The sequence below is a fragment of the Amblyomma maculatum genome, chromosome 3 (assembly GCF_055883805.1).
Source record: "Amblyomma maculatum isolate TAMU_Amacu chromosome 3, ASM5588380v1, whole genome shotgun sequence".
Classification (NCBI taxonomy): Eukaryota; Metazoa; Arthropoda; class Arachnida; order Ixodida; family Ixodidae; genus Amblyomma; species Amblyomma maculatum.
In genome coordinates, this window is record NC_139346.1 from 25,700,980 (window position 1) to 25,773,068 (window position 72,089).

General features: G+C 47.1%; 1 protein-coding gene and 1 pseudogene across 1 annotated transcript; one reads left to right on the forward strand and one right to left on the reverse strand.

The window, feature by feature from the left end:
• The first annotated feature begins 11,849 nt into the window (after positions 1–11,849).
• On the forward strand, positions 11,850–12,626 carry LOC146194372 (uncharacterized; annotated as a pseudogene).
• A 19,862-nt stretch (positions 12,627–32,488) lies between these two features.
• On the reverse strand, positions 32,489–59,137 carry LOC146194373 (E3 ubiquitin-protein ligase MARCHF3-like). Its single transcript, XM_084596047.1, has 4 exons — positions 58,925–59,137; positions 58,468–58,813; positions 44,319–44,474; positions 32,489–32,834 (listed from the first exon to the last, which is right to left on the reverse strand). The coding sequence occupies exons 1-4, from the start codon at positions 59,079–59,081 to the stop codon at positions 32,684–32,686; spliced, it is 810 nt and encodes a 269-aa protein (XP_084452173.1). The 5' UTR covers positions 59,082–59,137; the 3' UTR covers positions 32,489–32,683.
• Positions 59,138–72,089: the final 12,952 nt, after the last annotated feature.

The following is a 72,089-nucleotide window of genomic DNA, read 5'->3' on the forward strand; positions in this document are numbered from 1 at the left end:
GGCTCTCCGCGTAGGCGGCGGCCGAGGCGTTGATGTACGGGGGTAAGCTCCGTAGTTACAGGTTGATTATGTAGGACTGGATCGATACCCCGCATCTCCACCAGATTTGTAACGTAACGTTACACAGAAGGCGCTTTGGCACTCTGGCACCGAAGAACACCAACAACCAGTCAGGTCAGCACGAAAACGGAGCACCGTTTTTTTCTTCGTCGTCTTCTCCGAATCGCCCGTTCAAATCTTCGTCGTCTATGAATGGCATGTGTCAATATCTGATGACACCTGGTTTCTAATGAGAAAACGTTATTCACGGGTCTCTGTTAAATCGATTATATACTTCACCGTTAAACCTTTAAATTTATCAAACCGATTGCAGTGCGAGAGTACTGTTTCTCTTTTTGTCTTACTTTTTTAACTCGGTGTGATTGAAGTAACTACATGATACTCACCTCACAGAAACGGTGTGGCTGTAGAGCATGAGTGCTCTCGCACTATAATAATAATAATAATAATAGAGTGTTGAAATGCGGTCACGACTGCTATCTTGAAGCGCAAAACCGTGCAAGCCACAAACCTGTAGATGAGGAAATACATTTTGCGGTTGGGACGAAACAAGGAGGTTATATAATGCTGCTGGAGTGGAAGTGGAGCCCAAACGCTGAAGCCGAAGTGCCGCCATCTTGCTCAGGGCAGAAAGCACGCGTACGGCATAGCGCACGCACAGCATTGCGCGCCAGTACAGGTCGAGTTTTGCGTGCGCTTTTGTTCTAGCTTACCGGAAGGTGATGGTGGGCTCGTGCGTTGCATTCGGCTGCGCCAATCGCGTGAAGCAGACGCCGGGAATAACTTTTCATGTGTAAGTACTCCGAACACGACTTACAACTTGCTTGGAAAGAGGAACCACGGGGGGCCTAAGATGGGAGCTATTAACGCTATTGCATCATACCCTTTATCTATAGCGCGAATCCGTAGGAGCACTAGATGGCATTATTAAAGACGTGCCTGAGAATTTATACTCTACGTGAACCTTTGTTCGTGAATCACAGGTTTCCCAAAGATGCCGCCCAGCGTGCAGCCTGGGAGCGCACAGTGCGGCGAGTTGGCTGGACACCCAAAAAAACTGATGTTCTGTGTTCTGTTCATTTCGAAGCTAGCTGTTTCGATAGAACAGGACAAACAACGAGGCTACGAGCAGGCAGCATTCCCACAATATTTCCGGAGTTCCCAGCCTATCTTCGGCAGGCAGTAAATACGAATAATATTTTGAATTACTTCCAGTTATTAGCTCGGAAATTGTTAATACATCAGCCTCGCAGCTGTCTCATTACTGGTTCCTTAATTACTTTACACGGCTGTAAATATGGAGAGAGCAAAAGATGTAACGTTGTCGAACTTACTTTTTCTTGACAGCAAAAACGAAAGTGAGCTCCTCCAAAGTCCCGGGCACCGACACCATCACCTCTGCCTGCAGTTTACGAAGAAGCAACAGAAGTCATCTCAGAGCCATCTTCTCCGACGAAAGAATGGTACAAGCAGAAAGCACAGTAGTCAGCTGACCAAGGGTCAACAGTTGAAGAAAAAAGTGAATATACTGCAGCAGTCCGAACGAAGGTTATCAAAGCGCTGTGACGATTCCAAGAATTTTATCGATGAACTGAAGAAACAAAAACTGTTATCAGAGAAACGGCTTGAGGTTTTTGAAGCTACCTTTTCACCTGATATTCAGCAGCTTCTTGCACGAGCCCAGGAGAAAACGCACGCTAAGTATCCCCCAGAACTTCGTGCATTCGCCCTGACACTGCACTACTACTCTCCAGCTGCTTATGAGTATGTGCGACTGAAATTCAATAACGCTTTGCCATCTCAACGTACGCTGCGCGAAGGTGCAGGTCAGTTAACGGCGAACCAGGTTTTATCTCTGAAGTTTTTGCCTTCCTGAAGAACATAGTGCAGAGCCGAGCGAAGCCACTGCTCGCTGCACTACTGATTGACGACATGGCTATTAAAAAAGCATGTACAACTTGTGGGCCAAAGTGTTTGGCTATGTGGACCTTGGAATTGAAACCTCGGACGACAGCTTGCCGGAAGCCACAAATGCTTGTGTTTTTATGCTTGTGGCCATGAATATGAGGCTGAAATTGCCACTTACATACTTTTTCATAGATTCCCTTTCCGGATCTGAGAGAGCTGAGCTCGCAAGAGAATGCCTCTCCAGACTATCATCACTAGGCATCGAAATAGTTTCGCTTATCTTTGACGGGGCAGCGTCAAATTTTTCTATGGCCAAGTGTCTTGGCGCGGAGTTGAACTGCAACTCGACGGCATTCAACATCAGTTTGCAGTTCTCAGAAAATGCAGGAAGAGTACATATTTTACTAGACGCCTGTCACATGATAAAATTTATACGGAACTGCTTAGGATCGGTTCCTTACCTCGTGGATCCAAATGGTTCACATGTGAAAGGGCTATATAATAAAGAATTTGAAGCACTGCAACGGCAAGGACTCCACCTTGGCAACAAACTGAGAAAGGTTCACGTTGAGTGGGCTAAGCAGAAAATGAAAATCAAATTGGCAGTTCAAACCCTGAGTTCATCCGTTGCAGATGCACTTGACTTCTGCGAGTTCACGCTGAAATTGCCGCAGTTCCAAGGGGCGCACGCTACAGCAGAATACATTCGCATTTTTGACCATCTTTTTGACATTCTCAACTCTAGGAATCCTCTAGCACGGTCCATATAAAGCCCCCCTTCGCAAAGAGAACGCAGCCACTTGGAAGGCATTCTGTCACACAGCACTCAAAGATGCTGCGGGACGATCGATGATCGAAGGACTGAAGAAAACTGGATTTTCAGGCATGCCCATTTGCATTCAAAGCGTGACAGCTATTTTTGACACTGGTGGCTACTGGCAAACTCAGGTACTTGCTGACACATAAGATGTCACAGGACCATTTGGAAATATTTTTTGGTTGCGTAAGAGGAAGGGGTGGTTACAATAACAACCCCACCGCCTGTCAGTTCAGAGCTGCACACAAAAAGCTTCTGATACAGACAGAGGTCACCTCATCTGAAGCCGGTACTGCTCTAAAGACCTAGTGACCGTGCTTAACGTGTCAAGCACCGTAACTTATGCCGACAGAGATTACAACGCAAAGGAGCTCGTCTGTGCTTGAAGCCTGGGATGACGATCACGACTATACAGATCGCGTTGATCTCCCAAAGAGACTGTCGGAGTTCGCTCGAGCAGTAGTTCCCTACATAGCAGGGTTCGTAGCCCGTAGAGTGCGCGATGCGACTTCATGTGAGGAGGGCTGCATGGCATTACAGTCGACCGAGTGCCCGGCTTTAGTAGCCGCAAAAAGCCGTCTCGTTGCACCATCCAAGGATGTCGTAAAGATATGTAACATTGTGGAAAAGGGCATACGACTTCTTGAACATCAGTGCAAAGATGTCAAAACCCTGGATGTAGGATGTGAAAGTATCTTGGCAGAAGTGGTGACAACTGTGTTAGAGCAGGCGCTGTTTCGCGAGCTTGAACCTCACCTCTTGGACTGCGACCCCTCGATAATCCCATTTACGTCCTGTCCAAAAAGGTGGCAAACATGTACCTGAAAATCACGGTCCATCACATCGCAAAGATGATTCATGAAAAGAACTGCAAAAACAAGGTGAGACAAGTGCTCACCAGAGAGATAATATTCAAGCACCAGTGAAGCATATCCACGCTTTTTTACCTGTAGTCATCAGTGTCTTTCCATTGTTCAGACGCATGAAAAAGCTCGCCGTTTCTTGCAGCCCGCTCAATATATGACTATATTTAGTATGGGCCTCCTCTGGTTGTGGCCCATTCTTCAGATCATTTTTGTTCTTGACAGAAGCTTATAGAGATAACTGCTGCGTCAGTTACGTTCAGGTTTTATTCGAATACTAAGGCTGCTCGCAGAGTGACAACGAGTAAAATCAGAAAACTCAACTGCGATCAAGAGAAACAAAATAAGGTTTTATTCTGCTTTTGCCATTCTTAGTCATCTTGAGTGTTCTTGTTTACAGAAAACATTTTTTGTACTCTACCAGCTGATGAAAATAGCCTGCCGATTTGAATGGACCGCCGCGGAGTTGGTGGCGGCACGTGAGCAAAGTTTTCCTTCAAGGAACCTGCCACACGCAGCCGCCCAGAAAAGTGCCGCGGGGCAAAGTATCCGAGAAAAAGAAAAGCTTAAGTGTCCCCATAATGCGAAAAATAATTTGATCGTCGTAACGAGTAGTAGCGAACGCTTCCAAGCCTATGCCACCTGATTTCTCCACGCAACGCTTAGCCGCGCAAGCGCCTTTTGCCCTGAGCTAGATGGGCCGCCGGCCGCGCCGCCAGGCTTCACCCGGTCGCATAGGCGGGTACGCGGTACCTCCGCTCCAGCAGTATTATATAACCTCATTGGGACGAAAGAAGAAAAACACAGCAGCACAGTACGTCTGCTGTCATTATCAGCATCAGCAGAAGCAGCCGGACTATGCTAAAGAACAGCGAAGGCATGTCCCATAGTCCTCCAATTACCCGTTGCTGTGCTAGCTGTGTCCACTTGACTTAACCTCATCCGCCTACTCCACTCAACTTTCTGGAATCCAGTTCATTACGTTTAGCCACCATTGGTTATCCTCTCTTCCCACTACATGTCGTGCCCATACAGGTTTCATCTTGATTTCCACCAGAGTGTCATTAATTTTGGTTATTTCTCTGAGCCACTCTGCACATTTTCCGCAGCGCTGTTTTATTTTCTTCTTCAGCAGAGAAGCTCCTCTTTGTAAGGGTGTATTTGGTTGGATTCGGTTTTGGTTGATAGGGTTTAACGTCCCAAAGCGAATCAGGCTATTGTGGGCGCCATAGTGGCAGTCCTGGGATGTTTAGTCCACCTTGGCTATTTTGAATAATGTTGTTTGTTGCCTCACTATAAAGGAGTATTTAAAAATGAAAATTGGGTATTAAACGAAAGAAAAAGGGTTGGCGGTTCTAATATATTCTTACAGGGAACGATGATGAGGCCCCTGGGGGCGTCTAAGCGATTGCAATAATATGGGTCGTTTGGCGAAAGACCCACTGCTGTCAGGGGCCAAATCCTCGTCGGCTTCAGTGCCAGACAAACGCACAAAAAAACGTTACTACAACACACTCAGTTTCACAGCTCCCAACACCGCACAGCGGAGGAGTGCGTCTCCGGTGGTCGTCGCGAAAAGTAACGGCGCTGCGGTCAACACTCGCTTACACTCGCTCCTTGCCGGACGCGTCGTCTGCTACACGCGGCGCAAAAGCGTGACGAAGGTACGGACACACTGGCGGGAGAACTCGCGCGGCGTGCAGCCAGCGGCAGGACGCCCGCGCGGCAGAGAGGCCACATCGGTTTCGCGCGGCGGTCGCCGCGGAGGTCACGTGACAGCGCTGATCTCGCCTTGTGTCCGACTGCGTGAGCTGATCTACGATTCTTTTTTCGGCCAGCAGACCTCATTCCAGCTTCCTCTTGTCCCTCGTCATCTACCGCGACGATCGTATTTGCTCCGCAGCACACCGCTCGAGCATTCTAAACAAGTTTACTGTCCTGCTCACATTTTACCCGACATGAATGTTCAGCGGGCACTCAAGTATGAAAACAACTCGCCTGCCAGATCGAACGCTTTGCTGATGATCGCTCATCGGTTGATTTTCGCGTAAAAGGGGAATAACCGAGCAGTTTCAAGAAAGTGTTCCATTATTCTCTCACTGAGGCGAAGTTTTCAACACGGAAGCACAAAAGGAGAATGCTCGCTTCGTCGTTGATAGCACGGAGTGCTTGATCGTGGTCTCGCCGCCTCAGCCGCAGGAAGTTAGCTTCGGTAGTAGGCACGAGATGGCGACACTGACGCGCACGTCGCTGAGCCGGACGTCTCTCATTGGCTCTTCCGATTTGCGGCTTGCGGCAAGCCGCCGAAAATGACCCATTCGGCGCGCGGCAGGTTTTGCGGCAAGCTGCTTGCCGCAGGCGGCATGCCGCGCGCGTCTTCCCGCTAGTGTGTCCCTACCCTGAAGCAGCCGCCACACACGTGGCTGTTGCGGGCTGCCGTTGCACTTTAAATGTCCGCAGTAAAATTATAATGGCATTGCGACAGCTTTCGCTTCACAGCCAAGCATTACCTTGAAGAACGCGTTTGTGTTGTGCGAACTTCACTTGTTAATGCTGAGAAAGAATAGTGACAGCGCCGACGGCTGTCTTACAAGAATTGTTTCTCGCTTCACTTGTGTTTTGTAGTGTGTTCTTGTTCCGGTCTTGCAAACAAATTAGTCCCATTTTCAGTACATAGGAGCACTCTAACCTTAGAAGATAACGCAGTAGGTGTCACGTTTACTGCTGCGCTGCGCAGATGACCTCTATTACGTGCAGAAAGATGCCAGCCTGGGCAGCCTGCTCATGCAATACATGAAAACAGATTACGAATAAATGTTATCCGTCATTGTTTAACCAGAATCTTACTTCTTAGTGTTTTACTTTTGAGATGTGGCGTAGAATTTAGCTCTATATCGGCATTCAGTAGTGCATAAAAGCAATGTAAAAAATGTTTGTAAAACAGATCAGATGTGAAGAGTTATTCAATGAGTTTACCGAATTACTGAATCACTGAGAATGGGCATGCGCACTGATGCCTGAACAAGCATGAAACTTAGCGCGCGTAATCATAAAAAGTTGTGACTTGGCTTAGTGGCACACTCCCTCCCTCCTTTACACACACAAAGAAAAGAAGCAAGGACATAATTTTACATCTTGCAGGTGAAATTTGTGTAGTTTAGGACTAGCAGTGGACTCCAGTTCTAAAACACGATGTTCAAGGTATCTACAACGCTGGAAAGGGTGTTAAATCTCAATTTCATGAACGTAAGGTATTTATTAATGCAGCAAGGACAAAATGCGCTGAATGCAGTATTGTCAACAATAGTAATGTGGTATGCAAACGAAATGCAGCAACCAGAGCTTGATTTCATCAACATATAGACAAACATTGCAAGATCACTGTGGCGTCATCCTGAGACGCACTGTGCGCGCCCGTCCTTTGGCTTTCCTTCCCCTCACCCAGCTCTCACGGAAGTCATGTGACCGTTCTGGATGTATATATATATATATATATATATATATATATATATATATATATATATATATTGTTACGGTACGCAGTTAAAGAGACGATGACGAAGTGCTGGGCTAGTGGAGAAAGACGACGCTGCAGCTGTTAGGAGGCGATGGTACGTCGTAGCCGCAACAGTTCACCGTCAAGGACACACTCACAGGAGAACCAGACGTAGCTGCAGCGTCGTCTTTATCCACTAGCCCAGCACTTCGTCATCGTCTCTTTAACTGCGTACCGTAACAATATATATATATATATATATATACATGATTGCTAATCATTAAAGGGGGTCATTCTTGGTCAGGATACCACGAGCGTCTGTCTGCTTATCTGACATGGTGTCAGAAGTGGGATCAAAGCCGACCCCGAAGTAGCACCGCTGCAGCCCCTGTATCGTGCAAGATACGCATGCGCAGTGCCTACCGGCAACGTCATGCACTGACCACTGCCGGTGATACCAGCACGTGCCGGCATCGATCAGCCACTATAAAAGCGAACACCTTCTATCAATAAACGTTCATTCTGTTCTGGCATGTCCTGACTGATACATGGTGTCAGAAGTGGGCCGGCTGTTGGCCTTTCGAACAGTGTCTTGAAGGAAGCAGGGAACGTCCGTGCTAGCCGCCAGATAATGGAGCTACTCAAGCCGCCTGACCAACTACTTCTGTCTGGGAACATCGCAAAGAAGTGGGCGTTGTTTAGACAGAAGTTCGAGCTCTTCCTGCAGGCTACAGTGTCCACCAAAGAACCAAGGACGGAAGCGGCTAAGACGGCTCTGCTGCTGAGTGTTGCTGGGGACGAGGCCCTTGAGGTATTTAACAACTTTACCTTTTCGGAGGAGGAAAGCAAGGACGACTATGCAACGGTCGTGAAGAAGTTTGAAGTTTACTGTCAAGAGCAGCAGAATGAAGTGTACGAGAGATACACGTTTCGTTCAAGAATCCAGGCGGAAGGTGAAACCTTTGAACATTTTTTTCGTGACCTGCGGAGGCTAGCCCAGAGTTGCAATTTTGCAGCATTGAGTGACTCAATGATACGGGATCAAATAGTATTCGGCACAAGTAGTCCGAAGGTCCGGGAGAGGATGCTTAAAGTGAAAGACCTTACGCTGTTTAAGGCGGAACAGATCTGCAAAGCTGCGGAAGTGTCATCGCAGCAAAATGAGGCCTGGGGCCAGTTAGAAAGGCAAGTGGCTTCAGTGAAACAACGTCAGCGTTTCCGTTGTGGCAAGTGCAATCGAACACACGAGCGAAAAAAGTGTCCAGCGTTCGGGAAGACATGTTTTGCGTGCAAAGGGGCCAATCATTTCGCTGTCTGCTGCCAGAATGAGCCTGCAGTCGGTGCAGTAGTTCACGAGGAAAGCTTGGAAATCCTCAATGTCAGGGTCTGCACTGTCGAAAGAACACCTGATTGGATGGTTGCAGCTAAAGTAGCCAATCAAAATGTTCTTTTCAAAGTAGACACTGGGTCTCAGGCAAACTTGCTGCCCTATTCGGTCTTTCGTAAATGCAAAGCAGAGACAGTCCTGCAGCCAAGCAGCTCCATTCTTCGGTCCTACAGCGGGGACGAGATTAAACACTTCGGCACGGCGACCTTACCAGTGGTGATGAACGACAAGTCCGGAACTTTCACTTTCTTTATCGTGAAGAAAAGCAAGCAGTCAATACTTGGACTACACGCAACTGAGTCGCTGGGACTGGTGGTGCGTTCGGTGGAAGCCGTGGACACGGAGTGTTCTGAAAAAGTACTGCAAGAATTCCCGCAGCTCTTTCAAGGTACCGGCTGTGTTGCCCGTCCATACCGGATGGTTCTGCGCGAAGATGCCATACCAGTGATACAGCCAGCGCGACGTGTTCCGTTGGCATTGCAAGAACCACTGCGGGAGGAGCTGCAACGCATGGAAAAGGCCCACATCATTCAAAGGGTCAACGAGCCAACAGACTGGGTGAGCCCACTAGTTATTGTTAGGAAGAAAGATGGCAAACTGCGGGTCTGCATGGATCCTAGAAACATTAACCAGTACCTGAAGCGGGAACACTACCAGATGCCAAAGCGTGATGATATTGAGGCGGAGCTCGCTGGCGCTAAATACTTCTCTCGTCTCGATGCAAATTCTGGGTTTCATCAGATTCCATTGGATAAGGACACATCAACAATTTGCACATTCGCTACACCGTTCGGGCGTTACCGCTTCTTGAGACTGCCGTTCGGGATTGCTTCAGCACCAGAGGTGTTCCAAAAAACATTGAGCGAGGTATTTGACCGAGCCCCAGGCGTGCGCGTGTATGTCGATGACATTCTGGTATGGGGTGCGACACGTGAAGAACACGATGAGCGCCTCCGTGGGGTATTGGAACTTGCAAAGCACGCTGGCTTAACGTTCAATGCCAACAAATGCAAGTTCGCTTGCACAGAGGTTGAATTCTTGGGCGACATTATCAGCCAAGACGGGATAAAGCCTAATCCTACGTTTACAGCATCATTTGCCGAAATGACAACCCCGGCTGATAAGACGGCTGTTCAGCGAATGCTGGGGGTGGCCAACTACTTTGGGAAGTATATTCCGCGTATGGCTGATAAGACCAAGCTGTTGCGAGATCTTATCAAAAAGGACACAATCTTTCAGTGGACAGAGAAACACGCCGCTGAATGGGCTGCTCTTTGCTCTGTTTTAAGCAGTACACCTGTGCTGGCAATTTTTGATCCAGCTAAGGAAACAAAGGTCAGCTCGGACGCATCAAAAAACGGTCTAGGAGCTGGGCTTTTGCAACGTCACGGGGATAGCTGGCGACCTGTCGCCTACGCATCGCGTGTCATGACTGAAACGGAACAAAGGTACTCGCAAATTGAGAAAGAAGCACTGGGAATTACCTTTGGCTGCGAAAAATTTCACCACTTTGTTTATGGAAGAAAAATTGTCATTGAAACGGATCACCACCCACTCCTAGCAATTGCATCGAAAGATATTGGCGATATGCCGCCAAGGCTTCAACGTTTTTTTTTACGCTTGATGAAGTACGATTATTCCCTTCATTTTGTACCAGGGAAACAGTTGCTGCTGGCCGACATGCTGTCGAGGTCATCGCCCAAGGAATCAGCGGACACCACCGGCTTCCCAGACGACGTAGAGGTTCATGCCGTTGGAGTGGTCACGGATCTGGTGAGCAGCAGAACAATGACTAGACTTGTGGAGGCTACTGCAAAGGATCCTGATCTACAGTCTGTTAGAGGTTACATTAGAGACAACAGTGATCTGTTCGGCAGCCTGAAGCCATTCGCTGCAGAGTTGTCCTTCATAGAAGGAATCGTGTTAAAAGGGACGAAAGTAGTCATTCCAAAGTCTATGAGGGCAGAAATGCTTCGACGTCTACATGAGGGTCATTTGGGCTTGAATAAATGTAAAGCAAGAGCTCGACAGCTAATGTTCTGGCCCGGACTCTGCTCCGATATCGAGAGGATGTTAAACGGTTGTACTGTCTGCCAGAAATACGCGTACCAACGACAACGCGAGCCTTTTTTGATGCGGCCAACACCTCATTACCCTTGGTACAGAGTCGGCGTGGACATCTTCCAGCACGGCTGTAGTTCTTACCTGTGCGTGTACGATGCCCTCTCCAACTTCCCGGAAGTTGAACAACTCAGCGACACCACAGCTCGCACTGTTATTGACAAATTAAGCGCCATCTTTGCCCGCTACGGGATACCAGTAGAAGTTTGCAGTGACAACGGTCCCCAATTCTCCTCCCACGAATTTGCTGTTTTTGCATCCAGGTACGAGTTCCAGCACGTGACTTCGAGCCCTGGATTTCCACAATCTAATGGACTTGCCGAAAAAGGCGTTCAAATTGTGAAAAGAATCATGAAAAAGACGCAGGAGACACGTCAGGACTTCTGGTTGGGACTGCTGTCCTACCGGTCGACTCCATTGGAGGACGGTCGTTCACCGGGTGAGCTCCTGCAAGGCAGAAGACTGCGCACGCTGCTCCCTGACTTCAGCCGCCAGCCAAAGACAACTGTCTTCAAGCGCAAGCCACTGGATGCTAATGCTAAATCTCTACCGTGCCTCAAGAAAGGAGAGGTGGTTAGGATTCGTGACAAACAGTGGACCCGCAAAGCGCGAGTAGTGGGACCGGCTGCCCCGCGGTCATACCGGGTCATTACGGAAGATAACAAGCTGCTTCGCCGCAACAGAAGGCACCTAAACTCGACGCTGGAACCCTTCGAGAGCGGCATAGCCGAAAGTGAAGAGTCCGACAGTGAGTGCGAGCCCGTAGACGAGCACGTGCCCAGCCCGAGACTTGTAGCGGCGCCAACTACGGACGGGCAGTCGACGCCAACAGTAAGGCGGTCCTCCAGAATCAGGCGCCAGCCAACCTGGCTACACTACGATGGTAACTTCAACCAAATAACAACTCGCTGACCTTTCAAAGAACTAATAAACAGGGGAAGATGTATCGTGCAAGATACGCATGCGCAGTGCCTACCGGCAACGTCATGCACTGACCACTGCCGGTGATACCAGCACGTGCCGGCATCGATCAGCCACTATAAAAGCGAACACCTTCTATCAATAAACGTTCATTCTGTTCTGGCATGTCCTGACTGATACAGCCCCGTCAACAACCGAACGACCAGCAACTGCATCAAGGCGTTCCAGCAACTGCATCAAAGCGTTCCGGAGGCATGCGACAAGCAACGTTTCGGAATGGCGGGAATCAAGCCTACGAGGCCTTTCGACTTCCATAACGCCGCGGACTGGCCTGTGTGGATGGATGAATTTGATGACTACAGGTTCGCGTCCGGACTACACGAGAAGCCAGACGAAATTATAGTAAGGACTCTTCTCTATACAATGGGCAGAAAATCGCGGGAGATTCTTCGATCGTTAAGCGTCTCAGACGAAGAAATGAAGGACCTCAGCTTCATAAAGTCGAAGCTTCATAGCTACTTTGTCCGCACCAAGAATACAGTCTACGAGAGCGCTCGCTTTATTCAACGCAGCCAGCAGATGGGCGATGCAGTAGACGAGTTCGCAACCGAGCTTAACAGGCTAGCAGACAGACGCGAGTTTAAGGACATGAAGGAATGCCTAATTAGAGACCGGTTCGTAGTCGGTTTACGGGACTATGCGTTATCGGAAGAACTGCAGATGTATCCGAATCTCCCGCTTACTATTGCTTTGGCAAAAAGCGCGTACGAGCGAAACGGTGAAGAAATAGCAAGCTGAGCTAAAAGGGGATGACAGTGCGATCCCAGACGCTGGCGTCGCTGCGGTAAATCTAAGAAAATGGTGTGTAGAAACACATTTGCACGCAGACAGAAGACTGCTGACCGCCAAAACAGCTGTAGTTTCTGCGCCGGACCATCTCATCCGAGAAGCAGTTGCCCAGCGCAGCAAGAAAGGTGTAGGTTCTGTGGAAAGTTAGGCCACTTTGAAAAAGCAAGCAGACGGGAATCTCGACGGCGTTTCCGAACCCGATAAGCAGCAGCAGCAGTTCCCAGTGGTCTCCCAAGTTGCCGCCCGACCTCGTCGATGCGGTGATTCCTGCCGTTATCCTCCTGATGCCGCAGTCCACGCTGCGCTCGTACTCCGTGCGATGAGCAGCCCTATACCCTCCCTGGCCTCGCAGCTGGCGCCAGCCAGCACGCAACCGACCGCAGGCCTCTCTGCTGCAAGGAGCGGCGGCTGTGGTGGTGAGCCACGGGGGGGGGGGGGGGGGGGGGGGGGGGGCAAACAACTCCCCGATCTCTTCGCTGCATCCCACGGACCGACGGCGGAAGAGCGATCCCCTTCTTCCTCGACATCCCAGCTGCCACACCATGGCAGCACCCCTCGTGCGCGTTTCAATGCAGCACCTGGCCGTTCGCGCACCATCCTGCCGTGCGGTCAGCTACCCCTCGATCTCCTGGATCTTCCCGTGTTCTACACGGCCCCAGCGCGCCGCCGGACACGATGCTCTTCCAGCGCAACCTGCCGCACTGCTGCCTTGGCAGCAGTCAGTCGCGGTCCTTCCTGCTGCCTTTGTCGTTTCAACCGTCGTGGCGTCCTACTGACAACATCAGCAGTCCTCGATGTACCTCGCAGAGGCGCAGTACCAGGCTTCGCCTGGACCTACCCTGAAGCGCTGCTACACCGGTGCCACCACACCAGACTGCCCGCCCTGCCAGTCTTGTCCCAGCTGTTCGCTTGGTGCTGGCCAAATTAATTACCCCCCCTCCCCCACATCCCATCTCCTCTACCCCCGGACGCCAAGACTGCCGCCATGACTTAGGCCGGCATAACCCATATCCGGTAACCCCTTCCTAAGATTACCACGTAGTTCTTAGTAGTAGTAGTAGTTGTTGTTGTATTAACTCTGTAAAGAAATGTTAGTGGCCAAACGTAAGCATTTTCGGCAATGGTACATGATTTACATCATAACACATCAATTTGACGTCACGTGACATATTTCTAGTCAATCAAATTGGAGAAACCTTCTTCTTTCCAGTATGCAATTATTTTCCTCACATGGGTAATCGAGCGTAAGTTTTCTCCAAACCACCACTAGTAACTTTGTTTCCACTCCAAAATCACTGATATTTGCTATCCAGGCAACAGGGGTGGCTCTGTTTAAAACCAATTTTCAAGGTTACGTTATTTCGACAACACCGCAAAAAGTGCTTCCCTCTACTGACATTTTCGCGCCACAAGTTTGAAGCACGTGAGACTTTTCAGAGGCAATCAGAGAAGCATTATGGCGCCGCCAGATAAAGGCGAATTTCGAGGATTGGGCCTCAGGTTGGCGTACGCGCACCGATGACACCGATTCAACTTGTGCGTTGTCTGGCTAGCAGACGACGCGCAGAGCTACCACTCTATCAGCCCTTTGCCCGTGGCTCGCGGTGCTCGCACGGTCACCTGGATCTAGCTCGGCGGAAATACGTTTCGCGACATTGTCAGGAGGCGGCGCGTCGATTAGACTGTTTCTGCAAAGAAGATGGGGAGAAAAGGAAAGCGTTGCCAATGCCGCATCGACGAGCAAAGGGGCCGGTGGGAGAGAGTACAGTGCGAAGCCGATCTCCAGACGCAGGCTCGGCGTTCGCGTAGCAAAATCGGCCCATGCCGATTGCTTTACAGCGTGCCAGAGTCGGCGCTCCTCTCCTATCTTACCACGTGATACAGACACATCATTGCCGTATTATCATCGAGCCAGAAGGTAAGAAAATTCTTTCTTGGACACATTAATGTGCTAACGCAGGCACTTCCTAATCGATCTATTTTTTCTGTTTTAATTATTTCCCGTGTGCACTTATCCCTGTCCCTACCGATCAGAAAAGCCTTATCATAATAAGGTGTGCACCCTTTTCACTTATTGCAATGCACTAGGAGTAAGTCATATTTATTGTTCATTTTCGTTCTTTACACTTACTTGTACGCTCGAAGGCAATGATTCATACACCGGCCAGTTAGGCCTACATACTGTTCAACACTCCAAAGCGGAATGGGGTACACCACCCCTTTTTTACATTCAACAAATGGTGTACTTTCGTCTTGCACACCATGGGCACATGGCGTTCTGTCGTCCTTCACTTGGTACAGCCTGTATAAATTTCAAGGGCTGAATAAACAAAGCGTACATCTATACCCTTCGCAGTACGCTTCAAACTATTGGGATACAGCGTGCACATACAAAACAACTGCAAGTCTTTTTTCCCTTCTTCACAGAGAGCACGAGAAGCAGCTTCCTTAATCGCGCTCGTTTCACAACTGTGATTCCCCAACAAATATGTGCAGATAACCAGTCAACAAGCGACAACCTATTGCCCTCTTTCTCAATACCACTGAGCACCAAATGACAAAATGGCTTTCGAAAGGCAGTTTTAAAGCAACTGCGTTTACTACAACGATGCTTAAAGGAGGAAAAAGCGGCAGGCTGCAACATTGCACCTCAGAGCCCGGTCAATGCACTGCTTTAAAGGCCCATTCATTCTTGGCTTTTGTTACAAGAGAGTTTTTAATATATTTTTCTTAAACGTTTCCATTAATTTACGCTTATAGTGCCATTTTCGTGCGAAGATGTACACTTGGCTTCGTTCTTAATGATGTTCTTGCAAAATGCCGCGGCAGCAGCGAGAGACTAAACCAGCCATGGCAGCGTAGATCATCGGTGCGCATGCAATGGCAAATGAATCTCGTAAATGCTCCCTCATCGCAACCGACGAGTGAAGGGTCATTCTAAGAATTTGATACGCTATTTCCATTCTACAAGCGAACCCTTCAGGAAGGAAAAATTAGTTTCCACATCCACTGTGCTGCGCTCGGCGTCGCCAGCGTTTCTAACGACGCCTCTTCCGCTCCAAGGACATGTGCTAGCTTCGAGCCTAAATTTGTTTTTCAAGCTTGTCCTCTTGCATTAACCTTCGGCCCATGTTGTTCGACAGCACAGGCGAACATTTGTATCTTTAACTGCACGATAACCAGACGGGGATATATGATTTTGTGACAATGGTGTTTCTACAAACAGCGGTGGACTCGAAAATCTTTCGCATGGCGTCAATCTGAGTACCGTGTTAGTATCAAATTCGGTAATGCTTTGGGCAGCCACCATTCTGCATTGCTCACCTTTCGCACCCAGAAAGCTTGAACTCGCAGTTTAGCAAGCTGAAAATTGAGGACATAGCACAACGCTCGTGCTGGCCGTCAACTAATATAACAAATAATTATAACAAAAATGTTATAATAATGTAACAAATAAATACATAAGTAATAAAATAGATGATAACAAAACGAAAATATAAGGAAATCATTTCTTTAGACAGAGAGAGGCTGCCCGCATCCCATCATTTCAGGCACACAGAACAAAAAGAAAGCATCTACCAATCAGGATAGCTACAGATCATCATTTTGTCTGAATAAAAAAATAGGTCGACAATCGACGCCAGTGTTCCTGTATGTCTTTGGCTTTAGGCACCATCTACTGGTATAATACCAACCAACATCTGTTTACTTTTCTTCTTTTTGCTTTCTTCGAAGCGGTTTACTGAAATTGCGACAAACGCTATGTAACGCGATGTGTAAAGGTACGAACAATGGATATCATAAATATAATGCCAATTTTCTAATCGTCATGAAGAAACATTGAGTTTTAGTTGGCAGTGCATAGTCTTCAGTCGTGTTGATGCTTTGAGGCGGGTATTTATTTGTGCGCACACTAACGGGTCACAGAAATTTAGCACCTAATAACCACCATGTCAAAATTTAAGCTCTATATTTAAGGGTTTCAGTGACAATAGGCTACCAGCCGACATATAAAGCCCCACTTAACTAATCCGTATCAACGTACCTGCGGCCTAGGGGTAAGGTGAATGCAACACTTCTGGCAGGCTGATTCTTCCTCCCAGGTGAAAGGAGCGGCCCGGGTTGGCAGCTCCTGCCAGATGTAACGTGCGGCAACCCTAAGTTTCATAGCTGCCAGGTACCGCCGGTCAGCGTAACGGTCGTGATTTTTGACTCACATTGGCAATGCCGCACTTTACGGTGAACGGGGTGTTAAGGCTATCGCGTTCACTTATGCTCCAAAGCGTGCGCCTGTCAGCGATCACATTGCATGCCATCTTGGAATGCATAATCAGGAGACGGAGAAAGAGGCAATTCTATTAGATTTGCCTCCTATGGTGTTCTTCCCAATAGACGACGCATGGAATTCCCCCGTTGGCGCGCGCGCGCGCGCGCGCGTGTGTGTGTGTGTGTGTGTGTGTGTGTGTGTGTGTGTGTGTGTGTGTGTGTGTGTGTGTGTGTGTGTGTGTGTGTGTGTGTGTGTGTGTGTGTGTGTGTGTGTGTGTGTGTGTGTGTGTGTGTGTGTGTGTGTGTGTGTGTGTGTGTGTGTGTGTGTGTGTGTGTGTGTGTGTGTGTGTGTGTGTGTGTGTGTGTGTGCGTGCGTGTGTGTGTGTGTGTGTGTGTGTGTGTGTGTGTGTGTGTGTGTGTGTGTGTGTGTGTGTGTGTGTGTGTGTGTGTGTGTGTGTGTGTGTGTGTGTGTGTGTGTGTGTGTGTGTGTGTGTGCGTGTGTGTGCGTGCGTGCGTCAACACGCGCACACACGTTTTGGTTTTCACGCGCGAGTATCGAACGCTGAGTCGATAAGCGCCGTATGGTTGCACACAGCGGCGAAATCATTGAGAATACGCGCATACGCGCAAAGAATAATGTGATGTAGCTTTTCTTATTGGCCTGGCTGTCCCGGGAACCGGACCCAACCCCATCAGTAGTCTCTTTGTTTTTTATCAATATTGTTTTTTGAAGCCTTCACTACGATGGGTAAGCCCGGAGAACGCCGTGTCACAATGACCTTCAAGGTTTAGCTAAGGTGAAACCTTAAGTTGCACTACGGAGGGGGGGGGGGGGTGACCAAGAAAAGGTAAATAGTCCCGTGCACAGCCCCTGAGCACGACTTGCCGAAAACTGGTTTAGCCTTTCAGTGTCCCAGTATCAGCCGAAGTCTACGACTCAATGGGGGCTCGTGCATAAACCTCGGGCTACAAAGACAGCCAATTCGAGTCTCGTTGAGTCGTAGCAAGATTTTCGCCAAGAACGTTTTTACATACCACAGAACTCTCTTCGTGGCGGTTACCAAGACCGACCCATAAAATACATTGCTTTGCCATACAGGTGTCTTCATTGTAATAACGAATGTTAAAATTTCAGATAAACCGTGAAATAAATTAGGTGTGGTTCAGCTTCGGTTAAACGTGGTGAGAAGCAGTAGCTTCACGTGGCTACGTCAGGCAAAGTCCTAGGAAACAACAGTAGTTAAACAAGCTCAGAAACAAAGCTTCGCCAAGCGTGGCCCCGTAAAGCTACTGCTTCTCACTACGCGTATATTCAGTAGTATATATTCAGGAATCAAAGACTGCACTGCAAATTTTGGGAAATTTCTTACACCAAACCGCCGACCAGTCTCTGGCACACAACGTCATAGAGCTTCTTGCATCTGCCCGACATCAAGGCCACAGGATAATGTTTCAGTGGATCCCTTCCCACAGCGGGCTCCATGTAAATGAACAGGCCGATACTGAAACAAAATGTGCCCTCAGCAATGACCTCCAAAAAGCTGTGCCTTTTTCAAGAACGAATACCACCTGTATTCTTACGAATTGCATGAAGATTGCTACGACAGCTTGCTGGGCCCAGCCAGATGCCTGACACATCAGTATAATGGCCGATTCGAATGGGAGAGCAGGCGCACTCGCGAGCATTTAGAAAGTGCTCTTAGATTAGCGGGCCCTTCCAGTGGGAAAGTAGGAATAAAATCACTAGCTTCCAATAGTAGAGGAGGAAGGCTTTTCCTCCACTGAGAGCACCCGAGTGCACTCCCGCCTGCTCCCTCGTCTAAAGCGAGAGCAGAGGAAGTCACATGGCATACAGCGTCATATTCGCGCCATCTTTTGTTTTTTCTTTAGAGTCGGCGAAGCTCAAAGTGGCGGCTTCAAAGCTTCGGCGCTCGGCGAATGGAAAGCAGGTGTTGTATACATGTTTGAGAGTCGCTGCTGAGTCGAAATGTCCAAAGGAGGCAGATCCCCTCGCTGTGAGAATAAAAGCATAAAAAACAAGCGGTTCTACACGGAGCGTTGGCCTCTCCTCAGGTTGCAACTGCCGCCGCTGCGGGCAGGCGGAGAATGCTGGCGGCTTCAAAGCGTCGGCGCTTGGCGAGCGGAAAGCATTGCTCAGGTGCTGTATGCATGTTTGAGAGTCGCTGCTGAGGTCGAAATGTCCAAAGGAAGCAGATCCCCTCGCTGTGAGAATAAAAGCATAAAAAACAAGCGGTTCTACACGGAGCGTTGGCCTCTCCTCGGGTTGCAACATGCCGCCGCTGCGGGCAGGCGGAGAATGCTGGCGGCTTCAAAGCGTCGGCGCTTGGCGAGCGGAAAGCATTGCTCAGGTGCTGTATGCATGTTTGAGAGTCGCTGCTAGCGTCGAAAGGGTCAAAGGAGGCAGATCCCCTCGCTGTGAGAACAAAAGCATAAAAATCAAGCGGTTCTACACGGAGCGTTGGTCTCTCCTCGGGTTGCAACTGCCGCCGCTGCGGGCAGGCGGAGAATGCTGGCCGCTTCAAAGCGTCGGCGCTCGGCGAATGGAAACCATTGCTCTGGAGCTGTATGCATGTTTGAGAGTCGCTGTTGGCGTCGAAAGGGTCAAAGGAGGCAGATCCCCGCGCTGTGAGAACAAAAGCATAAAAAACAAGCGGTTATACACGGAGCGTTGGCCTCTCTTCGGGTTACAACTGCCGCCATTGCGGGCAGGCGGAGAATGCTGGGGAGAGAAGTGCGGTCAATTGGTTGTGGCGCTCAGCTCTCGACACGCAGAGAGCGTTCCCGTGGGAGGACAGTTATACCCTCGCTCGGCGCACTGCTGTACTGCTCCGTACTGCTCAGCGCCTCTGCGCTCGTCCCCCCAACCGAATGCGCCATAAGGCTCGATCAAACACTGGAATTTTATGTTGCGCGTGAAATTCCGCGCCACCATACATGCCTGCTACATAAACTTTGTTTAAACGTGTCTTTCACGTACAGGTACTTGCATTTAATTGGATAGGCGGACTCCTCGGTATGTTCAACGTGTGGCATCCCCGAGACTATGTACCATATATTATTCGTGCGTCCAGTGCATGCGCATGAACGAAGCCGTTTTCTAGCCGTTTTCTTGAAGCGTTTGGAAAAGAAGTCTCTGTCGAAGGAGTTGCTGCTGGGCGCTTTGGTAAGACAAGGGGAAGGGTGTCCAGGTAGAGCGGGCTCTTTGCCGTTTTTTTTTTTTTTTTGCGCCAGCGGACTTCACTCGCGCTTGTAAAGCAATTTGCTCTGTCTGTATATATTTTCATATGCCTTACATGCATTGACGGCGTTATGCCTTTCCAAAACGCTGCTGGTATTTTGGATGATAATTTTGTAGCCCTTCAGCACCTGCTTTAGCGGCAGCGGATGGCTTTTGCCTGGTTTCGCGCTGTCGCCCGCGAGTTTCGTGATGAGTGCAGCCCCGATATGAAAGAACACAGGAGGTAGATTCTGCAGCGGCATGTCGTCAGCGTACCACGCACGTGAACAGTCTTTATATAAAAAAAATAATGTCGCTCAGCGAACGTTCGACAAGCTTATGGCATACATTGTGGCGTGGTAAGTACTTTTGTTCATTTTAATCTGAATTTTCCCCAAGCCTGTACAACAATAGGATTAAAAAATTGAATGACCAGTGATCACATCGAAGGTTCTTCAGGGCTAACGTGACAGGATTCGTCAGCAACGGCAAAGCCGTCTTTCAGCGCTATAAGCGAAATGTCAGGTAACACCGAAGTATAAGTTAATTTTATAAAAAGGTAATTGAATTGCATAATGCTTGCATGACATAAATGATTATTATAAGGTCAAAGTAAACGCTGTGCAGCGGTGGAGGTAGCGGTAGAACATCCGCCTTGCATGCAAGAGGACCGGGGCTCAAATCGCGGTGCCGCGCAATTCCCCACCGGATTTTAAAAAAAATCCGCGTGTCGATAGAACTGCATAAACAAGTTTGGGGCGCGACCTGATGCCGGTGAACACCTCCGGCAACGCACTCCCTCACCAGAACAGGAGTTGGCCACCCTGGTGCAGTAATTGGCCGCAACCTCCTATGATGCGCTCCATAAAACCCCGGCCCTCAGTCACCAGCGGCTGCGGAACAACTGACCACGGCGGCGGTCAGACCTGTGACGCAGCAGGGGGTGCTAAGAATACCTGGCTCCGCTGGACAGACCGCCATTGGAAACTGACCCTGACAACGTTTAACGCTAGAACCCAAGCTAGCGAAGCTAGTTTAGCAGTGCTGTTAGAGGAACTAGAGGGTATGAAATGGGATATCATAGGGCTTAGTGAGGTTAGGAGGCCGAATGAGGCATTTACTGTACTGAAGGATGGGTATGTACTGTGTTATCGAGGTTTACCAGAGAGGCGACAACTAGGAGTAGGGTTCCTTGTCAATAAGTATATAGCGGGTAATATAGATGAATTCTTTAGTATTAATGAGAGGGTGGCAGGCATCGCTATTAGGCTTAATAAGCGATATAAACTGAAGGCTGTACAAGCCTATGCACCTACATGTAGTTATGATGACCAGGCAGTTGAAAGCTTCTACGAAGATGTAGAATCGGCAATGCGAACAGTAAAGACCCAGTATACTGTACTAATGGGCGACTTCAATGCAAAGGTAGGGAAAAAGCAGGCAGGAGACCAGGCAGTAGGTGACTATGGCATTGATTCTAGGAATAGCAGGGGGGAGTTACTAGTTAAGTTTGCAGAGCGCAATAACTTAAGAATCATGAATACCTTCTTCAGCAAACGGAAGAACCGGAAATGGACATGGAAAAGTCCTAACGGGGAGACTAAAAATGAAATTGACTTCATAATGTGTTCAACCCCCGCCATTATGCAAGATGTAGAGGTAATCGGGAAAGTGCGATGCAGTGACCACAGGATGGTGAGCTCCCCAATTAGCCTAAATCTGAAGAAGGAACGCAGCAAATTAGTAAGAAAGAAACCCATCAACGAATTAGCGGTGAGGGGGAGGGCAGAAGAGTTCAGAATCTCGCACAGAATAGGTATTCAGCTCTGAGGATGGCGACATTACCCTAGAGGCAAGGAACAATAACTTCACAGATATCATTACTGAATGTGCGGTAGAAGTAGGCGGTAGGATAGTTAGAGATGATACCGGTAAGCTGTCTAAGGAGACGAAAGATTTGATTAAGAAACGCCAGAGTATGAAAGCTTCCAATCCAACCGACCAGATTGATTTGCCCGAAATATCAAAGCTAATCAATAAGCGCAAGGTGGCCGATATAAGGAAGTATAACGTGGAGAAAATTTAGCATACTGTGAAGAACGGGGGAAGCCTTAAAGCGGTAAACAAGAAATTGGGCATAGGCAAAAACCAGATGTATGCGATAAAGGACAAGGAGGGCAACGTCATCACGAATATGGACAAGATAGTCAAAGTAGCCGAGGAGTCCTATACAGATCTCCACAGTAGCCAAAGTAGTCAGGACCGTAAGAAGATTGGCAGTAGGGAAAAACAGTCAGACGTTCCACCAGTTACGAAGGACGAGGTCAAGAAAGCATTAGAAACTATGAAAAGGGGAAATCGGCTGGAGAGGATCAGATAACTACAGATTTGCTGAAGGACGGGGGGGATATCGTGTTAGAAAAGCTAGCCACCCTGTATACGCAGTGCCTGATGTCATCGACGGTACCGGAACCATGGAAGAATGCAAACATTATCCTCATTCATAAGAAAGGGTCCTCTAAGGACCTTTAAAATTACAGACCAAACAGCTTACTGTCTGTTACGTATAAGGTATTTACTAAGGTAATCGCTAATAGAATCAGGACAACCTTAGACGTCAATCAAGGAAAGGATCAAGCAGGTTTTAGGAAACGGTACTCTACTATCGATCATATCCATGCCATCAATCAGGTGATAGAAAAATGCTCGGAATGCCCTTATGCATAGCATTCATTGATTACGAAAAAGCATTTGACTCAGTTTAAACCTCGGTGGTGATGCAGGCATTGCGAAATCAGGGGGTAGACGAGCCATACGTGAAAGTGCTGGAAGATATATATAGTGGCTGCACAGCAACCATAGTTCTGCATAAAGAAAGTAAACAGAATTCCCATAAAGAAAGGCGTTAGGCAAGGAGACACGATCTCCTCAGTACTATTCACAGCTTGTTTAGAGGAAGTATTCAGAGACTTGGAATGGGAGCAGTTAGGGATAAGGGTAAATGGAGAATACCGAAGTAATTGCGATTTTCTGGTGACATTGTCTTGATAAGTAACTCGGGATATGAACTGCAAGTAATGATTGGTGACCTAGACAGGAAAAGTAGAAATGTAGGCTTGAAAATTAATATGCAGAAGACTAAGGTAATGTTCAACAGCCTCGGAAAGGAATAGCAGTTTACATTAGGTAGCGAAGTACTGGAAGTAGTAGGCGAATATGTCTACTTCGGACAGGTAGTAACCGCAGATCCGGACCATGAAAAGGAAATAACAAGAAGAATAAGATTGGGATGGAGCGCATTTGGAAAGCACTCACAGATTATGACTAGCAGCTTACCGGTATCGCTAAAGAGGAAAGTATATAACAGTTGCGTCTTACCTGTACTCACCTATGGGGCTGAAACGTGGAGGCTAACCAAGAGAGATCTACTTAAGTTGAGGGCAACTCAGAGGGCTATGGAACGAAAAATGGTAGGGGTAACATTAAGAGATAGGAAGCGTGCAGAGTGGGTCAGAGAAATAACTCAGGTTACCGACATTCTAGTGGAAATTAAGAAGAAGAAATGGGCATGGGCAGGACATGTAGTGCGAAGAGAGGATAACCGATGGTCGCTGAGGGTAACAAACTGGATTCCAAGGGAAGGAAAGCGTAGCAGGGGGCGGCAGAAAGTTAGGTGGGCGGATGAGGATAAGAAGTTCGCAGGGGTCAAGTGGATGCAGCTAGCACAAAACCGGGTTAAGTGGAGAAATATGGGAGAGGCCTTCGACCTGCAGTGGGTATAGTCAGGATGATGATGATGATGATGATGATGATGATGATGATGAAACACTGTGAGGTTGAGTTCTCAGTGCGGGTGTAATTTATAAATACTCAAATATGTTATATTATAAACATCGTTTTCATTTTGCAAATAGACGTTGTATTGATCAAAATAGCTCTTTGGGCTAGTTGGTTCATACTAACTCATAAAAAGACCAGCGCAAAGCACAGGGACAAAAGAACAGGAAACGACAGGATGAGCGCTGCCTCACATCCATCGTGGTGTACAAAAGTCGGGGATTTGCATTGCGCGGTCGGTTGCCCCGGTGTTGTGTGGCATCTACTTAGGCGCTGTGAACAGAAAATGTCAGTAAAAACTTCGATATAACCATATAATTAAGCTATATAGGTATGTTGACGATTAGCTCGTAGTTTTGGACAGGGTCGCAGCTAGTCGGTTACAGGAGACTGTTCATGAAATTTCCGACCTGTTCCCAGCCTCGGCAGGTGGCCTGAACTTTACCTCCGAACTGCCAACGAACAGCCGAATTCAGTAAGACTTGCTCCTTCTTTTTAGCGATTGCCACCTTTGCTCGTCGTATAGCGTAAGGTAGAAAAAGAGACTGCTTCCTTTTGATAACGCGCACTCTAAGCTGATAAAACGGAAGATGCGCTCCAGGCTTCCTTTAGTAAGAGTTGCGTCCACATGGCGCACTCCAAGTGCAATGCCTTTACCACGCTGGTTACCCGCCTCCTCTTGTCTCTAATCTCTGCGAGGCAATGCTGCAAAGAGAAGGGTAAGAAAACAAAGAGAAAAGAGAGGATCCACGTGGCAGCAATCCCCTATCTTCACAAGGTGTCACACATGGTAAAAAGATGGCTGGAAGGTACGATGTGGGGGTCGTCTTTCCGCCCCATGCAAGCTCTCGAAGATATGTACATTGAATAACAAAGCTAGACAGGCGGCATGCAGAACGATACACCAACTGCGGGGTGGCTTACCCCTCACATACGGTAGAGTGTACTTACATAGGGCAGACGGGGCGGTGTTTTAATGTTAGGGCCAGGGAGCATTTCCTCAATGTAAAAAACAGATGCGGGGGAAACCTTTCAAATCACTGCAACCAGCCTGGCCGCAAATGAGAGCCAATAATAGCGAGCACGAGGTTCTTGGGGACGGCAAAAAGCAAAACTGAAAGGGAGGTGATCGAGGCTTGTTTACAACGATTTACATTGCACGGAAAAGAAATGTGTTACCTGGATCATAGCTAAACCCATTTGCTTTTTGTTATTTTTGAATATGCGCGTTGTAAATTTCTGCCTGTCCATACTCTTCGAATTCATTTCATTTTCATCTTTGTTTCCTTAAAGACCCCCTTTTTGGGGTTATTACATAAGGGGTGGGGTTAACATAAGTGCATAAACCATTTTCACGATGTCAAGTGCAATGTGATTTTGCCTAGGAAGGTGGATGGGCAGGTGATGGCTGCAATTTCGTGGGGAAGGTTGTTGCATTGCTGTTAGGAGGAAGAAGGACTTTCAAAAAGTAGTGATGGAGGCGCGCAAATGTACGGCTCGTGTTTCAGGTCGGAGAAGTAAAATTTGCGATATAAGCACAGGCTAGAAATGTGACGAATGACGGAGAGGCTTGGTAATTGCGATTGTTGTTTGAGAGATGAGACGCTGATATCGTATGAATAGGAGCGATTAATAAAACGGACAGCTCTGTTTTGTACGTCTTCTAAAGATTCAATGAGGTATGCTTGCGGGGGATTCCAAATTGCGGATGCGCACTCAAGTTTCGACCGGATTATTTGCTTTGTAGGCAAGTAACTTTATATCTTGAGGAGCGTGGTGAAGGTGATGTTTAAGAAAGCCTAGATTTTTATCCGCAGTTGAGATTAGATTTGTTACATGCTCGCGCCATGACAGATCCTTGCTGATATAGTAATGCCTAGATATGAATACGATGGAACAAGTTGGACAGGAAGACCAGAAATTGTAAATGTCGATAAATACGGGTTTCGACGGCGATGACAAGAAATGAGTTTGCATTTAGTAGGGTTAAGGGTCATCAACCAGATATTACACCAAACTTGAATTCGGTTTATCGAATTTATCGAACCGTAACCTGGTTTGTCAGCGTTTTTTTGATCGTCCTATTTTGCCTCGGTTATCGTTGGGTGTATCGGCTCTATCTTTTTAGATGTGACTCATGCATTCTTTGCTTCACTGTTGCTTTTTTTGCGTGTTCACGTGTTCATTAGTCGTTTTTTCGTACCTCGGCCACGCCGCTGTTAGCATTTTCATCATTCATTTGTAGTGCAATGCCAGTGGTCGCATGGTCTGCGTTTCGGCTTAGATTTTGCTTGGTTTTCCCGAGATAAAAAAAAAAACAGTGCCAGTCCTGTCGTTTTCTGTTGCTTTGTCCCCGTGTTTTGCGCTGGTCTTTTTATGACAAACGTTGTAATAATGAAATAATATTATGCTTATTATGAAAACAATCAAACAATGGTTTCATATTCATGACACCACTTGTGCTGGAAGCGGTACACAGAAGCCACTAAATGACGCAGGTGATACTCGATTGCAGTGGCTAACAAATGGGTTCGCCTGCTGTATCGAAAGCATCCAAGAAACTTCTAAAGCGCTAAAAAAGGACACCCTCATTGAAGAAACATTTCGAACACTGCTGCTCACCACAAAATCTGGTAGAATACCCCCTGGGGAAAGGTGTGTGCTCCTTTCTCACCTAGAAACTCAATAGCGGCCCTATTGAGGCTCTCTTCTGGAAAGTAAGGCTGATGTGTGGAGGGAACGACATGCTAGATATGAGAGCCGTAACAGCGGCACAATTCACATTGTCAAGACGGATGTTTCATCTGGGAGCGAAATCAAGGCACCTTGCGTCGATGCCGAATAAATCATTTCTGCTCTACCGCAATCATGTAAGCGAGGAAATTGTGGTGGCATCTCCTGTGATTCCATTGCCCACTGTTACATATTCAGGTTTAGCTTACGTCGCTGGATGCATTGTTAAGTTAATCAGTGATTTAGGGTGTGAAGAGTGTGAAGAGTGAGCTATCCTTCTTGAAGCTAGCGAAAGAAGCAGCCCCGTGTACACTAGCTCTTCTACGAAGACAAGATTCTAGTGGACTGCATCATCCGAAACCAGAACAAAAAAAAAGATGTGCACCAACCACACAAACGTTCTCGAACTACTTCCAATGCTGATTCAACCAGCCCTTGAGAATTCACCATCATTTAGTTGCCCGGAAGGAGTTCACTATAAAGTCCGCTTCTTTGATATCTGAAAAATTTCTGAGAATCCTTCTTGTCAATTATGCCCAGCTCAGCTTCGTCCTCTTTTTCCTCCGTTCCGAGAGGCACGCAGCAATATACATCTCCGGTCTTTCAACCGACTGATATGTTTTGAACGAAGATAGAACAGCCCACTTCACTACAAAATAAAATTTTAACTATATGAGTAGATTTTTGTTCCTAGCTACGAATCTGAGACGAGCCATGAATTTTCGCTGCTGCCTTTTTTGCTTTAAACGAAACGGCAGCGGTTGACAGAATCTCCACCCATCAATTTGCTATGCACTCGTGTCATGTACTTGCTTACACTTGCTACACCTTATCACAGCTTTCAAAGGCAGACTGCATAACCTGGTACATTTATTTTTGTACAAAATTTAGAGGCGAAAAGTGTTGCGGTAAATGTACCTGAAGCTTCACTCGATCGTGCGCGGCCGCATTGACGAAGTTGCAAGGCAGTGAGCAGATTATTGACTGCATTTTATTCCGCATACGAAGGAAATTTTATATTGCAGCGTCCTTGTATAAACCAGAAGGACTGAAATGCCAGGACGTGCAGGTTGCAGTTGATGCGGGCGGAGCGCAGAGCGAGCGCACGCCTTCCCTTGCGCGTGAACGGCGGTAGCAGAGGCGCAGCAGTGGGGCGGTGGCGACCCCACAAAGTCGCGGTGGGAGTCGGAAACAGACCCCATTAGTGAGGCAGTAAGAGAAGCTCGCTCTTGCTCAAGACTGGCCGTGCTTACAAGCTACCCTCGCTGCTAAACTTAATAAACCGAGAGGAGTTTGATCCGAAATGCGCCAATCTAGTCCTCATCCCCAAGCCGGGCAAACCACCAACCTTGGCCAACCTCCGTCCCATCTCTCTCACGTCTTGCGTTGGGAAGCTGATGAAACACGTTATCCAGACCAGACTCTCACGATACCTTGAAGACAACCATCTTCTACCAGACACAATGTTCGGCTTCCGCCCTCATTTAGCGGCCCCGGACATTATGCTTCTTCTCCATCATCAGGTAGTCATGAGACGTACACTAGACACGAAAGTCATCGTCGGCCTCGATGTTGCCAAGGCATTCGACAACGTCCTCCATGAAGCGATTCTTCAACAACTTCAAGCTCTCGGTGTTGGGCATCGCATGTATGCGTACATCCGAAACTTTCTCACCGACCGCACAGTGCAACTTAAAGCCGGAACTGGAGATCCTTCCATCATCTCTCCGGGAAACCGTGGCACGTCGCAAAGCGCCGTACTTTCGCCGATGCTTTTTAACGTCGCACTGATAGGCCTGCCGAAGCTACTGGCCGACATCCCCCACCTGCATCACAGAATTTATGCTGACGACCTCACACTTTGGATCACGCGCAGCAGTGACGGCCAGATTGAAGAGACTATTCAGACCGCGATCGAACGGATTGGAGATTATCTAAGAACAGTTGGCCTCACTTTCTCGGCGACAAAGTCCGAGTATATCATCATCCCTTCCCCGGGACGACGCCCTTCAAATATACTTCCTGACATCAACCTCCAGGTGCAAGGAAACCCGATTCCTCGAACAGACAACATCAGGATCTTGGGCTTGCATCTACAGGCCAACGGCAGCAACATCACGATCCAACGCATCGACCAGTCGGCTGTACAGATCGGACGCCTCCTTAAGCGAATCTCCAACAAGCATCATGGCATGCGAGAGTCCAACCTCCTGCGCCTCGTTCAAGCTTTCATCTGCTCCCGCATCACCTACTCTGGACCCTACTTACGTCTCACTCGTGCCGAAAGCGAACGGCTAGAGGCGTCACTTCGAAAAGCATACATGACGGTCCTAGGTCTTCCCATGTCCACAGCTACCCATAAGCTAATGGCTCTCGGAATCTCCAATACCGTGAGCGAACTGATCGAGGCAACCCTCACCGCCCAGTATGAGCGGCTCTCACTCACACACGCTGACCGAGCGGTATTGCAGCAAGTTGGGATCTCCCCGCTGAGATCGACCCCAAGTTACGCTGAACTTACACCGGAATATCGCCTAAATCTCCGCATTCCTCCCATTCCCAAACGGATGCACCCGGAACACCACGCCGAGAGACGGGCCGATCGGGCTCGTCAATTCGAGAAACGCTTCAGTGGACGTCCGGACGTCACGTATACGGACGCCTCTTACCATCCATCGAGGCCAGCGATGGTGGTACACAGCCTGCAGCATTCGCAATGCAGAGACAGCTCAACTGCTCAACTCCGGCCACACTCATACAGATGGTGTGGACTTGTACACATTACAACACAGACAACACAAACACCCCAGAGACGTGGGAGTCTCTCCTGTGTACTTCCGAGCCAGCAGACCAACGCTGGCTTATCCAGCGCGCGGTGGAGGCCGCGGCATCCCAAGTGATCCCCGCCGACCTCCTCTAAGTCAGCGCAACCGGCCCTTTGAGTGGTCCCCTGTTTTTGGGCGCAATAAAAGAGTTCACCACCACCGCCATCCTACTTGTAACCACAACGATATCATCAAGCCCTTTTACAAAGTTTTTTTTTTTGCAGGAATAAAATAATTTCATTTTGTTAGCGTTCTTACTGACAGCTTCTGTTTATACTAATATTTTTTTTTTGCTCCGGAATTTTCATTTATTTGTTTCTCTTTTGTTGCCACATGCAGTGCGTATGGTTCTATACTCTTTGCTACTTGTATATTTTTGTAACTTTGATGTATGACTGGACGTCATCTTATAAGGGGTCCCGTACTCCTCCTTTTCAAACGAAATAAAAAGGTGATCGATTAACGTATTCGTGCATGGTATCAGCCTACACAGCTTAGACAGACGAGCTTGTTGCTTGGAAAGGGAGTGAACTTGAAAAACACATTTCGTGCTAGTTGCTTGATCATCACAAGGTAACACAGCGCTGTTTCACCTTGTGGATCGAAAGACAATAATTTAGTATGCTTCCAACTGACTCTTCCAAATCGCAATGCCGTCAGCGTATATCGCGGGCTTTGCTACTTGTCTATTTTTGTAACTTTGATGTATGACTGGACGTCATCTTGTAAGGGGTCCCGTACTCCTCCTTTTCAAACGAAATAAAAAGGTGATCGATTAACGTATTCGTGCATGGTATCAGCCTACACAGCTACACAGAATTTGTATGCAGTCACGCCTACTAAGTAGGGACAGCACTGCCACGTACGATATGCCCCAAGTCCCCCCAGTGTCAGCTCGACTTCACTTAAATAATTATGCGTCCTTACCAACGGTTTGTGCATGCATTTATAAAGCAGAATTTGTTCCAAAATATTTCATATCGCAACCTAAGAGCTAACGAACATTCCTGTGGGTAAGGAAAATTATTTCTGAGCATGATACTTTTACGCTTTCAGAAAAACACATGACAGACTTTGTTCAATTCCGTCTCGAACGGATTGCTGAAAGCAATCCATAAAAGGTCCTTGTTCATACCTCCACGCCGTGCACGTGCTCTTATACCTCCGTGTACGGTAAGCCTCCCCCGCGGTCTAACCCGTGCAGAGGAGGTGGCGCTTCGGAGGATTAGAGTTGGGGTGGCCCTAACGCCAGCACTGATCCGAAAGTGGCCACAATTTCGGTATTTATAGCCACACCCTGGGTGCCCAGTCTGCAAGTCTAGAAATATAGAAGCTGGCATCCATCACCTGCTGTGGGAATGTGCAGCGTTGAAGCCGACGCGGATCCGGCACCTGGTGGCAGCTGGCTCCTCCGCCCATAATATGCAGTCATATGCCGTTTGGACGCAGAGACCAAATCATCGTTCACTCCTCGACTTCATTGCGTCAGCCACCTTTTTTCATTTATTTCATCACAACCTTCATTTTTCATGGAATATTTTTATGCCCCGAGGCAATAAACATCGAAAACAAAGAGCAGCAATTCCTTCTCTGCTTCGCATAATGCAGCCTAAAAGGCTTCATGCCTTCTAAGTTAGATGACAATTTTCGCGCTGTTATTGTTTCAGAAAGCATGGACAGGAGAGAGTATGAGCAAAAAGCAAGTTCGAAGCCACTGTCCTCCACGTTAAGAAAACAGGATGTCGATTCATTGTGCCACACTCATTTTAACCCAGCCAAAAGACAAGACACAGAGAATAGAAGTGAAGCGAAGAACTGAAGATTTTTTGAAGGAAAGAAGACAACAAAGACTCGCACTGAGATGATCGTGCACAATACCCGAATCAGGTAAAAGGCAGAAAGAAATCAAAGACATGGCTTAACTATCGAATTATCTAACGAGCGAATTCCTATGGAGCTTAACCGACGCCTTATCACACACGTGTCCTTAGCCTTAGCAGTTTAAAATGCCTCGACTATGTCCCGACAGATGTTTCTTTTTTTTTTTGGCTGGTGTAAAATGCTTGCCAACTCGCCTAGTCGTCAACCATATTGTGACACAGTAGCAAAAAAATCGAATTATGATAATTACTTGTCCTCTTCCCCTCACCACTGATGTTCTCGGTGTTTTTGCACATGCTCAGGACAAACAAATTCGCGCAAGTGAACATCTGCTACACGCCAAGGTCAGACACCTTCCCTAGCCCATACTTCATTTGCAGATTCGTTAACTCAGTTCGACCTGTCGCTTCTGCGGATAAACAGCGGATACTGAATCATATATGGAATTGTAGGGCCCATCTACATTACACATAAGTGATATAACTCATGCGCCGTTAGTTGGTACTTGCCGCAAAGGCCAGCGATGATATCCAAATACAAGCCTAAGCTTGGGCTTATGTCGCCCGAAATCGTCATGTGTCGGTATCCACCTGCTCACCACGTTAACTATCACCCCCACCCACCTTTTTTTTTTCTCTATCATTCATTTTAGATTTTTTCTAATCTAAGCCTTTAGACATCACGATCGTGAAAAAGGGTTGGCTGGAATCGAGTAATCCCGGTGCATCCGAGAAGAACCGCCCTTTAGATTCCCATAATCGTGCAAGTGCCTAATGTTCAATGCGATACCAGGAAAAAGGATTACTGCACCATCGTGTTACCCGCTTACATCAGCCCGTCCCCACCCCGCTCCACGCGTGCGCAAGTTGACGACGCACTCCTGGTGCGATACCGGTACACCAGGAACACTGTCACCAATACTACATCGTCACGAGGCGCCTCCATGCAATGTGGCACGGTTTTTAACTTGAAGGAGGAAGAGGATGGGAGCACGATCGGGCTTTCTAGACTGACTGTAATTCTACAACTCTTGCTAAGCCTAGTCGAGGTTAGTCTAGTCGAGCCTAGTCTCCTTTACGACTAGACGGCACTGTAACGCGGCGATCCCGAAGCTACCAGCCAAATTAGACCATCGCCTTTGCTCTTCGGTCCACTGGACCGCACACACGAAATATAGCGCACACACTTACCGGTTTGCCGCTTGTGGGCGTACACATGCAACACATGGACAGCTTTATTAGTCACTCGCACACTAAGGCACCCCTTGAAAGGAGTGCCGTCCGGGTGGCAATTTTTCCCTCCTTGAACCCCTGTGTGGTCCCTCCCTCGATATCCGGTGTTAAAGGCCAAAGCATTGGTCGGCGAGCAACGTTGGCGCGCTTGTGTGGTGGTGTGAAGTGTGTGTGTTGTGCAGGGCAGGGCGAGACTCCACACTGGCCCTGGGAAAGTGCATGCAGCACTGAGCAGTTGATGGCGACACGTCACACAGCAGTTGAGTAGATGATCAGGGTACTGCTGGTGGATTTAGGCGGTGACTCCTTGGGTGGGCTGCTGGGGGAGCCGGGCGCCTCGTTGACGGGAGGAGCCTCCTCAGTGGCGTCCAGCTCGGGGACGTCCTCCACCACGACTACGCTGCTGCACATGCAAACGAGGGAAGGCGAGGAGCTTCAATAAGGTTTCACGAAAATTTCGCTCGAGAGAAGCGCAGAGTGACATGGGGTGCTGTCTTTGCTGCCGGGATAGCGCTGCTTATCGCTTTTATCAGGAAGTAAATTAAGTGGGAGGTTGAGGTTAGGAAGTTTGCAGGGGTCAAGTGGATGCAGTAGACTAGGACCAAGTTAATTGGACGCACAAGGGAGAGGCCTTCGCCTTGAAGTAGGTAGCGTCTGGTTGATGATGATGATGATGATGATGATGATATTTCCTGCAAATAATAGCACGCTTCTTATTTCCCCAGGATCACAACCACCAATAAATGGCACCGACACCGACACATGGCACCGACACTCCAGTCAGTGTTAGCTGGCACGAAAACCTTCTGGGCCCTATCTTCTGGTGTGTCGTTTCTGGTTCCGGCGTTTCCACCAATCAGATGAGGCCAAGAAGAGCGAAAAGGACACTTTTGAAAACTATGCAAACTCGGAATACGAACCCAGGTTTCTTGGAAGCCGCCGGTGTTGCAGCCTAGGCATCGCCTGTTCGAAATGGTGCTCCTAAATAGTACTTAAATGCTGTCTTGCAAAAACCGACAACAGAGGAGCCGCTAGGTAGTGACGCACACTGCGCTTAGAGTAAAGCCAACATTCCACAAAGTATCGATGTATTCTCCCACTTGTGAAGGGTTACAGCGTAGCGTAAGTGTAACCCTGGAGGCATTCGTGATTTAAATTCGTGCACAAACTGCGACTTCAAAGAAATCGGCTGGGCCTCCTGCGCTTCGTAAATGCTCTAAATATTTGTCTCAGGCACTCGAAAAGCCAAATTAACGGATGGCGTAGCGGATATATTTGCACAAAGTCTCTCCTGATCTTCCCAATGGGCAATCCCAGATGAAAACCTTAAATGCTCTTATTCTGGAATACATGCAGAGACGTAATATGTATATCGCAAACACGATTAATATTGACGACAGATGACCGAATAAGGCTATCATGAGCTATAACACACGGTCAGATATACATTATATGCAGCAAGCCGAAAGCAGTTTATTTACGCAACTTATTAGGAACAAACGTAAGAGCACAGGAGACGTCAACAACCAAATTTTCTTGAAATTATCCAAGAGAGGAACGTTGCAAAAACTGTGAACAATGCTTTGTTTTCTAGTTTCTGCAGTTATGTGCTCGAAAATCGAGCGTAGCGCATGGCGACCGCTTCTCAGTGTAGCGTTCATGCGTATCGTCCTTCTATCGTGAGTATAGATCATTGTGAAAACTGTCCGTGGACAGTTATATTGTAACAGCACGGAAGAAGATGAAGTTTAGAAGACAGGTGAAGGATAAAGACGTTGAAAAAGGACTCTCGTGCCGGACGCGCTGCCGTTGACCAGCTGAGCTCCCTACGCTATCGTCTTGTAGTTCAGCGCTCCGACGTCTTACCCCTTCGTAACAATATAACCAAAGTACATACAATCACTTCGATAAAACTTCGTTGGTGTGTACTCTACAATTTTCATTCATCGAACTCACGCTTTACCAAGTGAATTTCAATATTCACTTCATTACTACATGCAGACTCAATTATTATTCATTATATTATTAGTCTTTACCCACAGGGCCGTACAGACATTTCAGAGGGGTGTGGGCAAAAAGAAATAGAGGAAAAAATACACTGTAAAAAGCGGGTACATTAATAATAGATCCTATATGTACAATATTAGCTATGGAAGTGGCAATAATTGTATCAGTAGACACAAAACTAGTAGTACCTATACAATGTAGGTTAAAGCTTTGCGAAAGTTATTTGTATCAGTAATAGATATCATTTCATTAGAAAGGTCGTTCCATTCTTTGGAAGTATGGGGAACAAATGAGCATAAGAAAGAATCTGTTTTGCATAAGGGGATGGCTACTTTGCAGGGATGATCAATGCGATGCGATATGTAATAGAGTCTCTGAGAAAAATTTCTGTGTAAGACGGAATGAAAATATAATTTGTGGAATAGGGTTAGCCGGCAAACTTTTCGTTGTGAAGCCAATAATGGAAGACGCAAAATAGTTTTCATTTCTGTGACACTTGCTCCTCGGTTATAGTTAGAAAGAATGAAACGAGCAGAGTTATTCTGAATGCATTCCAGTGCAGTAATTAAGTAGTCTTGGCTAGGATCCCAGACTGCTGCTGAGTATTCTAACTTCGGAAGTTCTAAAGTTTTGTAAAGGACTGATTTCAAAGTAGACGGGGCGCGGGAAAAATTACGTCTCAGATAACCTAGCGTTTTGTTAGCGTTGTTGATGACGTAATCTATATGAAGTCTCCAAGTTAGGTCGAATGAAATGTGAATGCCTAGGTATTTATTCAAATAGACGCTATCAAGTTCGGTGTCATTCAGTGTGTATAGAGGGGACGAATTAGCAGTACGGGTGACACGGATTACCTTGCATTTGTTTATGTCCATCAGCCATTGATTACGCCAATTATTGATAGCCGTGAAGTCGCGCTGTAAAATGTTAATATCGTTATCGTTTTTTATTTCGCGAAAAATAACGCGGTTATCAGCGAATAAATGTATGTTAGATGACACATAGGATGGAAGATCATTTATATAAATTAGGAACACAAACGGTCTTAGTACGGAACCCTGTGGAACACCTGATAGTACATTAGCAAAAGATTAGTTGTAGCCGTTAGCGCAGACACATTGTGAGCGATTGGTGAAAAAGCATTCGATCCATTTCAACAAATTGGTGTCAATATTTAGCGGAAGTAATTTCTGTAGAAGCAACCGATGACAAACCTTATCAGATGCTTTCGAGAAGTCTAAAAAGATGCAGTCATCGACTGATGACTTATCCAGTATATAATGTAAGCTATTTGTAAAAGAAATTAGTTAGTCTCACATGAATACATGAATACTCTCAAGAATGTTCACGAATGTGGCGAATATATGTTCAAGTAATTCGCAACATGTACTAGTAATGGATAGGGGGCGATAATTAGCAGGAGAGGACTTGATCCCTGATTTGTGAAGTAGAACGATCTTTCCAATTTTCCATTGTTGAGGAAGTGTGCCAGTGTCCAGTGACTGTTGAAAAATATGTGTTAAAATAACTGAGCTATAGGCACAAGTGCTTTTTAAAACATTTGCATTAACGAATTCGTATCCTGGACTAGAATGGTTTTACGTACGGGAGTATTAGGCGAGCAACACCTGCTGTGTCAACAGTCACTGGTGGCATCACCAGGTAATCATGATGACATATAGTAGGAAGACTGCTACAGATTTTAGATGAAAAATTATTAACAAAAGCCTCATTTAATACTTGAGCACAGAGATCATTATTGACTCATTCACCACATGATTTTAACAAAGCGATAGGATTGCTGGATGTGGGATTGATTACTCGCCAGAATTTTCTGGGATTTGTTTGTAGCATGTTTGTAGCAATTATTCTTCACTTAGGCGCCTAGTCTGTCATGCAGTCTTGCATTAACTTCTGGAGTGTCTCGTTGCTCTCTTCAGCAACGTAAAGATGTGCACTCTCGCTGCCACCAGTTCCAGCGTTGCCTATGGCCAAGTTTGTTACTGAAGTAAAACGTTTTGCTGGGCTACTTGGTTCATGATCGTACGGGAGAAGCACAAAAAAAGGCAGAGGAGACAGGACAACGCGCTTCTTTGTACCTCTCTTTGAATGATTAAGTTTTCCACGTGAAGTTTCAGGGCAAGTTCTACTGAAGCATTGGATTAGATAAGAGCTATGAGGACACCTTTGGGATGACAGTGTAAATGATGCTCTTGTTTTTAACGGTGAAGACATCAAGGGTGAAGGCATCATAATGTTAGCCGATAAAAATCGTTGCGCACTGCTTACACCTCAGTGTTCTTTTATTTTCGAGCCATTTTATATTAATGCGCCTCCAACTCAAAAAAAAACCTGCGTACCATCCCAGTAATTTTGAGTGTAGCCTTCGAAATTTCCCTTCAGTGATAGCTATTTTTGTATGATATTGTTTTTCTACCGTTCACTTCTAAATGTATAATGTAAGAGCCACGTAGGATTGTCGGGAAATTATATGTCATGAAGGTCAATCATAGTCGATACACGCTAAGCCCTAACTTTGGCGTTAATGTACCGCGGTAAATAAGCTGGAACAAGATATTCTTGAACGCGGAAAGCTAAATCTCTGCAGGGCGTTCGAGGCATTTTTACGCCTGAAAGCAGCAAAGCTCGGCTCACGAAATTTTACGTGGCGGCCGATGTGCTGACTGAACGGTGATTCGAACTCATCTCAAACGCAGCAAAACACTAACATTTTTCGTTCCACTTGTGAAATCAATAATAGTGGTATATTTTCTAGACACAATTTGTTTAACTGTCAATCTCCTGCTGAACACCACAGCGTTCCTGCAAGAGTTGTCGATCCTTTGTGCAGCTTCATGATTTTTATTATCGCGCCAGCGACGATGTCGAGAAGCAAAGCGGCAGAGGGCATCGAAATGCAGCTGGCCTTGTGTTCTTGGTAGGCCTTTTTCGTGCAAAGAGGTGCAAGCTGAAAGGGATGCTGTTTATGGCGGTAGATTGGGGTGCATAAGCGCATGGTTGCAAGCACGACAATAGCCTCCTTCTGCGTGTACCAGTGTCGCATCCAGATCGTTTGTTTTAGTCATTGTTATGTAATCAACTTCACCTCCGTGGGGTCCGCTAAACACTAAACGCACGCTAAGAGTTCGCGGTGAATTCGCTCTCGCCACACCACCTGCTAGATTAGCCTTCAATATTAGCTCAGTTGGTGGAGAGACTGCCTGGGATAGACATAGGTTCTGTTTCAGATACCGCATCAGGAGTTTTATTTTCCACTGCGAAGTTTCTGTAAAACCCGTATTGGTGTGGATGCCAATGTTGAATATCTCCTTCGAAACGCAGTTAAAGCGTCAATGTTGTCACGTTCTCTTAGGTGATCTCTTTGGAACGACATGCCATTGCTCGCCAAAGTGTGTCACTTTCGACGCCATCCGCATCGTATGCAGAGAATAAAAAATTACTCATTGTTTTTTGAGGCAGCGAAGCACGACAATAGACAGGTTGTTTGTCATTAGTCAGAAAAGCGCCGTGAATTGCAAGCATGGCCCACGCATTGCTTCTGTCTTCCTCCTTCTTCTTTCAAAGCACCGGACAGTTAATTCTGGCGTGATATTAAAAAGCTTACAGACGATTTAGCTACGTCGGCCATATGCAAAACATGATCACCGACAAGTTTTATTTCGCTTTTGGTACGAGCCCGGGGAACATATAAAGCTTCATGCTTAGCATCGGACTTCAGTGGTCGCGCATGAAAATAATTTGGACTGCTTAACGCTCCTGAAGAGAGAGAAAAGTCGGTTCTGGATGCATTGCACGTAGATGAAAGTATTTTAAAACGCCTGCATGGAAATCGCAGAGCTGGATAATGATATTTAAACATGCGGCGTGTTCGGCTGCGACAGTATCATAGCATTCTGGGCAATATGATATCGCTGTCACTTTTCAATTACGGCCATTTATTTCTTTAAATCTAAGAAAGACATAAACAGTCCCTGACAACACTTTTTCACTGGGGCGGAAGCCTTAGGGCTAGTGCTCTAAGATTCTGAGAGATGTACAATACTACTGCAATCGCTTAGCATCAGAGTGCCTTCTTTAAATAATAGCAGGATACTTGAAGCAGGACTCCGTTTCAGTGGACTGAATTCAACGTAAAGGTCACCCAATAAAATGTTCGGTGAGTAGTCGTATTACCTTCACTGCTGTCAAATGTAATTTGGAACTAAAATTCTGAAAATTTGCTGCATCGACAAGAGTTAGCAGAGGTTTAATCACTAGGCAGCCTAGAACACATCTTCGAAATAAACAAGACATACCAATAAATTGTTTCGTTACGAATTCGGCTATGTGCGTTGGAAAATATATATTAAAGAATGCGTCACCGTGTAGCTTCAGAGGAGCTTTAAGTGCCAGAATATTCTTTTGAAACTCGAGGATTATGGTAAAAGAAAAAGCGCTTGCGCTAGCTGGTACTTCTTGATTTTGTGATCAAAAGTAAGTACGAGCAAAAAGATGAGACGCGTACAAAAGAGTTGTTAGACACGGATGGTGCTGGACGCACAACTGTGTTTTATGATGTAGACAAATGCCGCATGAAACATCCGACGCATGCGCCTCTTCAACGAATATCACGACTCGCGCATGATCGCATCCCCTTCATCATCATCAGCCGGACTCTACCTACTGCAGGGCGAAGGCCTTTCCCATGTTCCTGCAATTGACCCGGTCCTGGGCTAGCTGCATCCATTTGACCGCTGCGAACTACTTAACCTCATCCGCCCACCTAACTTTCTTCCGCCCCGTGCTGCGCTTTCCTTTCCTTGGAATCAAATTTGTTAAACGACCATCGTTTGTCTTCTCTTCGCGCTACATGCTCTGGCCATGTCCATTTTTTCTCCTTGATTTCCACTACAATGTCAGTAACTTGAGTTATTTCCCTGACCCACTATGTTCGCGTCCTAACTCTTAATGTTACGCCTACCATTTTTCGCTTCATAGCCTCCTGCATTGTCCTCAAATTAAGTAAAACACTTTTCAGTAACCTTCACGTTTCATCCCCATAGGTGAGTACAGGCAAGATGCAACTCTTGTATACTTTCCTCTTCAGCGATACCGGTAAACTGCTAGTAATAATTTTTGAGTGCTTGCCCAATGCGCTCCATCAAAATCTTATTATTCCTGTTATTTCCTTTTCATGGTCCGGATCTGCGGTTACTACCTGTCCTAAGTAGACATATTCGCCTACTACTTCCAGTATTTCGCTACCTAATGTAAACTGCTGTTCCTTCCCGAGGCTGTTGAACATTACCTTAGTCTTCTGCATATTGATTGTCAAGCCTACCTTTCTACTTTTCCTGTCTAGGTCATCAATCATTATTTGCAGTTCATCCCCGAGTTGTTTAGCAAGGCAATGTCATCAGCAAATCGTAGATAACTGAGGTATTCTCCATCTACCCTTATCCCTAACTGCTCCCATTCCAAGTCTCTGAATACTTCCTCTAAGCAAGCGGTCAATAGCACTGGGGAGATCGTGTCTTCTTGCCTAACACCTGTCTTTATGGGAATTTTGTTACTTTCTTTATGTAGAACTATGGTTGCTGTGCAGCCACTATATATATCTTCCAGCACTTTCACGTACGGCTCGTCTACACTGACAATGCCTGCATGTCCGCCTTGGTGTCTACTGCGTCAAATGCTTTTTCGTAATCAGTGAATGCTCTGTATAAGGGCTGGTTATATTCGAGCATTTTTCTCTCACCTTGTGGATGGTATCAATATGATCAATAGTAGAGTAGCCTTTCCGAAAACCTGTTTGATTTTTTGTTTCAGTGAAGTCTAAGTTTCTCCTGATTCTATTAGCGATTATCTCAGTAAATACCTTATATGTAAGCAACAGTAATCTGATTGGTCTGTAATCTTTCAAGTCCTTAGCGTGCCCTTTTTTAAAAATTAAGATAATGTTCGCGTTCTTCCGCGATTCCGGTACTGACGATGACATCAAGCATTGCGTATACACGGTGGCCAGCTTTCCTAGCAAGCACAATACCCCCCCCCCCCCCCTTCCCACCCGTCCCTCAACAAATTTGCAGTTATCTGACCCTCTCCAGAAGCTTTCCCCCTTTTCATAGTTTGTAAGCATTCTTAACCTCGTCCTTCGACATTGGTGGAACATCTGACTGATTTTCCCTACTGCCAAATTCATTATTGTCCTGACTACTTTGGTTACTGCACAGATCAGTACAAAACTCTTCGGCTACTTTGACTATCTTGTCCTTATTCGTGACAACGTTCCCCGCCTTGTCCCTTAGCGCACACATCTGATTTTTGCCTATGCCCAATTTCTTCTTCGCCGCTTTAAGGCTTCCCCCGTTTTTTACAGCATGGTCAATTTTTTTCATGTTACATTTCCTTATATCGGCCCCTTCGCGCTTATTGATTAGCATTGATATATCAGCCAATTCTATCTGGTCTGTTGGATTGGAAGCTTTCATACTCTGGCGTTTCTTAATCAAATATTTCGTCTCCTTTGACAGCTTACCGGTCTCCTCTCTAACTATCCTACCGCCTACTTCTACAGTGCAATCAGTAATGATATTTCTGAAATTATTGTTCATTGCTACTAGGGTAATGTCGCCATTATCGGTTAGAGCTGAATATCTATTCTGTACCGAGATCCGGAATTTTTATTCCCTCCCCTTCACTACTAATTCGTTGATGGACTTCTTTTTTGCTAATCTGTTCAATTCCCTCCCCATATTTAGTTTAATTTGAGACATTACTATCCTGTCGTTACTGCATCGCCCTTTCCCGGTTTCCTCTACATCCTGCATAATGGCGGGGTTAGAACACAGTATGAGGTCAATTTCATTTCACTCCGCCTGTGTCTCGTCTGCCCTTCTCTGTCCATTGTGAAGTTTGCGCTGTTTTTGCTCTGTGATGAACCAACTAGCTCGAGATGTCTTCCGCCTGTTAAGACTTTCCCATGTTCACTTGTTCACTTCAGGGTCTTTCGTTTGCTGAAGAAGGTATTTATGATTCTTAAATTATTGCGCTCTGCGAACTCAACTAGTAACACCCTCTGCTATTCCTAGAGCCAATGCCAGCTTTTGCACTCCTTTTTCATACGTTGGCATTGAAGTCGCCCACTAGTACAGTATACTACGTCTTTCCTTTCCACATTGTCGATTCTACATCTTAGAAGCTTTCAACTGCCTGGTCATCATGACTACATGTATGTGCGTAGGCGTGTAGAACCTTGCGTTTATACCGCTTATTAGGCTTAGTTACGGTACCTGGCACCCTCTTATTAATACTATAGAGTTCCTCTCTATTACCAGCTATATCCTTATTGACAAGGAAACTTACTTTTAGTTCTCGCCTCTCTTGTAAACCTGGGTAAAGTACATGCCCGTCCTTTGGCCTCATTTTGTCTCCTAACGTCCCTAAAGCCCTATGATATCCCATTCATACTCTCTAGTTCCTCTAACAGCACTGCTAAACTAGCTTCACTAGCTAGGGTTCTAGCATTAAACGTTGCCAGGGTCAGTTTCCAATGGCGGCCTGTCCAGCGGAGCCAGAAATTCTTAGCACCCTCTGCTGCGTCACGGTTTTAACCGCCGCCGTGGTTCGTTGCTCAGCAGCCGCTGGTGACTAAGGGCCGAGGTTATAGGACTAATCATGGAAAGTTGCAGCCAATTACTGCACAAGGATGGCCAACTTCTGTTCTGTTGAAGGAGTACGTTGCCGGAGGTGCTCGCCGACATCAGGTTGCACCGCAAACCTGTTTATGCAGTTCCGTCGACACGCGAATTTTTTTTTATTCCGGTGGAGAATTGCGCGTCACCGGGATTCAAACCATGGCCCTCTTGCATACAATGCGGATGTTCCACTTCTACGCCACCGCTGCCTTTCCAATTAATCTCCTCTACTTGCCCTTTTTCTTCTACTTCTACCTTCTCTATCATCCTTGTCTGCCCTCTAGGTCGACGCGTCCTTTGTCCTTTAGAGTCGGTGGAAGAATTATTTTTCCATCCATTGGTGTCAATCTGAAATATTTCACGCTCATCTGTTATTTTTTTCCGTGCCCAATCGTTACCAAAAGTGAAGGGTCTTCCAGGTCGAACACAGCTTACATCGGAGCCAATAAAGCAATTCGAACTGATAGCATATCTACATAAAAGCTCGACCACCAACAATATTAGGAAAATGGCGAAAATACACGGTGGTCGTTGTATTTTCGACGCCATACAAACTGATAGGCATATCTGTGAACATTGGATACGAATGCAATACTTATGTTGTCTACCGCATTCCACTGCCATTAGGTCAGAGAGACAGGCGCCTTAATGCCCGTTTACAGGAACATAAAAGCTCCCCAGGAAGGAATGTGGCACTTCATTGAAGCAGCTTCAAACAGTGCTGAAATCTGTACCGATGTTTGAGCGTGCTACCATTTTGGGCAGGCGAAATACAGGTCGTAGCGGGAAATATTAGATGTATTTCACTTGCCAGTGAGAAAGATAATAGTGTCAGCGGTACGTCGCTGTGTCGAAAAGAAAATTAACCTGCCCACCAAGAACGTAGATAAGGGTGACAATGATGGGATCATGCGCGTGCCGTGAGAATTGTTGAAGATGCATATGCGTCGGATGTTTAGTGCGGAAACTGTATATTTCAAAAAGGGCCGTCCATCTCTAATATCTATTCTTTTGTACGCGACCTTTGTATTTGCTCGTACCTCCGTTCTTTTACGATTTAAATATTATGGTTTCGGAACATTTCACTCCCGCTATGCGTTCTGTAAAATGCTCACTTTCGGCTGTACTCGGATTTCAGCTTATTTTTCGGAAATAGTAGCAGAGTGCAAAAACCGCGAAAGTTCGCTTTTCCTAGAAAATGACAGGGCTTAGTACAATGAACTGCGCAGGTGCACACGCAGCGTTTCCTTTTCGTGCATAGAGGACAAAGCAGAGACGCATGCAGCGCACCTTGTGAGCTTCTAGAGTAGTCCTAGGCTAAGCCAGCATAGAGCCATTTTTCAAAACATGATTCAATATATTTATTTTGCTCATGAATTAACATTGTAGCTGTAGAGAAATTCGATTGCAGTGGCGCCACAAAATTATTTTTCAAATAGTGCTTTCGCAAGCGTTCTCGGTCCGCTGTATAAACGTCATCTTGCTGTATCTATTTCAACCCTGAGAAGTTAAGGGGAGATGTCGGTGCAGTCTTGGTCACAGTAAACGTTGCGCGCTTTTCGGTTCTACTGGTAACCAAAACCTTCCATATCTGAGATAACATTATTTGTCCAAGTGAAAGTGCGCAAGCGTCTATCTACAAGCCTGCTTAGAAGGAAACAAAAACCCATGTTTGCTTTTGTCCGCACCTGTGCGACCCAGTAAACTACCTTTGGGGGCATGGAGATAGTGGGGATCGAAATCTGCATTTCCTGAACGTGAGACGAATTCTGCCATTCAGACATGAACCGCATAAATCAACAACTCCATGGGTAGTCTTGTGTAAACTGATGATTATGATGATGGATTTTATTGGCGCAAGGGAATCTCAGGTAAAAGAACGCCAAACACAAGGTGCACGTTAGTTATATGGAGTTTATGGCGCATAAGCAACCGTGGCTATCATGTGCCAAACACAAGGTTAGATGATCTATCAGATGCCTATGGGTTGTGGTACTTATATTTGATTTAAAACATTGGCGCTCTTCAGAAATGCGCGAACAATACAAAAATCGATGGGTGCTTGTTCTCCTAAACGCAATGCAGGATTCGATTGTCACGCCCACCACGCGGTACCTATTTTATGCTCATTAAGATATCCAATTAGATTTGGCCATCAGTGTTCCGTTTATGGTGCATACCTTAGTCCCTCATCCATGTCTCCGGGCGATGCCTCGGGCTCGCCCATCTGATGCGTCGTGGATGGCAGGTCATCGCCGATGGACGCGTTCGTCTTCACCAGAAGGTTGACGTGGAAGTTGTGAGACCGCCACTGCTTCCAGATAGTGTAGTGATACCTGCGGGTGATAAAAAACATCGCCGCTCTTATCCGACAACACGGTGTGGAGCATTGCATTCGTATACGAGCCCCAATTACCCCTCTGTGGTACCGCAGCTGTTCGCGTGCACGAATGGCGCAGGTGAACAGGAAGAATGTGGTAAATGCAGTGGCCGACGCTTTTCAGCTGCGGCATTCACATGTTCATGTACATGAAGAAGCACCACTAAGCCTATCTCAGCCTTCGCAAAAAAACGCTCTTCGTAGTTCATAATGTTTCTCGGGCAAGTGACAACCCGTAACAACGAGTATGGCGGTAAGCGAAGGACTGTGCACAAAAACGGCTGTAGAATTTCCTCATTGCCCGTAATGAGCACCCCGTACAGGCCTATTCATCCCAAGCTAAATACAAGCCTAAATAAATATTTTAAATCTACATTTATTATAATTCTAAAGCAGATGGCCTAGCGCCAGCGCGTCGTCACGAGACGTGCAAGCTGCTATCTTGACCCTATTAAGCGAGCTCGCCTACAATAAAGCTCGTAATATGATCAATTTGTTTGATTAAGCAGCATGGCACTTTTAATAACTACTATAGCTAGCTTATGAAACGACAGTTGCATTGGTCGACAGCAGCGCAGTGGCAAAGGGCTGAAGGCGAAATGACGGCATAGCCATTCTACGCTTCATGTCCCTCGCTGTCGACTAAGAACCTGTACCAACTCGCGCAACTAATATGCATAGCCACTGTCTTAACTCACACACTCGGGAGTGCGCCTATATAGAACAGGGCTGACTCATTCATTTTTTCTATCATCGGATTGTAACTGTAATGAATACAAATCGACTTCATTGAGCCGTCAGTTCATTGCAGTTGTTCACTTTTTTTTGTTTTTGTTTTTTTTTACAGTGAAAACTAAACAATCATTTCGTGAAAAGTGTGCATTTCAATGTCCTGTATTCTTTTTTTTATTGCTGTTGTTAAACTGATTTTCCGAGCAAGTGCATAATTACGCGATGTGTTTGAGTGTGTGTGATATGAAAGCATTGTGAATTCTGTTTTGTGCATAAGTGCCTGTTTTTTGTTTTTTCATTCCAACTCCCTACAGCGATCTTCTAAATGTGTCGCCATCATATCCCGCAGCAACCACCGGTTCCCGGTGGATATGCCCAGCAGTCACACCACTTTCATTTCTCTTCATTCGTATCCCAAGACAGCTAATCAATAGAACTACCATCCCGCTAACATTACAAAGGCTTACCTATTGAAAAAACCTGTCACTGTTCATATAAAGTAGGGCTGCTGTACTATTCGTTCTGTGTCGCGCTTTAATATTTTTATCCACTATGCTCTGCATTCTTTAAGCAAATAAATATTGTGAGCCTTCTGTGGACCTTCTTTCATTTGTACATGCCATCATCATCTTATTTGTACATACCATCATCATCGTCCCGCGGCGCCGGCTCCGGCGCGTGCCTGGGTTCGTGATCGGATTAAAACGCTAGACAAGGCTTCGCTGTCCTTGCCGTCACGACCTCGCCGTCTTGACTGAGCCTACTTCCACAAGTGGTGGAGGTGAGAATTGATCCCCTTGCTGTTTTGTGCCCTGCCTCTCGATGGAGCTACGTTCCGGTCGCTGTTTACCGCCTGCCACCATCGTTATGTCTACCGAGAGCACCCACAAATCGGCAGGACCCTCTACCTCGGCTGCACCACCCCCTCCGACTGTGCCCACACGACAACGCGACCCGCCGCTGTTCGCTGGTCGTCGCGACGAAGACGTCGATGACTGGCTGGACACCTATAAACGCTGCAGTAACTACAACCGGTGGGACGATGCTCTAAAATTTCTGAATGTTTCTTTCTACCTCATTGAGGTCGCCAGAACCTGGTTTATTAACCGCGAACCCCACACCACTAACTGGACAACATTCAAGCAGCAGTTCCGCCAATATTTCGCGGACCCAGCAGTTCGGACTGAGGTCGCGAAGAACAAGCTCGCCTCTCGCCTCCAAGGCCCCGATGAGTCGCACGCGTCTTACATAGAGGCCATACTTGCACTCTGCCGGCGTGTTAGTCCCACCATGCCGGAACCTGAACGCGTACACCAATCTTAAAAGGAATTAATTCTGTGGCTTATAATACCCTGATTGCCCAGAATCCTTCTACTGTTGACGCCATTATTGCGACCTGCCAACGCATCGACCAGCTGCAGTCCTCCCGATTGCAGCCCGGCATCGCTACTGGTCCGACCTATGCTGACCTGGATCTACGGGCACTGATTCGAGCCATCATCCGGTAGGAACTCCAAGCCCTCAAGCCTGTCTGTCGACACGGGTGCGATCATTCTTTCGTATCTTCTAATGACGCCGGACTCCGCAACATCATTAAAGATGAGCCGGCAACAATCACGCGACCTATGGCGTCCGACCCTCCTGCACCCCGCCCAGCATCGACTTACGCGCACGTCGCCGCATCACCTCCTCCTTTTGTTCCGCCGCCCCAACTGGCATCGCCCTACAACCACATCAACGCCCGTGACGACGGCTCAGCCTACGCCACCCTATTACGCACCCTGGCGCCCCTCTCGCCCAGTGTGCTATTACTGTGGAATACGAGGACATATATCCCGCTTCTGCCGTCGACGTATTCAGAACGAGCGGCGTGGTTATGACGCCTTCGAAAGTGACGTACCCTCATATTATCAGCGACGACCTATTTCCAGCCCACCTCCAGAATCCTCGTCTGAGCCTCGTGGAACCCATGCATACCGACGTCGGTCCCTATCCCCTTACCGCCGCTCAGTTTCCCCTCTCCGACCCGCAACAACTCTCCCTGTCCGCCATCCGGAAAACTAAGCGTTGCAGTTTCCGGAGGTCAAACTGCAGTCTGCGAACTTACCAAAAGTCCTCCAGATCGCCCGTATAACGTGATTTCTGTTTTCGCTGAAGGATTACCGGTCGAAGCATTGATTGATACAGGGGCTGCAATTTCTGTCATTCACGCTGATTTGTGCTACCGTTTGCGAAAAGTTACGACACCATATGATGGGCCTGAATTCCGTGGAGCCAATGACGTCCCTTTGCGCCCTTTAGCAAAGTGCACCGTACGAGTTGTTATTGACGGCGTCCGCCATCATGTGCAGTTTGCTGTGCTCTCACCATGTGCGCATCTGATGGTTTTTGGATGGGATTTTTTGTCAACCGCTTCGGCGTTAATTTCTTGTGGCGACCTTGTTATCCATATGACAGCGATTTTTCATCTGAAGTTTCTGAACGACATCATCCCCTCGTTGCTGCCGCTGATACTGTTCTGCCTCCTCAGTGCGAAAAACTGCTTACCGTTGTTTCTGACCACATCGCTGACGGGGACGTACTCATCGCACCATCTTATCGTCATCTTGCACGCGGTATCGCCTTCCCGTCTAGTCTTGAGAGGTTCTGCAACGGCTCAGCGACAGTAGCGGCCACTAACACTTCACGTGAATCCCTCGTGCTCCGAAAAGGAACTTCTCTCGCCTGCATGGTGGATGTTCAACCTTTGTCCTTGATGGTGCTCACCGCCCCTCAGCCTCAGCACCGTGTTTCGACAGACGCCTCTCTTTCTGTTCTCACAAAGACTATTAATCCTAACCTCACGCCGAACCAACGCCAAGAACTGCTGACATTGCTTCGACAACACCAAGCCATTTTTGATGCCACTTCTCCACCACTGGGACGGGCTAGTGTTGCGCACCATCGCATCATTGCTGAAGGTAACTCTATCGTTCGCCGATGGCCTTATCGGGTTTCCCTCTCAGAACGAAAAGTAATTGAAGAAAATGTAAATTACATGCTCTATCGTAATATTATTCGTCCCTCGACAAGTCCATGGTCCTCCCGAGTAGTTTTAGTTAAAAAAAAGGACCGCTCGGTACGCTTTTGTGTTGATTACCGCGCACTCAACAAAATTACCCGCAAATATGTATACCCAATGCCAAGAATTGATGACGCCCTTGACTTTCTCCAAGGCGCCGAATATTTCTCGACTTTGGACCTCCGCTCAGGTTATTGGCAAATACCTATGCACGAGGACGATAAAGAAAAAACCGCTTTCGCAACTCCCGATGGCCTTTACGAATTTAATGTTATGCCTTTCGGACTTTGTAACGCACCAGCGACATTTGAAAGGATGATCGATACTGTGCTTCGTGGCCTAAAATGGAGAACCTGTTTATGTTACTTGGATGACATCGTCATCTTTTCGTCAACTTTTAACGACCATCTCACGCGCCTATATGAGGTCCTCACGTGTCTCGCTTCAGCGGGCCTTCTGCTCAACACCAAGAAGTGCCACTTCGCACAGAAGGAAATTAAAATATTGGGACATCTAGTCAGCCATGACGGCATTCGTCCAAACCCTGAAAAAATCATCGCGCTCTTGAAATTTGCTCATCCACAACGGACTACAGAATTGCGCAGTTTTCTCGGCCTGGCGTCTTATTTCCGGCGTTTTATAAAGCATTTTGCAAGTAGCGCTGCTCCACTTCATCAACTACTTAAAGCACGCAGCCCTTTCGTGTGGACTGAACAGTGCGAAGCTGCTTTTAATAACCTGAAGCACGCCCTCACATCAGACCCTGTTCTTGGCCACTTCAGTGACAGCGCTCCAACCATCCTGCACACTGATGCCAGTGGTCTCGGTCTTGGCGCTGTACTTCTGCAGCGCGATGCAACTTCGCGTGAGAAAGTGATTGCCTTCGCCAGTCGGACTATGACTCCAGCTGAGAAAAACTACACTATTACCGAGCAGGAGTGCCTTGCCGTCGTCTGGGCTGTCCAAAAGTTTCGCCCTTACCTATACGGTCGGCACTTCACAGTTGTGACCGATCACCATGCTCTTTGCTGGTTGTCTTCGCTAAAAATTTGACAGGCCGACTTGGCCGTTGGATTCTACGCTTGCAAGAATACAATTTCGACGTCACTTATAAATCGGGTCGCCAACACCAAGACGCCGACGGTCTTTCTCGTTGTCCACTTTCGGAATCGGCTTGCTGTTTTTCTTCCCAATGCATTTCCACCTATGACCACAGCCGACCATCACTTTCCCCGACGTATATCACAACAGTTTCATTTGACGACTCTGAGAACAAACACGCTCTCCGCTCACAGCAATTAGCCGATGCCTACTGCCGTCCCATCATCGACCGCCTTATTGGCGCTTCGTACCCACCCAATGCTCGGCTTCGCCGACACTTCGCAATTTCAAGCTCGAAGATCGCATCCTACTCCGCTTCGTGTATTGCCCTGATGGAACTCGCTGGATCCCAGTCGTGCCGCGTGTGCTTCGCCCACGTATACTGGCGGCTCTCCACGATGACGCTACTGCAGGTCACCTTGGTGTTGACAAAACACGACCGCGTGAAAAAAACGATTCTTTTGGCCTGGCCTATCTTCCAGCGTTGCCAATTACGTCGCATCCTGCCCTCTATGCCAACGTCGCAAACGGCCGACTTCTTTACCCGCTGGCCTTCTACAACCTGTTCCCTGTCCCGCCACGCCGTTCGACGTAGTCGGCATCGATTTATATGGTCCCCTACCTCTCTCCGATGGGGGTAACCATTGGATTATAACAGCTGTCGACCACCTTACACGCTACGCTGAGACAGCACCTGTACCGACCGGTTCCGCTCAAGAAGTAGCAAATTTCTTTTTGCGATCAATTGTATTGCGTCATGGCGCTCCTCGGGTGCTCCTAAGTGACCGCGGGACGGCCTTCTTATCGACAGTCGTTGCCGAAGTTCTTTACACGTCATCCACCCTTCATAAGACAACCTCGAGCTACCATCCCCAGACTAACGGACTGACTGAGCGATTTCACCGCACCTCATCGGATATGATCTCCATGTACATCACACCGGATCATCGAAATTGGGACACTATTCTACCATTCGTCACTTTCGCCTATAACACAGCAGTACAGCCGACTACCGGTTATTCTCCATTTTTCCTCGTTTATGGCCGTCCTCCCACTACATTTCTCGACGCTTCCTTCTTCTCTACGCCCGACTACTCCACATCGGTACCTACCGAGTTCATATCTCGTGTGGCCAGATGCCGTCATCTTGCCCGCCTCAACACAGCAGCGTGCCAAGAAGACCGCAAGAGTCGCTATGATTCTACGCATCGCGTGGTCTCTTATCGTCCCGGTGACGAAGTACTGCTTTATACTCCACTGCGCACCCCTGGCCTTAGTGACAAATTCCACCACCGCTACCTTGGTTCCTACAAGATCATCAGCCAAACTTCTCCAGTTAACTACAAAGTCACGCCTGTTGATCCCCCAGCCGATCGACGCCACCGTGGAACTGAAACTGTTCATGTTTCTCGCTTGAAACCGTTTGTGCGCCGCGGTACATCGGTTAGTTAGAGCGGCCAGGCTGGCCGCTTCCGACCCCCCGGGCAGATTGTGTGAGCCTTCTGTAGACCTTCTTTCATTTGTACATGCCATCATCATCTTCTTTCATTTGTACATACCATCATCATCGTCCCGGGGCGCCGGCTCCGGCGCGTGCCTGGATTCGTGATCGGATTAAAACGCTAGACAAGGCTTCGCTGTCCTTGCCGCCACGACCTCGCCGTCTTGACCGAGCCTTCTTCCACAATATATATTTTATAGTATAGGTTGCCAATCATTTCTCCATGAGAATGATAATTTATTGAAGCGAAACACTACCAGAACACCCAAACTGAGCAGCAGAATTACGTGTGCCGTCGTACTGGGTAGCTATGCTGTTTCATGGCCCGAAAACGTTTCATTAGCAACGGTTCCTTAGAGGCTCATCACCGCAGCGCAGCAAGGAAGACGAGGACGTAAATGCGAGGCGCATGATCCCAATGGCGAGCGTGAGCGCCCATAAGGTCGTCATGGTCACTTTCAGTGTGCCTGACATTGCTAAAATTATGATTGGACGCGCGCTAAACAGCAGAAAGACAAGGCTTAACCACAAACCAATTCAGTACATCTTAGCACACTTCCCTTGACGTACCCGGGTTAAACTGCTGATATTTGTTTTTCTAAACGCGTGCATAGACCAGGCCGAATTTCCACGAGGTGTGCATGAACTTTGTGATCTTCCAGTGAATACGCGGATGATGATGACGATAAAATAAAAGTGGCACGAGCAAAGGCATCGAGATGGTCTCCGTCTGCTAGAAGTAAGGTTACAGATGCCATCGAGGTTGGTGCGTGTAATTCGGGCTGTCAGCGGGGCCTCTCGAGAAACGAGTCCAGCCTCAACTTCCATGAGCAACAATCACAGGTGCACCACACGGGCGAAGAAATACGAATATTGCGCTTCTCCGGGTTTCTGTCAATTAGGTTTTAGGGCGTAAGCTCTACTATCCCAGACTCCCGACTTCGCGCGGTGTCGGCATGATACCTTTAGCTGTTATGACGCCCACCTCGTGATCTTAATCTTCTGAGTGGAGATAGGATATAATGCGAAAGCATATATATTGTCACGTATTGTCTCAAAGAGGTCCCCATGGAAAGTCTTCGGTACCCGAGGGGCCTGCAAGGTTTAGTTACAGGCCGGTGCGACGCCCGTCACCTGCTGCGCAGGAGCACTAGATGTCATGGCGGCGGGTGATGGCTGAAACTCCGGAGACAGTCCCTGGAGCCGTCGACTGGAGCGATGCACGGGGATGTCCAATGGTACAGGGCTGGCGCGACGTCTTGTAGATGGAGATTCTTGCATAGGCGATCGTTTTTCCCAGCACCTCCACCAGAATGTCACGTACACGGTGACTAAGGATACCAATGACAGCAGGGGGTAGCCCAGACACCAGAACACAGCAGCACAGACGCAAACGTGCAAGCGACACTTTGTCGTCCTCTTCAACTTCGTCCTCCTTTCACACCTCAGTCATGCGCCACCTGGCAACGCTAGGTGGCAATATATACTCCTCGCAGTTTCAGCCGTCAGCGTGGCCCGTCGATGACCACCATTGACATTTGACCTTTAGACGACCCCTGTAGACCACCCCAAGCTGGCAGGAGGTGCCAGCTTGGGTCTCTCGTTCCACATGGGACGTTTATGTCAGAATCAGCCTGCCAGGGCCCTGGCATTTACGTTACTCCTAGAGCCCAACAAGGCACTTTCATACGGCTTGGTTAAAGAGAGGCTTTTTATGTGGGCTGGCAGGAGCTGCCGACTTGTCTCTCTCGTTGGCATTTCGTCACCCCTCTAGGCCACTAAGGCACATTCATCACCATCATCATCATCATCAGCCTGATTATACCCACTGCAGGGCGAAGGCCTCTCCCATATCTCTCCACTTAACCCGGTTCTGTGCTAGCTGCATCCACTTGACCCCTGCGAACTTCTTAATCTCATCCGCCCACCTAACTTTCTGCCGCCCCCTGCTACGCTTTCCTTCCCTTGGAATCCAGTTTGTTACCCTCAGCGACCATCGGTTATCCTCTCTTCGCACTACATGTCCTGCCCATGTCCATTTCTTCTTCTTAATTTCCACTAGAATGTCGTTAACTTGCGTTATTTCTCTGACCCACTCTGCACGCTTCCTATCTCTTAATGTTACCCCTACCATTTTTCGTTCCATAGCCCTCTGGGTTGTCCTCAACTTAAGTAGAACTCTCTTGGCACATTCATACGGCTTGGTTAAAGCGGGGCATTATGTGTGGGCTGAAGAAGAATAAGAAGCAGATGATTATGAAGAAGAAGAAGAGTGCTCGGTCACCCGAAGTTATTGCTTTCGCTCAATATTCGGTTCAGTAGCGTCGAACTCTTATATTTTTTTTCTTCACGAGGGGAGACCTCGTCTTTTTCTCCTGAAGCCTCGGTGTGGGTAGTGATATTTCGGCAAATGACCTTCACGGCCCCGCAAGGTCAAACTAGGATTTTGCTGAGGATTAGCTATTCCGCGTGCAATGCTTTCACACTAAATAAACAACGTCGAAGCGGAACGAATTCGAACCGGTCGAGTTTGAAACCGGGTACTCCGTCTCGGTATCCAAGATTCTTAACCCAGTTGTAGAGGGTGCATTCACTCTTTATTGCCAGGTGGTTAATCTTGAATCAGCGAAAGTCATCTCTGATTAAGCCTCCGCCCTTTTTTGTTCTTACCTTCCCTCCCTAAGTGAACTTTTTGCTTTACTTTGTTCTCATCAGAAATACGCGTTTAGCAATCGTCGAGAACACAGAATATGAGTTTCTTAGCAGTTGTGTTTTTACTAGGGCACGGACGTCTCTTGCCCTCGTTTCTACAAGGTAGGAAACACATGCTCGTTCAATAAATATTTATCTGCTTACTCGCTTACTCAAAAAAGCCGATTTGTATTCCAGTAGGTACTCTGTGTCATCTGCCAGATGCGTAATATTCGTCATTATTTGAAATCATCCTGTAACCGCTTGCGTGTATGACTGTCCTTATAAGTCGACTACAGAACACACCTGGTGGCAAAAACGTCCAAGACCGAACGTACCTCTAGAGAAGTCTTCAGTAACGCGAAAGTGCGGTCCCACAACAGAAAGATGGACCGCATTCTGTCGGAAAGTGCCATCTAAAGATATTTGAAAAAGGGCGCCGATATTCAGGGTTCTGACTTTCACTTGCACAAGTGTGGTCTCTAGCCAGCGGTTAATAATATATCTAAAGGTTCCCTTGCCATCGCTTGCGGCTAATGGACTTTCGTTTCCGACTGTACAACTCGTGCAAGGAATTCTGCTAATCGCCAAAAGCAATCACCTTCGTTCATCATCTGGAACTTTTCCGGGTATGAGGAAATGCACTAAACGTTCGGCTGTAGATAATGTTATGGGCCCTCAGCACCAGCTAAACGTGGTATAATTATTATAATCATAAAAACATTCTTGGGTTTATACTGTCTCCATCAAGTATCAGATTCCATCCACCCTATCCCTTCCAATTCCCTAATCTCACACACAATCCCACCGAGACACTTCTGTTTGCTGCGTTTGCATTCTCTTCGAATGCGTTGCTTACACCTTATTGTCTATACCAAGACATTGATGCCTATAATTTTGCCCTTGTCTACCTATCTTGTTTGTCCTCCAAAACGTTTACTTCACTTGCGTAGTGGAGCCAAGGACATCGGCTCCAGGTTTTTAACCCTCAAGCGGAGGTTTGTCAGCCGCATGATGTACCACGTGACTCGCCACCTGTCAGCTGTGGTGACGTGACATACCACGTGAGACAGCGCTGCTCGGCTAGCAGTTTCTCGCTATTATTGAAGCGAACCGTCATTGTCTTCGAGACTACCCAATCATCGAGCTGACGTCTCCCAGACATGCTACGGATTTAGTTAGAGTTATGAACGCAAACCAGCCAAGGTGGCGGAATAGACCAACGAAGAATGGGAGCGTCCACTGACTCTAAAAGCCTTCGCTTGCGTACTGTCCGGCCGCCTGACCTTCAACGAGTCAGAGGTCACAATGTGGCTGTATAGATTTACGTTATTTCCATCTATGGTGTACCACCACTTCACATTTGACCTCGACCTTTAAATCGCAGTATTTCCAACCTTTTCTGCGTACACCTGACCGCGCTGTAGGTTGAAGAGCAGGAAGGCGGGTTTTGAAGGGGAAAGAAAAAGAGGTGCCGTAGTGGATGGCTCAGAAGCGATTTCGGTCACCTGAGGATCTTTAACGTGCACTGACATCGCACAGTCGATATCTCTCCGTTTCGTCTCCATCGAAACGCAGCACCGATGGTCGGGTTCGAACCAGTGTACTTCTATTCAGTAGTCAAACGTCTTAACCACTGAGCCACTGGGGCGGGACATTTGACGGCAGGTATAGCATCACGTGTTCCATCTTATAGTTGATGGCGACCTCGATAACATAGTCTCGAATAGTCTAACCAAAGCAAACCCATGCTTAAGCTTCGCCCTATCTAGTTTTAGCAGTGTTAAGCCTCAGTCATTTATTTTTGCATACGCACCTCTCCCCGCACGTTTGCTACCGTCCAGGTACTTGTACGACTCAGTATATCTAAAACCAAATTACAAACAACCCGGCGGTAATTAAACCATGTTAAATTACTTTGCCCCAATTTATGTTACGTTTAGCATCTCGAAGCTACTCTGGCGTTGAGGCAAGCTGTGGGGTCTCTGCACAAATCCGACCACTTGCAGTTTTTTAACGCAACACATCGCACAGTACACGAACACCTAGCGTATTTCCTGCATGGAAACGCGATCGCCGGGATGTAATTCGGGTACTCCGTCTTAGCAGCCGAGCGCGCTAATCACAGAGTGGCGTGTGGTTTTACAGAACGTATAAAGGAGTAGTCGAGCCACTCTGATGTGCCCCCAAAATAAAACGGAGCGCGGATGAGGCGAGCTCCAAGAGTGTCAAGCTGAACACTCGGGTGACCCTCACGAACACAAGCACACGCATCCGCTTGCAGGGCGCGCCGCGAAACAAAATTTTGTTCGTTCTTGTGCTCCGTTTTATTTTGCGGGCACTAGTATGCTTCCAGCCATATGGAAATCTCAGCTGAGATCGCACAGGTGCCCTAAACACAGCTGCCGGGGCCGGAATCGGCCCCACGCCTTTGATCAAAGCCCCCAAAGACAGCCACCGCGGCGACGACACTCTTGGCGTTGCAAATCGAAAGTAACAAGAAAACGAAAGGCCTGGATTCGTCAGTCTAAGCAGAAAAATCACGGAGGCTGCCTAATAATAATAATAATCATTGGTTGATAAAAAGGGAAAAGCGCAGTATCCGTCACACTTGCTCTGTGGACACCTGAACCGCGCTGTAAGGGAAGGGATGAAGGTGCGAGTTAAAGTGGAAAGAGAGAAAGAGGAGCCGTAGTGGAGGGCTGCGGAGTAATTTCGACCACCCGGGGATCTTTAACGTGCGCTGACATCGCACAGCACACGGACGCCACTTCGTTTCGCCTCCATCGAAGCGCAGCCGCCGTGGTCGGGTTCGAACCCGGGAACTCCGGACAGTAGTCGGGCGTCTTACCACTGCCCCACCCCGACGGGGCACTTAGAAGTTTCTGAAAATGCCAAGGCGAAAGTGCAGGACTTTCTTCTGATATGCTGCTGAAGTCGGTGTTCTACTCCCAGAACACCTGCGCCGCTTTAGGTCCGCTTTTTACTTTCGTCGGTCCGCTGCGTCATCCATAGCTGTTTCCTCTCGAAGGTGGTTAGAAAGAGCTGCCTTTCGAGCTGCGGCCTCTTCCGCAATGCACTACTTCCTGGGTCTTCACCACCCGCAACTAAACTTTGGTGCGTAGTCATTCATAGCGATGTGGAATCGAGCTGTCTATGCAAGCATTTCCTTTTCTTCTTTTTACAGTCACAACAATAACAACGGATACTAGTGGCTCGTTTTAATTTTGACACCTACGTTCACGGTCAAGGTGGACATAAACGAAGTTCTGCGAAACTGAAAATGCGAAGAACTGTATCATATTCTGGTGGAAAAAAGTATATCCCTTTTATTTGTGTCTCACGACGCGACCTTCGAAAGATTTTTCCTGCCTGCTCCTCACTCGCTGGCGGGGTTTTGTTTGCGAGCTATTCGGTCTCGTTTTTTTTCTCATTTATTTTAGCTCAGTGAAAGATTCTTGCTATTAATGCACTACGATTTCTGAAAAGAATATAAACATTCTTTGTTCCGCTCGTCGGGTTCCAGCATCTTCCTTGTATTCTTAGGTTGCAGGGGCTCTTGTTAACTTCGCTCGGCAAGTTATTTAGCTGAGCTGCCTCACTGTTGTCGTTTTCATGAGTCAGAATTTATGAGTAGTTCCTGAAGGTATGCATTCGTCAAGATGCGGACGCACCTGGCACGCTTACTCGCCGCGGCTATAGTACTCAAGATCATGGCTACGCTGCTTTTAAGAGTAAGGAATGACGCGGTGAAGACGACAATGATTTGGACCTGGAAACATCCACTCTGTTGTTTGAGATTTACACAGGTTCCATTAGTTTATGTTGCCACTCTATAGACGGCGCCAGAGGCTTGAAAGTAGTATCGGTATATCAGGGCTCAGACTCGGACTCCCCACCAGATTGAGTCTATATAATAGACAAGCTGTGGCGTGGAGGCGGGTGCCTTCATGAACCTGGTCTGAGTGTTTCACCCGCTACGGGAGCTTAAGGAGACCGAGAACGATCAGTGCAAACAAGGCAGGGTGATAGAGACCCTCAAATATATAATTTGGGAGTGAGCACAATTCCCGGGGCTGAGACAACATATAATAAGTTGATAAGCCTGGGCGACCATGCGGCGAAGCGCGGATCCTGTGACCCAGCGACGCACCATCAACCTGGCAGAAGATGCCGAAACAAGTCAAGAGCTGCCTGCCATCCTCTAATACGCGTGCTCATAAATTCCACTCGGCCAATCAATCAATCAATATCGCGAGTGGCACAGGGTATGCGTGTGAGGTCTCACGAATTATCTTGGGAGTGGAAGTGAAGGACTTTTACCTTAAACCTGAACTTGAACTCTAATTGAGTTACGCCTAGCGTTGCAATTAGGCTCAGCGGTGACTCAGCGGTTATGGCTCTAAGCTATACTGAACTGGGAGGCCCGGGTTTAATTTCAGTCGTGGCGGCCTTGTTTTCATGCAGGCCAAACGCAAGACGACCATGTATCGTGCAATGCAATAATATAATAATAATAATTGGTTCACAGGAAGGGAAAGGCGCAGTACCTGTCACACGATATGTGGACACCTGAACCGCGCCATAAGAGAAGGGATGAAGATAAGTGCATGTTACACAACTCCGGGTGAAAGAAATTAACCGCCCTCTACTTTGGTGTCCCTCAAAGTCATTTTAGGGCGTTTTAGCTCATACATTACCGCAAATGTGTTCGACCACTCCGTCATCACGCATTCACCAGCCACGATTCCTTGATTTCGTCGTACGCCTCGTCAAAAAGCCCACTAAAGCCGAAGCTCCCTTTCAGCGTAGAAATGAAGTAGTGGTTTAAAGCGCCGCTCAAGGAAAGCAATGGACGTGCACCTGTACAGCAGGGTGACCCAGACGCAGAAGACTACGAAGAGCACAATGGTGATGAAGACCAGCCCCGCGCTCTCCCAGGTGGGAAAGCCCTCATGGCTGAACTGGATGGCCCCCTCCGTGCAGAGCCACAGAGAGAATACCACCAGGGGCGTGAGGAGAAGCAGGGCGACCATGTCACCCACCAGGTTCTGCTTGTCCTCCCGTGTGCTCGAGTTCATGAGCCATTCGTGGAAGCCCTTCGGACGACGTGCCGTCATGTAGTGGTACTTGCAGATCTCACACTGGTCAATTGCCTGATTTCCCAACCACGTCTCCAGGCAGCTCTTGTGTACCTTGGCCAGCGAGCCTACGAAATACGCGCCGCAGTTGAAAGGATCGCTCGCGCCAAATGAAGCGGGATCAGGGAATGCGAACGAAGGGCGTGCCGCAACCGAAATGGAAACACAGTAAAACTCACCTTTGCACTTGCATGGCGCCAGCAGAGATTCTGTGCTAACGCCACAGAAACAGATGCGGCAGATGTCGCCATTACTGCAAGATTGCACCTTTGAGTCACCGCTGTGTTCAGACAGGTTCTCCGGCGGCGGGATCACCTCGGGTTGCTCGGAAACCATCGAGGCGGCGGCGGCACCCTCAGGCGCCCATGCTTCCTCGCCCAATGCAGCACGATGCCCTGCACATGGGGAACCGCTTAGACGAACAGTCTTCGCCTTACAACGAACCTGCTCATCCTTAAAGGAATTTGTCTTAACGTGAAGCAATCGCACACTGTCGGCACTAGCACTGCCGTCTAGGGTGGGGACAGCTTTTCACCGGTCCCAAGCCGCCTTTTCCCCGGTACGGCGCCATGTCGTATCACGCTAGCTGAATGGCTGAATCTGCTAGGTAGCGTATTTGGCGAAGTATCTGCCCGTGTGGCACTGAGCTGTGCGCTTGCAGTGTGTTTACATTGCGCAGCGTTGCTGTACGCTTGTTGTGCCCAATGTGTTTACGGTGTGTGGCGTGCTGTGCGCTTGCTGTGCGCATTGTGTTCCTATTGTGCTGCCTACCCCGCATGACTACTCGAAGCAAACAGTATGACTGGCTGTTGCGTTCTAAAGTGTCCTGGCTCGACTCGTAAAGGAAAGCAGTGTTTTCGTTTCCCACGAGATCCATATCGGAGGGGAAAATGGGAGGCGCAGATAAAGCGTCCTCGATGAAATGCTATTGACAGCTCCAACATCTGAGAAATAAGTGTTGACAATGTCCAGCAAATTACTTCGGGCACTCATGTAAAATCTTTCCTCTTCCCTGCAGTTTCCCTGAGCACATGACAACATCAGCTTGACATGCAAGGGTGTATTGAGGGTTTCTTTTTAATAATGCGAAAACATTACTTCGCTATGTTCCAAGATTTCTGTCTACCGGCCGCGTACACAGGCCGCGCCCGAGCAAAAGAAAAAAAGGTATAGGAAGGGATTACGTACGATGTGGTCCACCATGGCCGCGGTGTCTCCAATTTACAACGCAGAAGTTCATCGAGGCACCCTAGAATCAAGCGCCAGAGCGCCGTCTGCTCGAGTGCTCCTAAGGGATATGGTTTGGCAATACACGTTCCCAGCCCCGTAGGGCCAGGAGCAGGCACCACCCTACCGGTCTTTAAAAACCCCATGTGGTTGAAATTACTTCGCAGCCCACCACTATGGCACCGCTTTCTCGCTTTGCACTTTCACTCCCACCTTCCGCCCTTCCTCTACGGCTCGGTTAATGTATCCACTGAACAAGTGTGACAGATACTGCGCTGTTCCTTTGCTGCGAACCAATATTATTATTATTATTATTATTATTATTATTATTATTATTATTATTATTATTATTATTATTATTATTATTATTATTATTATTATTATTATTATTATTATTATTATTATTATTATTATTATATTATTGTTGCAAGCCAATAGAATATGTTAACTCGATCAAATATCTCGGTGTTGTTTTTGACAGCAGCTTATCTTGGCATGAGCCCTTGGCATATCTGTGTGCTAAGCTACGGAAAGTTACGTGGTTACTCTTCAATATGAAGTCTTTGGCGCCGATGTCAGTAAAAAAAACTATAACTCATGCACTCGCATACAGTGTTCTCAGATACGGCATAACTACATCTGGGCCACGTCCTTCACGCTGGCATTGCCGTATTGATAGTATATTAAAAAACATGTTGAAGAGCATTGCATACAATTGTCACATACCATCCGGCACGGACGTCTTTCAGTTCCTAGGCCTTCCGTCATTTCATTCTCTTTTTGTGCAGACCGTTGTTCACCGGCATTTTTGGAATTCTGACTTTTTAATTATTAATACTCCTGAACGGAAGTTAAGGAAAACATTACGTTATTATATATCACGAAGTGTAACTAGATACGGGAAAGCAAGGCGCTGTGCTTATGTACCTGAAATCTTTAATGAGTTACCGGATGAAATTTTTGCGGTAACTTCTATACGTAGCCTAAAGATGCATCTGAAAGCCCTTTGTTGATATTTGTATTCTTTTGTCAGAGTGAAGTTATGCTTAAAAATATATTGGTTAATTCATTTATTTTTATATTGACGTCTACTCTGGGTTGAGTTGAATTTCTCAATACTCATGCTGTTAATTTGTTTTTCCACCTTTTTTTTGTTTTTTTTTTTGCTCTCGCTTGGGTGTAACGAGAAGCGTTGCTATATCTATTGCCTTTTTTGTAGTCTTGGCCGTAACTGCCGGGCCCAGTCCCTCAAGCCTCTTGTTGGCTTTGACGGGCCTGAACCATATTGTATCATCCATAGCCTGAACCATATTGTATCAGGTCGGGAGTGAAGAAATATCCGGAATTACAGGCAAGTTCGGTCTTGGTGAGCCAAATGAAGCTGGGCAGAGGCTAGTAGAGTTCTGTCAAGAAAACAACCGGACCATAGCGAATACTCATTTTCAACAACACAAGAGGCGCCTGTACATATGGATTTCGCCGGACGGTCTGTACAGGAATCAGATCGATTATATTATTTGCCGGCAGAGATGGAGAAGCGCTATACAAGCAGTAAAAACAAGGCCTGGGGCCGATTGTGGCACCAATCATCAGCTTGTTCTTGCCAAAATTAAGCTTCGATTGAGGAAAACGCAGAAAACTAGAAGGCCTTTCAGGTATGATCTGGATCAGATTCCATTAGTATATGCTGTGGAAGTGAGGAATCGATTTCAAGGATTAGATCTAGAAGACAAAGAGCCCGAAGAGATGTGGACTGACGTTCGTGATATAATACAAGAAGTTGCTACTAAGGTAGTTTCAAAGCAAAAGAAATGCAAAAAAGCAAACTGGTTGTCTGAAGAGGCTTTGCAAATAGCTGAGGAAAGGAGGATGGCAAAAGGTATGGGGGAAAGAGAAAGATACAAGGTTCTCAGTGCGGATTTTCAGAAAATAGCAAGGAGAGATAAGAATGCCTTCTTGAACATACAGTGTCAAGCAGTTGAGGACAACAGCCAATTAAGGAACACAAGAGCTCTGTATAAGACAATCAAAGATATCAAAGGAAGCTTCTGTGCTAAGCTGGGCGTGATAAAGGACAAACGAGGCAAGGACCTCACTGAAGCCTCAGAGATAAAGAAGAGGTGGCAGGAATACACAGAAGAACTGTACAAGAAGGACCCGGATGCGCAAACCCAACATAGGACGGTTGTGATTACTGATCTCGAGCCGGGCATCCTGAAGAGTGAAGTTGAATGAGCCTTAGCCAGCCTTGCTAAGAACAAAGCTAGCGGAATTGATGGTATTCCAGCTGAGTTGCTTCAAAACCTCAACCACGATGCTGTTAACACACTGCATACATTATGTCAAAAGATTTGGACAACCCTGCAGTGGCCACAGGATTGGAGGAGGTCAGTTTACATCCCCATTCCAAAGAAAGGCAGTGCCAAAGATTGTTCCAACTACCGCACGATCGCGCTTATTTCGCATGCTAGCAAGGTGATGTTAAAAATCCTGCAAGGTAGGCTGCAGCAGTATGTGGATCGGGAGCTTCCGGACGTGCAAGCTGGGTTTCGCAAGGGCAGAGGAACTAGAGACCAAATTGCCAACCTTCGCTGGATCATGGAAAAAGCAAGAGAGTTCCAGAAACCCATTTACTTCTGCTTTATTGATTATGCGAAAGCGTTTGACTGCGTAGATCACAGCAGATTGTGGCAAGCTCTCCAAGAGATGGGAGTTCCAATTCACCTCATCTGTCTCCTCAGGAACCTTTATGAAGGGCAAGAGGCCAGACAGAACTGGGCATGGTCTTACTGATTGGTTTCAGATTGAGAAAGGGGTGAGGCAAGGCTGCATAATGTCGCCCTGTCTATTTAACCTATATGCAGAGTGCATCATGAGGAAGGCCGGTCTGGACGAGTCTTCAGCTGGAGTGAAGATTGCTGGAAAACGTATCAACAACCTTAGATATGCGGATGATACCACTTTAATGGCAGAAAGTGAAGTGGAACTCAAGAGACTTCTGATGCGCGTACAAGAAGAGAGTGAGAAGTTTGGGCTTAAACTGAACATTAAAAAGACAAAGATCTTGGCGTCTTGCCCTATCAAGTCCTGGAGCATCAAGGGACAAGAAGTGGAAGCTGTGACAGATTTTCTCTTCTTGGGCTCCAAGATTACCTCGGAAGGAGACTGCAGCCATGAAATTAGGAGACGCCTGCTTCTGGGAAAGAGAGCAATGGTTAGCCTTGACTGCCTAGTAAAGAGCAGAGACATTAGTCTGCCAACCAAGATCTGTACTATAACTCGTGCTATGATCTTTCCAGTTGTGATGTATGGATGCGAGAGTTGGACTGTGAAAAAGGCTGACCGCCGAAGAATTGACGCGTTTGAATTGTGGTGCTGGCGAAGACTCTTGAGAGTTCCTTGGACGGCCAGAAGATCAAATCTGTCGATATTGTCGACCATAAACCCTGACTGCTCATTGGAGGGTCAAATTCTAAAGTTAAAGCTCAGCTACTTTGGTCATCTGATGAGAAGAGAGGAGTCGCTGGAGAAAGATTTGATGTTGGTAAAGGTTGAGGGTCGCCGGAGAAGGGGTAGGCAGCGAACGCGATGGTTAGATGGCATTCTCGAGGCATTGCATATGAAGCTATGTGATGTTAAGAAGATAGTGAGACCGGAAAGTGTGGCGTGACATGGTCCATAGGGTCACGAAGAGTCGGACACGACTGAACGCCTAAACTGACAAAGTGGCAATAAACATTATTATTATTATTATTATTATTATTATTATTATTATTATTATTATTATTATTATTATTATTATTATTATTATTATTATTATTATTATTATTATTATTATTATTATTATTATTATTATTATTACTATTACTATTATTACTATTATTATTATTACTATTATTATTATTCAGGTCTAATAGCTGAAGTTAACGAATTTAAATATCTTGGTGTTACATTAACAAGCAACTTAAACTGGAACACTCATATCTCTAACACTTGCTCGTCTGCATTTCGAAAACTTTGCTTGTTGCGCCATAAGCTAAAGGATGCCCCTCTCAAAGTTAAAAGATTAGCATACGAAACTTTTATAAGGACTAAATTAGAGTATGCCTGTATTGTATGGGACCCGTATACTGTCACCAACATAAACGCTCTAGAGCGGATCCAAAGGAAAGCCGTCCGTTTCATGTTTTCGCAGTACTGTCGAACAATCTCTGTCTCTACACTGATGCAATCGAATTCAATACCTACCCTTCAATCCCGGCGAAAATTCCTTCGACTGAAATTTTTATACTTATTGTTTAACCATAAACTTGGAATAGATTCTTCACCGTACCTGCTAGTATCGAACACCAGACAAACCCGACACTCTCACCCCCTTTCTCTTACCCCGTACTTTGCTAAGACTAGGTTATTTCAACACTCTTTCTTTCCGCAGACCATCAGTGATTGGAATAACTTGCCAGCTACCTGCCTACAGTCTCTTGACCTGATTTATGACCATGTTTAGCTTTGGTTATGCTGTGCCATTATCTTTTTCATTTACCGCTGTTTGTGCTTTGTTCTGTTCGCATCGTGGTATTATTGCTCACTCGTAATAACTTGTTTGTAATCCACTCCTGCTTGGGCCTCACGGCCTGCAGTATGTACTAAATAAATAAATAAATAAATAAATTATTATTATTATTATTATTATTATTATTATTATTATTATTATTATTATTATTATTATTATTATTATTATTATTATTATTATTATTATTATTATTATTATTATTATTATTATTATTATTATTATTATCAGCAGCAACACAATTTCATTGAAAACTGCTGTGGTAATATTCTTGACATCTGTCTATCGAATTTTGAAAGTGTTCGAGTCTCGAGTTCAGACATACCGTTGACTCGCTGTGACAAATTTCACCCTCCGCTTCTAGTTACTACTGCTGTCTCTGCCGCATCTTCTACTATTTCAGATCGGGTGAGGAATTCGCCCCGTTTCACGTATGCACGTGGTGATTGTGTCGGTCTTTTCAATTTCTTCTCTTCCGTCGACTGGTCCCTTTTAAATGACATTAATGATTCAGATGGACAAATCAGTCGCTTTACAGAAATAGTTCTTGATGGTATGCGTCGGTACATACCTTTGCATACTCCTACGCGTAGGAAGTTCCCTTCCTGGTTTTCAAGGGAACTAATAACGGCGTTAAAACTCAAGGAACGGGCCCATCGTAAAGCGAAACGCCCGGGGTTTCACAATTGGGCAGATGAGTTTCGCCGTGTGCGTTCTCTTTGCAAACGCTTATACAAGCGGGACTACGACTCCTATCTTGAGTCTTTAGAGAGGAGTGCCTCAAATCGTCCTAGTCAGTTCTGGCGTTACGTTCGCAAGTGTTTCATTAGGTCAGATTTAAGTATCAGCTTAGTTGGCTCTCAGGGTTCGGAAATTCGGGATGTTGCCGACAGTTTTGCCCAACATTTTTCCTCCGTTTACAAACATGCACATTGTGATTCCGTTTGCCTCCCATATGGTGCACTATCTAATTCCACTCTCCTTGACGAGGAGTTGATAACTGAGAGTCTTAAGCGTCTGAGACCATCTTTGTCTCCTGGACCTGATGGCATTCCAGCTGCCATAATAAAAGCCTTCAGTTATATCTTTCTACCAGTACTGACTGCCATATTTAATAACTGTTTAAAAAGTGCTGCCTTTCCTCGCGTGTGGAGAATGATACGCATATTTCCTGTCTTCAAGTCTGGAAACAAATCTGATGTTTCCAATTATCGTCCGATTTCTCTTCTATGTGCAGCCTCTAAGCTTTTCGAATTAGCTTTGCACAACGTACTTTCCTTCCATCTCAAACATATCATAGTACCGAAACAACATGGCTTCATGTCAGGTTGCTCTACTTCTACCAACCTAGTCACGTTTATGACGTATGCCTCTGCAGCAGTCCTTCAGAGAGGTCAGGTTGACACTGTGTACTGTGATATGAGCAAAGCTTTCGACGTTTGTTACTCACTCACCACTTCTTGAAAAACTTCTACTCTCCGGCGTTGAAGCCTCACTCATAGCCCTCCTACGCAACTATCTCCTTGATCGCTTCTGCTTTGTCAGTGTCAATGGACAGACTTCTTTCGTTTACTCTGCAACGAGTGGAGTTTCTCAAGGTTCAGTACTGGGCCCGCTTCTCTTCTCAGGTTTCCTCGAGATGTTTCCTCGGCGATAAAGAACTCCTCGTTTCTTCTTTATGCTGATGAGATAAAAATATTCAAGGTAATACATTCTTTTCAAGATTGCTTGTTGCAATCGGACATATCTGCTTTTTCTGATTGGTGTGCGAAGAATCGACTTACCCTCAATTCTTCCAAACCTAGGGTTGTGTCCTTTACTCGTAAAACACATAGCTTTCTCTACCATTATTCTGTGAATTCTGTGCTGTTGGACAGGGTTGATGAAATTAATGACCTTGGTGTACTTTTTGACCTCACCCTCAGCTTCTCCTCTCACACTAAACGCATTGCTCAACGGGCTATGCGCACACTCGGATTCGTTTGCAGACTTTCGAGAAAGTTCCATACTCCACTTCCGTTTTTAAAACTGTACCTGTCCATACGCTTGCCGCTCTTGGAGTACGTGTCGGTTGTTTGGAATGGCACTTGCAAATCGAACTTGGACAAGGTTGACAGAGTTCAAAAAACTTTTTTACGGATATTTCATTATCGCTTTCCTAGCGCAACTTCCCCCTCTCGCTCCACCAGGAGCGCCCAACTGAATCTTCCTTCTCTTCACTGCCGTCGTATCAGACTTGATATCCTTTTTCTGTACAAACTCCTTCATGGCCACATTATGTGCCCTAAGGTCTTAGAGTACATCCTATTGCGCGTTCCGCGAAAGAGCATGAGGGAATTCAGACCATTTCAAGTTTCTCCTCTTCATTCCCACTCCCCTCTGGACAGGATGCAGTGGTTATTTAACTCTTTTTGTCCTCACCTTGACATCTTCCAAAACTCACCCTGTTCATTTACATGGGATGTTCGTAGCGTTGTATTCTAAATAGTACTTTATCACATATAACTCCCACTTTCTAGCCTTAATATTGTATTTACTTCACTTTTTGCTTTTTTTCCTGTTCAATGCTGTCTGTATCTTGAACTGCTTTTTATCCGTTTCTTACTTATATTTCAACTTTAAACTTTATACTCGAATCTTACTGTCCCATGTTCAATTCTATTTCTTTATTGTATTATTCGGGATTTCTAGCCTGTGTTTTAAGTACCATGCACTTGTTGCGCCTGGAAAGATTGTTTATTTTATGTGTATTTCTATATTACTATAATCAATGTCAGTTATTTGTTGTTGTCTTTTTTTCTCCTCTATCTACCGTTCTTTTTTTTTTCTTTCCTGATGTGCTCAAAAAGTCTTTCACTGTGTATATAAGTGATGCTACTCATTGATTGCTTACTTTCCGTGATTCTTTTCGTGTCAGTTTCATTTCATGTATTATTTATTTCTTTTGTGTTCTCTCTGTGTGTGTAAACATTTTTGTGCATTTTCATTTTTGTTTCTTATTTTTTTATTTGTGCTGCAGCACGAAGACCACATGGTTGTTCCTGCGCACATTAAATAAAGATGGCGCCCAGTAAGGACGCATGTGCGCTGTGCTCTCGCCCGTTTTTTTTTGGTAAGCAGCAGTTTTTACGATGTACCGAATGTGCGAAACGTGTTCACACGAAGTGCGTCACTTGTGCGGATGACGAGCTGCAACTCCTGAAGTCCGGCTCTCGGCCATTCGTGTGCAATTTGTGTGCGTCGTCGTCGTCTGACGGTGTTAGGCTTAGCGATGGTAGTGCGCCGGCCGCTACGTTCCTTTCTCCCGTCGACCCGCTCCTGCCCAGCCACCCGACCGGTTTTCCCCCTTCAACCGCGACTGGCGAACATGGCAGTGAGTTTGCCTCGCTATGGGCTCTCCTCCTCGACGCGCTTGAGGGAATCTCTTTTCTGAGCGATGAGGTTGCCCAGCTACGAGAGGAGAACGAGCGCCTTCGTGGAGAGAACTCGCGGGTTTTCGTACAACAAGCCGAGGTCATTGCCTCTCTACGTACCGATGTTCGCGGCCTACGCCAGGAGCTTGTGCGGTGCGCTGATTCGCAGTGTGAGCGTCCTCTCGTTGTCTCCGTGGGCAATCCTACCCGTGAGGAGCAGCCGTCTGTGGACTACTCCGCCGCTCTTCATCGAGGGATGACTCCCGGCGATATTACCAGGTCATCTTCTGCCTCTGCTCCTCCCCGTGCGGTTAACTCACCCAGTGCGATGAAGAAGCACCGAAGTCGAGCCATCACTGGCGCATCGAGCTCATCTGTCCTGAACGTTGCCATTTACCAAAAGAAGCGTCCAAAGACTATTTTCGTCTCTAAACTCAGTCCCGATACAACATCGGTAGACCTTACCAACCATCTAAATTCAGTGAATATTACCCCCCTTTCCTGCCTGCAGCTGAAAACAAGGTACGACTCCTACTCGTCCTTCCATATTGAAGTTGATGAAGAATCCTACAGTAAGCTTGTTGAGCCTTCGATGTGGCCGATGGGCTGCATATACAAGGACTTTCGTGGGAAGCATTACGACAATATGCTTCATCCCTCTGCACTGACGCAAAATTGCAGTGGCCCCTAATTTGGACATCTATTATCAAAACGTCCGAGGTCTTCGGACTAAGAGATCTGAATTTTTTTTCTAGCGTCTTGTCCTCTTGTTATACCGCTGTTGTGGTTACCGAAACCTGGCTGTCAAGTGATATTCCTTCCAATGATTTCTTTCCAAATAATTACTCTGTTTTTCGTAGCGACCGCCCTGAAACAGGTCCCAAATCAAGAGGAGGTGGAGTGCTTATTGCTATTGACAGTTTTGTGAAGTGTGTTCGACTGAACAAAGTCTGAACTAATGCTACTTCATCCGGCCCGAAACGCCACAGGAAAGAAAGCCCCCTCCAAACTGTTGAGGTTAATAGTCTACCAGCGCCAGAGGTACAAAAGATATGCATTAAAAAAATGAACGCAACGTGGAGAGCATTTGCAAACTGTCAGTCGCAAGATATCAAACCATCCGATTTATTAGAAGAATAGCCAAGAAGCACCAAGGCATGCGTAAACAAAACCTCAGGTGGCTGATGCAGGCTTTCGTAATTAGCCGGATAGTTTACTCCTTCCCTTACCTCACAAACACAGAGGTACACGCACTAATAAGGCAGGCATATAGGTCAGTCACAACAAGCTCCCACCACACATCTCCGCGCGGGAGTATACAATACACTACAAGAACTAACTGAAGCCCATCGCACGGCTCAGACAGACTCTTCTTCACAAATAAAGGTTGACACATTCTCGCCTCGTTAAAGATTCAGCGAACAGGTCCACCCCCAACACCACCCACGTCATCCCAACACAGAGAGAAGCATATGCGCCCCCTTGCGAAGAAGGTATACCCAGTTCACAAGTAGGCCAGACGCGAAACTCGTGCCAAGGCTATACATAAAGTCCATGCAAACGACAAAGACCCGGTCTACGCGGACGCGGCAGAGTACAGCTACACTTCGGCCAACGTTATCAGCGTAGCATTGCATGACCTCAAACGCATAGCCTCGTGCTCGACAAAAACATCCTCGCGCGAAGCTGAAGAAATAGCCATAACTCTTACCGCTTCCTCCTTGTCTTCCCTACTCATTAGAGCGACTCTACAACCGCAGTCAATTATTTTGCACAGGGGCACATCTATTTTGGCATCCGAATATACTCAATTCTTGCTCCACAGCACCCAGACCAATTTAAATTATGTGCCAGCCCACGCAATTCACCCTAGCGACGAAGCGGCCCATTCTCTTCCTCGAGCATATTGTCACAGAAGCCAGTGAAACTGGTTCAGCAGGTTTACTAGGACTAAGTAAAAGCACCGGAGAAATCAGGCACGGAACCGACCGGCGGGCGAGCACCGAGAGCGAAGACGAGCGCGTGCCAGTCTCCCGAGCTCACCACATGGCGGCGCCAGTACGATAACATTGCGGCATTGCCCCTCTCGGTGGCGAGGTCGAGGATAACCGTAGTCAGCGAGGATGCGCGTTCACATCAAGTAGTTAAACGAAGCAAAGAAAAAAAACACATGTAGCTTGACCTAGCGGGAGTAGAAGCGCTTCGTCCTGGCGACATGTACGACTTCCGACTGTGCTTGCCGTCGGGATGAGCGAACAGTTCCTTGCGGGGTCACTTCGTAGGTGACGTCGCTGAGTTTGCGTTGTACTTCGTACGGGCCGAAGTAGCGGCGCAGAAGCTTCTCGGAGCGACCCCGCTGGCGAACAGGTGTCCACACCCAAACCTGATCGCCAGGGTTGTAAATTACCTCCCTGTGACGAAGGTTATACCGTCGAGCATCTTTAACTTGCTGTGTCCGGACTCTCAGTCTAGCCAGCTGGCGAGCGGCCTCGGCATGCTGGACGAATTGGTCGGCACCGGCAATCAATGGGTGGGCAACATCTGGCAGTAGCATTGCATCCAGCATGGTGACAGCTTCGCGACCGTACACCAAACGAAACGGTGTAAAGCGGGTCGTTTCCTGGACTGCGGTGTTATACGCAAATGTTGCATACGGTAGTATCTGGTCCCAGTTCTTATGATCTTCGTCGACGTACATAGAAAGTATATCGGCGATCGTCTTATTGAGTCGCTCAGTAAGGCCATTCGTCTGAGGGTGGTAAGCTGTTGTTCTGCGATGACAAGTGCCACTGAGCCGCATCACTTCCTGGGTTAGAGCTGAAGTAAATGCCGTGCCTCTGTCAGTTAAAACGATCGCAGGGGCACCGTGACGAAGGACCAGATTATTAAGATGAAAAAGTTCGCAATATCAGTAGACGTGCCGCTGGGAAGAGCTTTCGTCTCACAATAGCGGGTCAGATAATCTGTGGCAACTATAATGTATCTTTTGCCCAATGATGACGTAGGAAATGGCCCGAGCAAGTCCATACCGACTTGGTGAAAAGGTACTCGCGGAGGAAGAATAGGCTGCAGCAGGCCGGCCGGCTTGACAGGTGGTATCTTCCGACGTTGGCAATCACGGCACGTCCTAACATAGCGCTGAACCATAGCGGCAAGCTTGGGCCAGTAGTACTTTTGTCGTACTCGTGCCAAGGTGCGCGAAAAACCGAGATGTCCGGCAGAAAGCTCGTCGTGGCATGCCTGCAAAACGTCGGTACGGAGCGGCGTTGGGACAACCAGCAGATACTGAATGTCTGTGGAAGCGTAGTTTTTCTTGTAGAGGACGCCGTCAAGCAAGCAGAACGACGACAGGCCACGCGCGAAAAGGCGAGGCGGCGATGAGGCGGTTCCTTCGAGGTAATCGATGAGGGGTCGCAGTTCGGTGTCGTCTCGCTGCTGTTGAGCGAGATCTGGCGTCGAGAGAGCGCCGAGAAAGACGTAGTCATCTGTTTCACTTGAAAAACACGGGATAGGGTCTCGGGATAGGCAGTCAGCGTCACTGTGTTTCTTGCCGGACTTGTACACAATAGTGACGTCGAACTCCTGTAAGCGGAGACTCCAGCGGGCTAACCTGCCTGAAGGATCTTTAAGGTTCGCTAACCAACAGAGTGAGTGGTGGTCGCTGACTACTCTAAACGGCCGACCATACAAATACGGCCGAAATTTTGTTACCGCCCACACAACTGCAAGGCACTCCTTTTCGGTCGTAGAATAATTCGCTTCGGAACGAGACAGGGTGCGGCTGGCGTAAGCAATCACCCGCTCAACGCCTTCTTGCCACTGAACGAGAACTGCACCGAGGCCAACGTTGCTGGCGTCGGTATGCAATTCTGTGTCGGCCTCCTCGTCGAAGTGGCCAAGGACGGGCGTTGTTTGAAGGCGCTTGCGAAGCTCCTCGAAGGCCCTTTGCTGCTCGTCGGCTCAGATGAAAGGCTGGTCGTCCTTTGTTAGACGAGTCAATGGTTCCGCTATTCGGGAGAAGTCGTGCACAAATCTCCTGTAATATGCACAGAGGCCCAAAACCCGACGCAGGGAACTTTTATCAGTGGGGGTCGGGAAAGCAGCTACGGCAGCCGTCTTCTCTGGATCAGGGCT

What these genes read in the sequence shown, in the direction of transcription:
- LOC146194373 (XM_084596047.1), bottom strand. Translation starts at nt 59,081, where the DNA reads ATGGTTTCCGAGCAACCCGAGGTGATCCCGCCGCCGGAGAACCTGTCT. An exon ending in TGGGTCACCCTGCTGTACAG is followed by an intron (nt 44,475 to 58,467) that starts GTGCACGTCCAT and finishes TATCACCCGCAG; the next exon opens with GTATCACTACACTATCTGGA. An exon ending in GACATGGATGAGGGACTAAG is followed by an intron (nt 32,835 to 44,318) that starts GTATGCACCATA and finishes CATGTGCAGCAG; the next exon opens with CGTAGTCGTGGTGGAGGACG.